Raw genomic sequence first — 72,089 nt, 5'->3', positions numbered from 1 at the left:
CTGACCCTCTTAGGTTCTGTTTTCACGAGCTCCTTGAGTCGGTTGTCTTTATTGATCTTCTCCATGTCGGCCTCAGAGAAGAAGTGCTCCTTGGTGCCGCCCCTTCGTGACATGCTGCTGCTAGCGCCAGCTCCAAGAGCTGGCGGCCGTAGTAGCAACCCAGGTCTGTCCATGCCTCCAACTATCAGCTTTGGCACGGCGGAGACGACAGGGGTGGAGTTTTCCACAGATAAGGAGCCGTAGCTCAATGACATTTGTGGCCTGGCACTACAGCTGCTGCTGTTAATGCTCATCATGTCGAACTTGTTGGCCAATGCCGGCATGTCTGCCGAGCCTTGGCAACTGCCTGCGACGCTGCTCCCCATGCTCTGGTCGCAGCTGCTGCTTGCAGTAGATGACCACAGAGATACCAGGTCGCTCAGCTGTTGTAGTGCTTGCTCCTCCGACCAGGAATACACGGGCATGGAACCGTGACACTTCCAGGGAATGCTGCTACTGCTACTGCCACCGTTGTTCACCTTGTCATGAACGCTTGCCGGCGTCGGCATGGCCTCCCAGGTTTGCCCAACACCAACTCCCTCGGCGGCGCCCGTCATGCTCTGCTCACTGCTGCTACCGGCCAACTGTAGGAAGTTGCCGACGGGCAGAGGCTGCAGACTAGAAAACGACGGCTGCGCCTGCTGTTGCTGAAATGGCGGCGGCGCGAACCCCAGGAGGCCTCGCATGGTGAGAGCCTCCTGCTGTTGCGAGGCGGACGGGAAGCCGGAGAAGTCCCCGATGGGAATGGGCGTACGATGATGGGAGTGGGACATGGTCAACGACGACGACGATCGCGTCATTTCTTGCTCCTGCTGGCCGTGGAGCAACGGGCGCTGGGTCATTATTTCTTGCGCGTTCGGATCACCGAAGAGGTTGGTGCCCATCCTACGGATTGCGCTAAGCTCCGAGAGGAAGGGCGAGGGAAGGGAGTGCGTGATCCGGCTGCTTGGGCGTGGGCGGCGTTTCGCCGCCGTCCCTGGAGAAGGCGAGATCTGATGGAACTGGGATGACGACGAACCTGACGCGGAGCCGCCAGTGACAGCAGAGCCGCGAAAAGCGAGGAGGCTGGGCAACGGTGCCGGTGCCGGCGGCGGACAGAGCGATGGCGACGAGCGGCGCTGGGACTGGGAGTGCGTCGATGACGACACGCCGAGGAAAGCGGACGACATGGAACCGTGAATCGAGCGAGAGGAGGATGAAGAACCTGAGCTGGCAGGGGAGGAAGCGGCGGTGTTGGCCGCTGGTTTCTTGTGCTGCCGCTCCATGGTTCGGATCAAGACTTCAAGAGTGCGAACGAGACCTGCGGCAAAGAATCTGGCGGCGGCGGCGGCGGGGCGAACAGCTGGAATGGGAGCGCCACCCGAGCTGCCGAGCAAATGGAGAAAGAAAAGGGAGACAGGAGCGTACTGACTTTGACGGGAGACGTCTGAGGGTTTCGGGAGGAACCAGGTTTTCGAAGCTTTCCATTTATAGCGCGATCGGATATTCTTTTGTTAGGTGGAGGTGGGAGATATCTCCCCAGATACGACATTTTTTTCTTTTTTTTCTTTTTTGAGTGGAATCTCCCCAGATACATTTTTTTAACAAATATCTCCCCAGATACGTGCATTAATAATTTCTTATAGGGCTTTTTTCTTTTTGAGGGTGTATATGGGCTTACACAGGCTGTTCATAATTTGGCGGTGAGTGCAGATTCGTGATATGGGCTAATGCTTTATGTTTGCGCGGGTAGTCAGCCCATGTGAATCAGTATATGTGAATGAGTATATATGAATGAGTACATGCAAGAGCAAAATTCACTTAACGTTTCTCAATCATGTTCGGCTGTAAGTTGTAACCCAATTCCAAAACTCTGGAAGCCCTCCTTTAGGTCTCTAAGCACTGTTTGGGTCTCGGAGCCCGTCAAATTCATACTTTGTATGCCTGACATGAGAAACCCACAAGTCAGCTCCAACCCCCTCCTTACTCTTCTCTCTCTTCTCGGCTGTATTGTCTCTTTTCCCACTTGAGCTCTCTCTTCCCTAGGTGGCACAGATTGAGAGGCGTGGCATACACTACTACACAAACGATTTTTAGCAATAGGGGCTTTTTTTTAGGGGCGGCTCCACTACCAACCGCCCCTACAGAGGGTGAGCTCCGGTCCCATGATTCCAGCCACCCCTATAAATCTAACAGTAAGGGCGGCTGGTGATACGAGCCGCCCCTACAAATGGGTAGATTTGTAGGGACGGCTCACTCAACAGCCGCCTCCGGTGTTGTGATTTGTAGAGGCGGCTTAATCATTAGCCGCCCCTACAAATGCTGCACGTACAAAAGGCTGCAGCCTCCTTCCCCCCTCCACGGGTCGCTCACTCGCACCCCACCTCCACCTGCTCGCTCCCTCCCTCCCTCCCACACCGCGATGCCCTCCTCGCCTTCCCCGCGCAGATCCGGCCTCCTCCTCACCTCCCCCGCCCTCCTCCTCGCCTTCCCCACACAGATCCGGCCTCCCCCTCACCTCCCCCGCCCTCCTCCTCACCTTCCCCGCGTAGATCCGGCCTCCTCCTCACCTCCCCCACCCTCCTCCTTGCCTCCACTTCGGCGGCGCGGAGCCCCGACCGAGGCAGCGCACGGGTGCTGGCTGGTGGCCGGCGGCAGATCCAGCCACGGCGGGCCTAGATCCGGTCCCCACCCCCACGCGGCGAGCAGAGGCTCGGAGAGGGGCCCGCCCAGAGCGATAGGATGCATCCGGGGCCGGAGGATGCCATGGATGAGGTGGAAGACGAGGCGGCACCCAAGGCAACGGCGGGCTGGAGCTAGGGTTCTGGCTCACGGCGCGATGGCGACTGACACCCGATGGCCCCTTCTACACCGCTGCTCGCCGCCTCCACTCGAGCCGGCACCAACTCCATGCCTCGACATCGTCGCCCGCCACCTCGACGAAGAGAAGTCCTCCAATCCCATCGGAAACATGACCATTTTACCATTTCTGGCCTAGCAATCCACTTAGATGTCTGAGCAAGATTATTGTACGAATCTGTAGGGTTGATAGATTATTGCTGAATCTTTGATACTTTGATTTTGATACTCTTAGACTTGTTGAGGTCTTATAGTCTAGCATTGTTTTCTAGTCAAGCATTGTGTGTTTCAGTACTATTTCCAGGAAATAGTTTCAGGTTTGGTAAATGCAACTGGATTGGTTTTCTGTATCTGAAATTTGCCTGTGAGATAGTAGTAAAAATAATAGCAAAGGATCATCATGCCTCTGTTGGTCATGTTATGTTCTTCACTGGTCGTGTCGGTTTTTTATCTAACGGCTCTCCTTGAAAATGCCAAATGCCCCTCTAGTGTAGCTGTGATTATTAGTATGTTTGATCCCTAAAGACAGGAGAACTTTCCTTTTGTTGCTATAGTTTCTTGCACTGTGCAGTGACTTGGTACCTTGGTGTATATGAGACATGAAGGTATTTCACTAAGCATGAGGTAATTGCAAAAGTAATTATGCAATACATGTGCTCTTTGTTTTAAGTGAGATTCTGAGATAGGCCTATGTACACATTGTTTTCGCATCTGTTCATTTCTGAATGTCAATTTGAATGCTACTGTGTAGGACATAACTTCTCATCAGGCATGCTACTCAAAGAGTCTATCAATTTCCTATGTTGACTACAGCTTGCCGTTCTCTTTTTCTATTCTTACTTAGTAGCTTGTATCCTCTTTGGTCTCTGTTTTGTTCTGCAGTGAACTATTTGTTAAAAATATTTCATTTATGTTTGGGAAGCAAATTGGTAGCTGCCGGGTACCTTGCAATAAATAAATTCCAATTTATACTGATTGTTTGTTTGCATTGCTCGTTAGTGAGGAATTGTTTCTGTCATTGACTGTTGGTTTCACTCCATACTGTCATTTGATTGTTTTTTAATAAGCATGAGGTCTGATCTGATGAACAAAGTGACTAGTTCTATGTGAACATGTTTTCCATTGTGAGAAGTAGTACTTTCTGCATTTGTTGTCTGTGAGTGCAGCCTTAAAATAGAAGTACTCTTCATGTTAGTCCAGTTTTCACGGCTTGACGTTAGCTATTTTTGGTTACCTTCCTACAGATATTTTTGTTCCTTTGGACAACTACATTTCCCGGGGAACTGATCACTTTCTTGCTTGCAAAGATCCAGATTACCAGCAAAGCCTGTGGAATGCACTACAATCTGTAAGTTTTGCTTAGAGTGATCCATTAACTTTTGATGTTCTGGACAATACTAGTGCTACTACTTTTGCTGAGAAGCGCCATTGCTTGTAGATTATGATGGACGAAAACATGGAAGATTCTGATATTGAACCTACTCCCAAGCTCATTGAAGTGGTTTTTCAAAATTGCAAAGGCAACGTGGATCAGTGGGTTGAGCACTACCTCAGGATTACAATTGAGCGGTTACGTCGAGCAAAGAAACCATACTTAAATGCATCCTTGTACAAGTGGTAAGATGCTACATGAACACTCCTATTTTACTATTTTATTTCCTATCTCAGCGCCGATTGGTTTTATTGAGCACAAAAACCATGTGGAGTTTCTTCATGTCTGAGTTGTAAGATGCAACATCAGCATGCCATATGTGTTTTTCTGATAAAGTACTAATCTTTTGGAGAGTTTTTGCTAGTTTTATCCACTATTGGTCCTTTTTTGTTCTAGTATTGTGGCTAGTAAGGGGATGGGATTTATCTAGTGAAATTCAATATTTCTGTACTTGTATAAGGGCAAATATCATACCTATCTTTTGAACTCATACAGAAGGATATTTACATATGGCCCACTAGCTGTTTACTAGACACACTTCTAAATCCAATTGATGCTAAATTACAACACCCCCCCCCCCCCCCCCCGCCCGTGCGGTGAACACGCAAGAGAGTTGTAAGATTCGTGCCATTAAAAAGGTGAAACAAGCACCCACACATCTTTGGCTGCAGCCCTGAAAAAGTTGTCTGTCCCAGGCAACTAGATCTAACCACAGGCACTCAAATTTGGACGCCTGGGATTGCTGCCTGGGCCAGGCAGCTTTCCCAGGGCGTAAACCAAACAGGCACTACTGCCTGAGCTCCACAAACTGATAAGAGAAGGATGACATGGAAAGGCTAGAGAGAATCCTTATTCTAGGCAAAGGAGCCGCTGATTACAGCCTGACCTGCTGAAACATGGCAAACCATACCTGTCTTGTGAACACACAATAAACTAGCAAGTGTTGGATAGGTTGATGCTGCTGGATGGGGGTACCCCTAGTTTTGCCAAACTGTCTGCATCTAAAAAAATGCTTGGATGGCATACTGAATGAAATATCAATTCTTATTATATTCCATTATATAATAACGCCATGGTAGGAAAAAGGAACTCGACCACAGGTTACAAGTTTTTTGCTTTATCTTAATACAGGCAGTACCGAACGCTTTAGGGCTTGTTCGGATTGTGGAGGGGATTGACCAAACATGGCCTTAGGGATACTCACACGACTTGCGAGCATGAGGGCTTGAGCCTGGGTATGGGATGCTTTACCAACTTCGCTGTAGATAGAGGGCAAATAATGTGAGAGGCTGCTATGTAACTGTCTTCTTACATCTCATGGTCTCAAAAATTTCCTGATAAAGTTTAATTATTAGTAGATTCACCACCTACTCTGGATTCAACTTGTGGAATCTAGTCATGTAAGAGTATTATCTATCTGTACCCTGATGTTGGCATAGTGTAGGAACAAACAGGGTTAATTGAATACTTTAAGTGATATTGAATATAGTGGTACTGTTTTACCATAAAACTTCCCAAGGATTTAAAATTTGATACAGAAAAGGTCTATGCTTGTACTCAGGTATTTGATTACTGTCCTTATTTGTTTAGTTACATTGGATATATAAAATAATAGCACTATTGCCTGCAATGTAAGTGTGGTCTGAATTCCTAATTTTATAATTTTATTTTTCTACTGCTCTCAGGTAACTTGAGTACCTGGCTAGAGAGTACCAAATCCAATTGTATAACTTGGTTTGCTGATCAAAGCATCTTTCTTGTATGCAGTAATGATGGGAACAAAGTACTTTTGTCTCAGTCCAGCCACCAGCTCCAATATGCATCCGATCTCTAGCTTAAGCTGAATTATTACTGCTGCTGCCCTTAAATAGATATGTCATGTGTGACCTGCTGAATTGTAACTCTGTAAGTGGAAGGATTATTAGAAGCTTCTGATTTTGTGATGTTCGATTGCTAGATCTGAGCGCCATTGATTTTGTTATTATGTGGTCTTTCACATAAAAATCATAGTCACCATGAAATGTTATTACGATTACTGGAAAGTTTAATAGATGAAATTTGTTGTTTCATTTATCTGGACTAAACTGTCCACCTAAAAGTCATGGAATATTTTTTAATCTAGTATAAATAAATGTGTATTGTCATTGAGTTTCAGTACAATCGCAGAAGAAGATAAGTCATGATGGAGTCGTGCATGAAAAATATATGTTCTGTTCGAATTTGAAATGTAAATTTGAATTTTTTTTTTGCGAAAAAATACACTGTAGGGCGGTTCTAGACTGAACCACCCCTACAAACAGATATTATAGGGGCGGCTGGTACTACAGCCGTCCCTATAAATCGATTTTGTAGAGACGGCTGGTGTTACCAGCCACCCCTACAAATCAATTTGTAGGGGCGGCTGATAACACCAGCCGCCTCTACAAATCGATTTGTAGGGGCGGTCTGGGAGCCGCCCCTACAAATGCATGATTTGTAGAGGCGCTTGGGTAGGGGCGGCTGGGCAAACTACCCCTACAAAGCCTCTAGAGCCGCCCCTACAAATACTATATGATGTAGTGACGTGCCGTTTGTTGTCATAGCCTTGCTTCCATGTCTCCTCGTGATAACTGAGATGGCGACGACCGATGAGGGCATTGTAGCGACCACCCTCAAAGCGCTACTATGCCTAACACAGTTGTGAGCGATGGTAGATGTCTTCTTGTCCCGCTACTTTGAGAACACAGGTCTGAACTCGTAGTGGTCATCCTGTTGAATATTGAAGCCAAGCCGGCCATGTGGGTCTGAGCGTTAGAGCAGAAGGCAAGTAACGACGTCTGTGATATAAATAAACGATGATGCCCCGTAATTCATGGAGGGTTCCCCAGGAGGCTTTCCATTCCTGATCTAGTTCATCCACCTTCTAAACTATTTTAGCTCCGACGGCAACCACTCTGGCACTGCCGTCCACCGTCTTGCCCGACGGTTGCCACTCCGGAGCCATCGTCCACCAAATTTTCATGGCTGGGTTCTTCCACTCAATAAACTGTTTTTCCTCCAAGGATTTTGGGCTTGCTTAATCGAGTCTGAACTGCTTGGGTTAGATCTCTAGAGGCCGACTACGCATGGTCAACTGTTGTGCTCTGGTTGGATCTATCCATCCGGACAAACTCACAGCGAGTGTTCTAGCGATGGAGGGAGGAGGCGGTGACTGATATGATGAACAGGCTGAATCTGACAACGAAGGAAGAAGCTGTGATTGAGGACAGTGACCATGAGTGGTCACAAGGGGTGATCTTGGAGGTTACTAATTGGGGAAGTCCTGGACCCTTAGCCAGTTCATAATTCAACGATCTTCAAAGCTATGCGACTGGCGTGGGGTAACCCTAAGGGCCTGGGAGTGGGATCTATAGGGGAGAAGGGATACAAGCTGTTTGTAGTAGATTTTGATGGGCAGGTGCAGAAACCGAGAAACAGTACGCCTTAGCTGGGTCTGCGTGGATGACTAGGAAGTTCGCGTTGATTTTGCAGGACTTCAACCAGAATGTAAGACCATCAGATGTATGTTTTGATTGCATGTGTATTTGGGTTTGTGTTCCCAATCTTCCACTAGGTTGGATGAACGAGAATGTCCTCCCATGAATATATTGACTTGAGCCTGAGCATGGAGTACCAGGCCAAGGCGCCCCTCTCCACCGCAATGACACAAGACTTTGCGAGTATTGTGTCATTTCCTCCGGTGGAGGCTACGGCTACTTCAAAGCTCAATATGAATTGGTGAGGGTCTGTCTGCCCATTGAACTTTGGGTATATATATGGGTTTTGTAGGTGGGTGGCCAAGGTAAGGTTTGCAGACCTCTGGACAATGGAGATTTGTTGTCTATTGGTTTTGGGGGTGGTATGAGGCTGAGTGGTGTGCCAAAGGTTGGCTGAGGTTGCGGGCTTGGTTGGAGGTTATGTTGGCTTTTGTGCAGCTAGTATGGAATGGTTGCAGTTGTTTGATGGGGGGTTTGGTAGTAGGCTTTGAATTTCTTCCTGTATAGGACTACGAGTTGTTGTCTCACCTCTGCTGCTTGCTAAGAGACGAGGGCTGCACTTTGATTGGCAGTGAAGGTTTCGGCCAGCCTGTCCCATTCTTGCTGAGCCTACCATAGTTCGACCTTCAACTATTGAAATAGCTGCTCTGTTGTTGGTGGAGGACGAAATTTTGACATATCATAATATTATATATGTATTCTTATAAGAGGAAATTTCATAAGATAATACTGTGTATATCCGTGCTTAGTATACTTGCTTTATATGGGTTATGTTAAAAATATTTTGAGCTGCAAGAGTCTGATTAATTAGCGCAAGGTTTGATTAATTAATCAAAATGGGCTCGGGGTATATGACTCATGAATGGCCTATCAAATACTCTCCCACGTGAGGCTTGCTGAGAGCACAGGCCCATGATGAGCTAGCTTTTAAATAAAATAATTAGTGTATTGCTAATTAAGCCCATTGCCCGGCGTATACGTGTATAAATACAGTGGCATGAGAAGTGTATATTATTTTGCTCGGTTTGCGCCAGCATACAAGGCCGGCTAAGTGAAGATTATTTGGGCTGATTAGTACCAGCCATTAGGGTCACTAATATTAATTATGGGCCCGAGAAGTGACTTGTGCATGGCCCATGCAAGCATGTACGTGTGTATGTTGGCATGTGTATGTTAAAAAAAAAAAGCTAACAAGTCTACACACGTACATCTCTGAAGCCAGCTTACATACGTATGCCTACAAATACACCGTTGCGACGGCACGTGTTGTACCTGAGCTGAGAATGTAGTATAATATTTTTTTCTCGCAATGAGCCGTAGATACCATCAGCCCGAACGGGCGGTGATATCGCAGCATTCGGCGCTCATCACACGTGCGGAAAAGGATGCCACCGCCTCCAAAATGATGAATCTTCTAGAAAGCTCACGCATACACGCCAGCGTATCCAGTTGGGCCCATCGATCGGTCAGCTAGCAAGATAAATTAAATCGTGCTTCTCCAAATTTGTGGGCCAGAAGCTGGATTACCAATAAGAGATAAGCTCCACCGAAGATAGGAGCAATTCAAAATTCTAATACGCCTCGGCGGCTGGCGCTTGCCGCTCGGAAGGCGTCGATTCAAAATTTGAAATACGGCATGGCCCGCGCGCCCGTGCGTCTCGGCCGCGCGACGCTCCTCCGCAACAGATCGATGGCGGCGCATCCTGGGCACCGCCTCAAGCCTGCGCCGGATCCTGAAGGAGGAGGTCTGTGACCATCTCGGCGCCGGCGGCCTGGTGGTGCTGCCCTCATCTGAACAGCCCGATGGTTGCCATACGGCAGATCGGCGGCATGGTAGATCAACGACGGCAGCCCGGCCAACGGTGATCGCGGCGGCCCAACGGCGGCCCGGCAAGTTTCGGCGGCGGCCATGTCAAACCCGCGATGAACGCGTTTGGCGACTCGATCGGCAGCGCTGCAGATATCAACGCCAGCCCGGCAAGATCGACTTGCGGCCAAGCGGCGGGCATGTCAGCGGCAGTCCGATCCAAGATGGGCCGCCCTTCTGTATGTGCCCATAGAGGCAAAGCAAGTTAAACACATGCTGATACGTAGATGCGTATATGTATGTGCAGTTTGCAGTACACAAGCAACAGAAATGACTCTCCACACAGTGACTCCGGCGATGGCCGGCGGGGGCCCACTTTGACAAGCTGGCAGCAACTGCCATGAATACGTATACGTATACATGTACAGTATACACGGCAAGAAAGCAAATAAAAAAAAGCTGCAGTACCAAGCATGCAAACCTGTACGTACGTGGGCAAATCACATATGCACAAATTATTGCTTGGCCCATTGGCGGCCCTACGCCCGCAAATATATATTTAGGCCCCCATTTGGCAGGGCTTCTTTACCGGCTTCAGGAGCCGTTTGGAGCCGTTTTCTACCAAACGGGGTAAAATAAAATAGCTTCACTTGTGAAGCCTCTAAAAACATGCTCTCACAGTGATTTGGGGTGGGATGGAGCCAAAAAAAAAAAAGTGGCTTCTCCCGGCTCCTCCTCCAGGCTCCTAAAAACATGCTCTCACAGGAAAGCCATTTTGTCAAACGGTTTACCAAAACCGCTTCAGCTCCACCGGTGGAACTGTTCGTGGAGCTGAAGCAAAAAAAAATAGCTTCACTAGTGAAGTGAAGCCCTGCCAAACGAGACCTTATATATATATATATATATATATATATATATATATATATATATATATATATATAGAACTACTATCCTATAGCTGGCTGCAGAATAACTTATTCTGTAGCCACTTTGAGTTACGATAATTACTATGTTAATTTACGAGATTTACAGTAATTCCTTACTAAGTGGTTTACTATAACGTTATGGTAAATATTCCCATGTGTTATAGTAACCCAACTATCGTAAATATGTATTGACATTATGGTAAATTAGTATATAAAATTATGGTAAATAGAGGTGGCTACAGAATAACTTATTTTGTAGCCGGCTGCTGAATAGCCTCTCCCTATATATATATATATATATATATATATATATATATATATATATATATATATATATATATATATATATATACTTAATATTAAAGGGGCAAGATTTTTAACTTTTTTTCGTCTGGCCCTGTCCAACACCAGCTCGGTCTTGTGTCCGTTTATGGTTACATTAACATTGCCGAGATTAGGAGTGGAGAAGAGAATAGAAAGAAATACGGGGTTTCAGACGTAAAGATGTCAAAGAGAAAGAAAAATGTGAGAGAGCCTTAATAGTTTTTGAAATATAGATTAGGCTTCCTGATGCAAAACATCTAGATCCAAGTGGGCCTCTCTTGGTGGGCTTGTTTTTCAACCTGGGCTAAATTCTTACAGTTGGGCTGGCTTCGTCGTGGGTTGGACTAAGCACATCCAAGCCTTTTTTTCTTTCATTTTTCTTTTTTTTCTAAAAAAACATAGATCTTGCAAAATTCTTCAAAATCATAGAAAAACAGATAAATGCCAAATCAGTTTTATTAGCTTCATAAAAATATGATCTATCCATAGATGTTATGAACCCTGTTAGGCTGTGCTTTGTCTATAGGTGTGTTAATCATCCTTGCATATGTTACATGCATATAAGTTCGGTGATGACCGAGAACGTGCTAAAGGCAAACCAGGAATACATGGAGGTGGCTGAGGAGTACGAGGAGATGTCCTCGTCGTTGGTGTTCCCGAAGCCTTCGCTAACTTTTCGATGTCCGGTTCCTACCCAAGGCAATCCCTGGTGCATCCCCGTAATTTTCAACAATTATATATAGGTTCAACGATGACTGAGAATGTGCCATAGGCAGACCCAGAATACGTGGAGGTGGCCGAGGAGTACGAGGAGGATGTCCTCATCGTCAGTGTTCCCGAAGCCTTCCCTAGCTTTTCGATGTCCGGTTCCCATCCAAGGCAAGCCTAGGTGCATAACCCCTACTTTCCAGCAATTATTATGTTTGTTTGCGCACTAAGTTTTGAGGAGAAAGATTTACACCATCTGATGTAGTTTTGATTAGAAATAAAACTTATTTTTATTAAAATATGGATTAGTCAATGGTACAACTAATTATTTCATGAACCAGAATCTTGAGCAAATTATTGTCTAATGAAATCTAAACAAATGTATTTATGTAATTCCTGACGAGGGCTACCGTATGAAAAATCAAGAGAGGTCTCCCGTCATAATCATTGGCGGACAGACCAATCCTTTACACATCGACAGGAAAGTTAAGGAGGTTGATATGATGCGTCAAAAAGCTACAAAAGTCTATATTGAGTCATAAAAACACATGGGTAGTATGAAAAATTAAAGCTACGATATATTTATATCTAAATAATTATGCACTTTGAAATGGAAGGAAAAATATATCAAGGTGTATTTTAATTCGATACAGGTTTAATAGGACATTGTTATTTATTATCAGCATTAACTTATGTTATGGATGTGACAGTCATCACTAAATAAATTATAAAAGCATAAAACATAAGTAGATGTGTACCATTCACATTATCATTTTGCTTAAATGTTTAATAATTTTTTTCTCTCCTTGCAACGCACGTGCATATTTGCTAGTAATCCCAAGTCATAATAAAGCGCTCGAGTTTACGCGCATATGTAAATTGGCAGCTGACTAACTGTTACGCCAACAATCTCAAGAAATTCACACAAGGACGAATCTCCTAAGTAATACATGAGCACAAGTCTCACAATTACCACACCACCTTTCCGTATCGTCAAGGCCGGTGAACCATATGAAGTCATTTTCTTCCCCTAACCGATGAGGCTGGGACGTTTCTTTTCTACGACCAACGAGGCCAGAATTATTTGTTCGCGACCGAAGAGGCCAAACACTTGGCTTCGTTATGGGATCCGCATGACGAGGCCTCTACTTTTGCTAGAGGCCGACGAGGCTCTAGCACTTCACTATTTTTATTCATTTGTGCTTATGCATATACTTGGAGACAACTCTGATTTATTTGGAGACAAGAATGACGACCATCGGCATAGCTTAATCGGAGGTGTTCTACAGCTCAACGCTGGAGGCCTCTAGAGGCCCCGGGAACCAGAAGCCACACAATCCTCTGATTGTCAGATGGAGCTCGGCACAAATATATATTAAAGTGGGAAATTTTACTTGTAATTCTTCAATGAATGAATAAAATGATATTTCCCTGAACTTTTTGTTCCTTGTGTTCTGTTGCACATTTACTTAATTTTGTATACGAATATATACTGGCATGCCTGCACTTATTAGTACTAAGTAGTACCATCTGCGAAACACAGAGAGATCCCCATTAGTGATTTTTGTGGTGAAACAGTTGGATTGGAAACTGGCTGCTGTCCTTCACCCACGGCTGATCTGCTGCGGGTGCTTCTTCTTCTACCTCCTCGTTTTCCTGGGTTTCTGGGAACTGGCGTAAGGGCTGCGGGTGCTGCGCTTGGGGCTTCCTTGTGCGAAGGCTTTTCTTTTGATTGGTGGCATTTTAGGTTTGTGTGTGGCCTGGCACGGTGGGGGCGCCCTTCTTGGGAATCAGAGGTCTTGACATGGTAGGTGCGCTCTCTCTCTCTAAACGCCGAAGGCTTGGCTACAGGGCAATTGCCTTCGACGTGAAGGTGTGCAGATACCGAGGCAATGTCTAGGGTTTTAAGCCAAATAATCATTCTCTCTTTCATTGGGGGTCGAGCTCCCTATTTTATAGAGTACGGTTACATAATCTTTTTAGTACAAAAATACCCTCAAGATAGCTAAGGTATATTTGACATATCCGGCTACCCAGTGAGCAACCCTTTTGGGGCTTTAGTCTCTTTTACATCTCCAACTGCCCTTGTTGATGGGCCTTTGTTGAGCTCGTCTCCTAGCCCAAGGTGCCCCTTGGTTCAGCCTTTTCACCTCTCCGCCACCGCCACTGTGTCCCCCTTCGTCTAGGGCACCGGGCACCCACAGTCTCCGATCTGGACAACGCCCCTCCACCAGACCAAGGGTGCGCCCATCATTCCACAGAGCAGAAGCCCTGATGGTCGTGGGCTTTCGCCGAAGGCTTCTCCCCTTGGGTCCCGGTCGAAGGTTCCATCGAGCCTTCAACTCTCTTCCCTCTGAGGCGGTTGGCTGGCTTCAGTTCGGCCATCACGATTAGTCCTGCCCACAGAACTTGCACAAAGAACGGTTATTCTGTCAGCGAATCCTTCGGTCACAAGGTCTCGCCCCCCAACATAGGCACTGGACCTCTTTTTGGCTTGCGTAGACCTGGCTTAGGGACCAATTCAACCATCAAACTAATCAACATTGCATAATTACCTAAGCCGGGATAAGGGGTAAGCCACCCTACCTAACACTCCCATATGTCCTTTGACCAGGCTGCTTAGCTTCCTGGTGCAGCGTTGATGGCACGAGAGAATGAGATAAGGTAGAATCACAAAAATTTGATAGCTGGTACGATGGGTGGTTAATGTGATAGAGATTGTGGGGAGGCGGATGAAGGAATTTGATATATGATCTAACCAATTAGATGCGATTGAGTAATTGCAGCGTGGCACGGGACTTGTGCGGTGGAAGTTGAAATTATTGAGCCTAGAAGACAAATGAGATGGATGGGAGAATGTTTTGGAAGGAATCTGGCGGAGGAGAGCAAATATGTTGCAAGAACTTGGATGGTTGATAAATTGTAACAATACGACGTCGCATCACCAGACTACCAGAGAAGAGAAAAATAACGTTGATGGCACTTACTAGTGGGTTCAATCTATTTGGAATATATAGATAGATGTGGATGGATTATGCCGCCGTGCCTACTTTGAGACCAAGAACATGGTTAACTGGTCAACAACAGGATTACCAAAGAAAGGGTATATATCTGGCTTGTTATCTTGACTAGAAAAACATGCCCGTGCGTTGCACCGAGATGTATAATTTATTGTCCAGCAGTACTTGTATTAATGGCAAACATGTCGTGCATCGTAAGGAGACGTACTATTGCGTGGTAACATAAAGCTATTAGCTATCTTTGTCTAGTTTAATTGGGTCAACCTTTATTGCAGTTAGATATCAAGGCCTATATTAAATGGAGGTGCAATGTATTATTAACCCCACATGAGTAGAGAATTAGAGATTGACTCCACATGAGGCTTGTAATATGTTCTTGAACAGAGGATCCGTTGTATTGTTTTTTTCAAAAAAAGAACAGAAAAGGAACGAAACAAAGAAATTCTAACCTTATTTCGTCTTTATTAGATTTCTATTATATATTTTTTTCTAAAAATGGGTGGATGGAAATTTTGCCTCTTTAGAAAAAAAACTATCAAACATTCATGCAAAACGATGATGTGAATGGTACATATCTATTTCTGTTTTATCCTTCTATAATTTATTTTATGATGACAATGATATCCATAATATAACAATGTTGACAATAATATAACAATGTCCTATTTAACCTGTATCGAATTAAAATACATCTTGATATATTTTTTCTTTTGTTGCAAAGCACATAAATATGATTATGACCTTGTCGATTTTCCACACATCAACCCCGCATATAATCATTTTTTAAAATTCATTAGACAAAATCTGCCCAAAATTCCAGTCCATGAAATAATTGGTTAGACCATTGAATAATCCATATTTTAATAAAAATAAGTTTTGTTTCTAATCAAAACTATATCAGATGGTGTAAAACTTGTATCTATTATTAGTTCTTCACATTTATATGAAAAACCCACAAGAGTGAGTAATAACAGACGGAAAAAGATAGATCAAAAACCTAGTGGAGCGATCAACGACCCACAAAACTGAGTTGAAAAAATGGAAATAGAACGAGCGACAAAAATCCGAAACCCATAAAAAATTGAAACCAAGCGAGAGATCAGATCAGTTCAACCAAGTAGGTATAGCTAAAATTTTGTCAGCCCACAAATTTGACATAGCGTAGCCTAGTTTTAGTCCCAACCCACCCCCATCTCATAACCTACTAACCTAGCACTCGGCCGCTCATTCCACTTCCACGAGCATCGGGCTCTCCCGATCTTGAAAAAAGAGCACACAGCGGCGGCGGCTGGCCGGAGATGGCCTTGCGGCCAGGCCGAACTCCCAAGCGGCGATTGCTGCCTACGCCTCTCCTTCTTCGCTGGACTCCGGCGCGGCGCAGTCCTTGGACAAGTGGCGGTGACGGTGTCTAGTACGAGCGGTGGTAGCGGTGTGCAGTGCAAGCATCGGTAGAGGCAGCAACAGCAATATGCTCCTGTTGTTTGCCTTCCCATCTCGACTATTCATCTTCCCAAACCCAGAGTGGCAGGGGAGGCAGCACGAGCGCGAGCGGCGGCGACTACTCAGTGATTGTGGTAGGTGACGTCGGGTGAGGCCTGGCTGTTTGTGCTCATTTTTTTGGCTACAAAATTGGTTGCCTCGATTTGCTGTGTATTTGGTCTCGATTTGGTTTGTATACATATCTGATGGTCTTGATTTGATATTGTACTCTATTTGGTCTCGATCTAAATCATGATGGCCTTGATTTGGTTCTGTACTCCTCATGTGCCTCGGTCTATTTGGTTCTCTGTCTAGTCCACGACGAGGAGACTCCGATGTTTCGGAAAATCGCATGATTCGTATTTTTATTGTATTCGATTTGTCATATTAGATTTCGTAAGGGAGTTCATCACATCGGAGGTGGGGCTTTTGGGTATAATCACGATGGGGGAAGGCTAGACAAAATTTCAGTCCAGACGAAATTTGAGGCTGAAATTTTGCCTATTTATTATTAGGGATTTAATGACTCGCGACAGCAGTATAATTATCATTTATTTTTTCTGTTTGTGTAAGAAGAAAAAGGATATTAGAAAAAAAAAAGTCACGGAACCAAAACCTATGGAAAGAGGAAACGGAGAAAAAAAAAAGAGAAAGCACACGGACGGGAAGCGCTAAAGAAAAAGGAAGAAAGATTCGAGCTAGAAAGGAAACGAATGTGGTAACGGTGATCATTGTAATAGGATTCGGATTCCTATTTAAGTTAGTTATAGATCATACAGATCTATTTGGATTAGTATTTTCTCAAAACAGTCTGCATATATATATTAGATAATAGGAGAGCCGATGGCTTAGGAGTCCGGGTCACATAAGCGATCCAATACGTTTCGGATTCGGACTCCGCATCGCGTTAGACAAGAGCTATTCTAACTCGTATGAGCTATATATATAAGTCCGTACAGAAGAGACTCTCCATTGTCCGGTAGTTAGAGGAAGACGGACAAAAAAAAATAGATGTTCCACAAAATAGGTGGAGAGAAATTTTGCCTCTTTATTATTAGGTATAGATATGAAACTTTAGGACGACATAATTAGAATTAGGAAGCCTCAATGCTTATTTGGGAAGGTAGGTATAGGATTTAATTTAACAGTATGCAATTTATACTCTCTTCATCCCAAATTATAAGTCATTCCAAGAATATTGGACAACCAAAGGATCTTAAGTTTGACCAAATTTATATGATAGGGTAATAATATTTATGAGACCAATTAAGTACCATTAGATTCTCTATTAATTATATTTTCATAGTATATCTATTTGATATTATAATTTTTTGTAATTTTTTCAATAATTTTGGTCAAACTTAAGATGTTTTGACTCTTCAAGATTCTTGGATTGACTTATAATTTGGAATGGAGGGAGTAGTAAGTTTAAAATAAATTTTATAAGGACAAACAGAAAAAAAAATTCCTCATCTAACACCAATTCAACTTTTGATTCCTTTGGTAAATTATGAAATTAGCTCTAAATACACACCCAAACACAATTAGTATTCACCGGCTTAGTTATACGCAATGCGGATATATATAACCTAGGTGTCGTTATCTTGTTAATAATAAGCTTCTGCGACAATAGTAGGATGTAAGCCGGCACCATTTTTCATTGGTCCCTCTACTTCGTGGAAGCTAACTGCGAGCTACGGAGTACATGGTTATATAGTAGTTATAATAGGTCTGAATGATAAAGGCATCTCACGTTTTTCTTTTGTGAATTACAAAACTAAATATATATGTGACTGAACTATATGTTGTATTTGTTAACAATGAACTGATACAATAAATCTCTTATAAGAGAAATTTGTCTGGTGATCATCGATATCTATAAAATATGGACAAATCCCTTTACAAGTCTTAGTCGATCGATGCTTACCTATCCACAACTTTAGAACCATGTTCCCCCAGGCCCAGGGGTACACTAGTAGAGAACAGACCTTTGATCCTCGGTCAAAATGGGCTCTAGTCCCGGAATTTTTTACCCTCGAGACTAGAAATACCTTTAGTCCCGGTTGGAGGCTCCAACCGGGACTAAAGGTCCCTGCCCAACAGCTACTGCGCCAGACAGAGGTGGCAGGGACCTTTAGTCCCGGTTGGAGCCACCAACCGGGACTAAAGGTATACTTTTACTCCCGGTTGGTGGCTCCAACTGGGAGTAAAGGTCTACTCCCGGGCCGTGGCTGCGCCCGGAGTTGGAAAGTTACCTTTAGTCCTGGTTGGATCCACCAACCGGGACTAAATGTTCTCCCTTTATAAATCGGCCGTCTCCTCTTCCTCCCCGAGCCCGAGCTCAGCACATTTTGAAGCTCACTGCAGTAGTGTTCTTGCTTCCTCCCTCCTCCATTGTTCCTCCATCCATTCTTCGATTCCTCCGTCGATTTCTTCGATTCCTTCGTCGATTCTTCAGTTGTAAAGGTAACCAATCTCATACTCTCATTTTTCATCATTTTCTTATGCCATTTTGTTCACTATATATATTTATGGTTCTTTATTGTGGTTTTTTTTTTCATTTATAAGCAATTTGAGCTCAAAATCACTTCAAGCTTGCATATTTACATGAAAGAAGGTTAAAGTGTATATAAATATAAACTTAGAAAATAGTTAGAAAATTATAGCAAATCCGTACTAGTTGAACTTGCGGACCGTGTTCAGCTCGGCAAGCATGTTCTCTGTCGAGCGGTAATGGACATCAAGGAGGAGCTTTGATTCTACAAGGGAGAGCGACAACGGTCGTGGGAGACCGTGTTCCCTTCCTCGTAGAATCAGAGCTCTTTCTTGACCAAGTACGGTGCCGTCCGGTGGAGAAATGCTCGCCGAGATGATCACGTAAGCAAGTTCAACTAGTACGGATGGTTATTTATTAACATGTCCCGATATCGTCACAGTAGTCTGTCAATCACCGTACTTTTTATTTTAATTTTTTATGAAATGAAAAACTTAGAAAATAGTTAGAAAATTATAGAAAATCCGTACTAGTTGAACTAGCAGACCGTGTTCATGTCAGCGAGCATGTTCTCTGCCGAACGGTAATGAACGTCAAGGAGGAGCTTTGATTCTACAAGGGAGAGCGACAACGGTCGTGGAAGACCGTGTTCCCTTCCTCGTAGAATCGGAGCTCTTCCTTGACCAAGTACGGTGCCATCCGGTGGAGAAATGCTCGCCGAGATGATCACGTAAGCAAGTTCAACTAGTACGGATGATTATTTATTCACACGTCCCGATATCGTCGCAGTAGTCTGTTATGTGTGTACACTCCCATTCTTCTGTTAATTTGCGGAAATATCATATGAATTACTTACCTGCCGCAGTAAAAGACGAGAACACAATGACCATTAAAAATATCATTGTTTAGAGATCTAGATAATTTTATAGTTTCTTAATTTTATTTGTTTATAAAAGAAGAAATTTATAGTGTATTAAAAAATGAGTATAGAGAGTAGATGGCAACTGCTTTAGTAGAGAACAGACCTTTGATCCTCGGCCAAAATGGGCTCTAGTCCCAGAATTTTTTGCCCCCGGGACTAGAAATACCTTTAGTCCCGGTTGAAGGCTCCAACCGGGACTAAAGGTCCCTGCCCAACGGCTACTGCGCCAGACAGAGGTGGCAGGGACCTTTAGTCCCGGTTGGAGCCACTAACCGGGACTAAAGGTATACTTTTACTCCCGGTTGGTGGCTCCAACCGGGAGTAAAGGTCTACTCCCGGGCCGTGGCTGCACCCGGGGTTAGAAAGTTACCTTTAGTTTCGGTTGGATCCACCAACCGGGACTAAATGTTCTCCCTTTATAAATCGGCCGTCTCCTCTTCCTCCCTGAGCCCGAGCTCAGCACATTTTGAAGCTCACTGCAGTAGTGTTCTTGCTTTCTCCCTCCTCCATTGTTCCTCTATCCATTCTTCGATTCCTCCGTCGATTTCTTCGATTCCTCCATCGATTCTTCAGTTGTAAAGGTTACCAATCTCATACTCTCATTTTTTACCATTTTCTTATGCCATTTTATTTACTATATATATTTATGGTTCTTTATTGTGGTTTTTTTCATTTGTAAGCAATTTGAGCTCAAAATCACTTCAAGCTTGTATATTTACATGAAAGAAGGTTAAAGTATATATAAATATAAACTTAGAAAATAGTTAGAAAATTATAGCAAATCCGTACTAGTTGAACTTGCGGACCGTGTTCAGCTCGGCAAGCATGTTCTCTGTCGAGCGGTAACGGACATCAAGGAGGAGCTTTGATTCTACGAGGGAGAGCGACAACGGTCGTGGGAGACCGTGTTCCCTTCCTCGTAGAATCAGAGCTCTTTCTTGACCAAGTACGGTGCCGTCCGGTGGAGAAATGCTCGCCGAGATGATCACGTAAGCAAGTTCAACTAGTACGGATGGTTATTTATTAACATGTCCCGATATCGTCGCAGTAGTCTGTCAATCACCGTACTTTTTATTTTAATTTTTTATGAAATGAAAAACTTAGAAAATAGTTAGAAAATTATAGAAAATCCATACTAGTTGAACTAGCAGACTGTGTTCATGTCAGCGAGCATGTTCTCTGCCGAACGGTAATGAACGTCAAGGAGGAGCTTTGATTCTACAAAGGAGAGCGACAACGGTCGTGGAAGACCGTGTTCCCTTCCTCGTAGAATCGGAGCTCTTCCTTGACCAAGTACGGTGCCATCCGGTGGAGAAATGCTCGCCGAGATGATCACGTAAGCAAGTTCAACTAGTACGGATGATTATTTATTCACACGTCCCGATATCGTCGCAGTAGTCTATTATGTGTGTACACTCCCATTCTTCTGTTAATTTGCGGAAATATCATATGAATTACTTACCTGCCGCAGTAAAAGACGAGAACACAATGACCATTAAAAATATCATTGTTTAGAGATCTAGATAATTTTATAGTTTCTTAATTTTATTTGTTTATAAAAGAAGAAATTTATAGTGTATTAAAAAATGAGTATAGAGAGTAGATGGCAACTGCTTTAGTAGAGAACAGACCTTTGATCCTCGGCCAAAATGGGCTCTAGTCCCAGAATTTTTTGCCCCCGGGACTAGAAATACCTTTAGTCCCGGTTGAAGGCTCCAACCGGGACTAAAGGTCCCTGCCCAACGGCTACTGCGCCAGACAGAGGTGGCAGGGACCTTTAGTCCCGGTTGGAGCCACTAACCGGGACTAAAGGTATACTTTTACTCCCGGTTGGTGGCTCCAACCGGGAGTAAAGGTCTACTCCCGGGCCGTGGCTGCACCCGGGGTTGGAAAGTTACCTTTAGTTCCGGTTGGATCCACCAACCGGGACTAAATATTCTCCCTTTATAAATCGGCCGTCTCCTCTTCCTCCCTGAGCCCGAGCTCAGCACATTTTGAAGCTCACTGCAGTAGTGTTCTTGCTTTCTCCCTCCTCCATTGTTCCTCCATCCATTCTTCGATTCCTCCGTCGATTTCTTCGATTCCTCCATCGATTCTTCAGTTGTAAAGGTTACCAATCTCATACTCTTATTTTTCACCATTTTCTTATGCCATTTTGTTTACTATATATATTTATGGTTCTTTATTGTGGTTTTTTTCATTTGTAAGCAATTTGAGCTCAAAATCACTTCAAGCTTGCATATTTACATGAAAGATGGTTAAAGTATATATAAATATAAACTTAGAAAATAGTTAGAAAATTATAGCAAATCCGTACTAGTTGAACTTGCGGACCGTGTTCAGCTCGGCAAGCATGTTCTCTGTCGAGCGGTAACGGACATCAAAGAGGAGCTTTGATTCTACGAGGGAGAGCGACAATGGTCGTGGGAGACCGTGTTCCCTTTCTCGTAGAATCAGAGCTCTTCCTTGATCAAGTACGGTGCCGTCTGGTGGAGAAATGCTCACCGAGATGATCACGTAAGCAAGTTCAACTAGTACAGATGGTTATTTATTCACTTGTCCCAATATCGTCGCAGTAGTCTGTCAATCACCATACTTTTTATTTTAACTTTTTATAAAATGAAAAACTTAGAAAATAGTTAGAAAATTATAGAAAATCCGTACTAGTTGAAATAGCGGACCGTGTTCATGTCGGCGAGCATGTTCTCTGCCGAACGGTAACGAACGTCAAGGAGGAGCTTTGATTCTACGAGGGAGAGCGACAACGGTCGTGGAAGACCGTTTTCCCTTCCTCGTAGAATCGGAGCTCTTCCTTGACCAAGTACGGTGCCGTCCGGTGGAGAAATGCTCGCCGAGATGATCGCGTAAGCAAGTTCAACTAGTACGGATGGTTATTTATTCACACGTCCCGATATCGTCGTAGTAGTCTGTTATGTGTGTACACTCCCATTCTTCTGTTAATTTGCGGAAATATCATGTAAATTACTTACCTGCCGCAATAAAAGACGAGAACACAATGACCATTAAAAATATCATTGTTTAGAGATCTAGATAATTTTATAGTTTCTTAATTTTATTTGTTTATAAAAGGAGAAATTTATAGTGTATTAAAAAATGAGTATAGAGAGTAGATGGCAACTGCTTCCGGGTCCTCAGCCTCTCATGGGTTTCCAAAGCGACTTAGGCCAGGCCTTCCTCTCATTCCATGCGGCAAGTGTCATGATGAGACGAAGATTGTGATGGAGTACCGAGTGAAGAAGGAGGGTCCCAACAAGGATCATATCTTCTACAAGTGTCCGGATCGCAATGTGAGTTATTTTATCGTATTTAATGATTATGGTTAGTTTATACCTATTTTCATGATGGTTGTGATTAAAGTTCTAATTTTTTGTTTTAATTTCAGTGGGATGGCAGTGGACGATGTTGAGGCTTCTACTGGGAGGAAGAGTATGTTGAACTCGTGCAAAAATATCTTGCACAACAGGCAGATACGGCGGCTAATGAGGCAGTGATCCAGCCAAAGAAGCCCAAAGATGTTGCACAATCGGGGGATCTGTCTGTTTTAGTTGAGATTGGTCACGAAATCCTTGTGCTCCTGAAATGTATTTTAGCTTTAGTTCTTTTAGTGGTAGTTGGGATTGTCTACATTGTAGCGATGCTTTCATAAATTTGTATCTTTTGTGGTGGCACGCATGTTGTATAAATAATTAATTATGATCTAGGTTTTAATATGGTATTTATGTCATGTAATGCAGATGAGCCGTCATTAGATGTATAATGCTGATCGCCGCTCCCAAGAGTTCATTGACGGCGTGCATTCTTTGTTACGTGCGGCCGAGGCAAACAAACGCGACGGTTTCATGTGCTGCCCATGTGCCATATGTAAGAATATGGTGGAATATCCTTGCTCAAGGACTCTTCATTCACACTTGTTCAAGTCGGGTTTCATGCCAAACTATATTTGTTGGACAAAGCATGGAGAAACCGGTGTTGTAATGGAAGGTGAAGAAGAACAATGGGACGACAATGATATTATTCCCGATGGTGCGTGCTTCAATGATACTGCAATGGGAGAAGCTGAAGAAGAGGTAGCCGTAGAAGATGAGCCGGCTGATGATCTTTCTCAGGTCATTCGTGACGCACAAAGAGAATGTGAAAGTGAAAAGGAGAAGATCAAGTTCGAGCGGATGCTAGAAGATCACAAGAAATTGTTGTACCCAACTTGTGATGCAGGGCAGAAAAAGTTGGGAACCACACTAAAATTGCTGCAATGGAAGGCAAAGAATGGTGTATCTAACAAGGGATTTGGAGAGTTATTAAAAATCCAAAAGAAGATGCTTCCGAAGTACAATGAATTGCCCGCCACTACCTATGAAGCAAAACAAGTTGTCTGTCCTATGGGGCTAGAAATAGAGAAGATACATGCATGTCCTAATGACTGCATCCTGTACCGTGGCAAAGAGGTACGAGAAATTGGATGCATGCCCGGTATGCCATGCGTCGCGGTATAAGATCAGGCGAGATGACCCTGGTGATGTTGAGGGCGAACGTCCGCGGAAGAAAATCCCTGCCAAGGTTATGTGGTATGCTCCTATAATACCACGCTTGAAATGTCTGTTCAGAAACAAAGAACATGCAAAATTGTTGCGATGGCACAAAGAAGACCGTAAGGTAGACAATATGTTGAGACACCCTGCTGATGGGTCCCAGTGGAGAGCAATCGACAGAGAATTCCCGGAGTTTGCAAATGACACAAGAAACTTAAGGTTTGCTTTAAGTACAGATGGTATCAATCCTTTTGGAGAGCAGACCAGTAGTCATAGCACTTGGCCTGTTACTCTAAGTATCTACAACATTCCTCCTTGGTTATGCATGAAGCGGAAGTTCATTATGATGCCTGTACTCATCCAAGGCCCAAAGCAACCTGGCAATGACATCGATGTGTACCTGAGACCACTTATTGATGAACTTCTCATTTTGTGGAATAAAGAAGGTGTACGTGTGTGGGATGAGTACAAATAGGAACACTTTGATCTGCGAGCATTGTTGTTCGTAACAATCAATGATTAGCCTGCTCTAAGTAATCTTTCAGGACAGTCAAACAAGGGATATAATGCATGCACATACTGCTTCGGTGATATTAGAGGTGTATTCTTGAAAAAATGTCGAAAGGTCGTGTACCTTGGCCATCGTCGATTTCTTCCTGCAAATCACCCCATAAGAAAGAAAGGCAAGCATTTTAAAGGGAAGGCAGACCACCTGACCAAGCCTCGCAACCGAACCGGTGAGGATGTACTCGATATGGTCAATGATGTGAAAGTCGTCTTTGGAAAAGGACATGGAAGCCAACCTATTCCGAAAGACGCTAACGGTCACGCACCCATGTGGAAGAAGAAGTCCATATTTTGGGACCTACCCTATTGGCAAGTCCTGGAGGTCCGTAGCTCGATCGACATGATGCACCTGACGAAGAATCTTTGTGTGAACCTGCTAGGCTTTATGGGTGTGTATGGAAAGCCTAAGGACACATTTGAAGCACGACAGGACCTGCGTTGTTTGAGAGAAAGAGACAACCTGCATCCAGAGAAGACAGATGATGGACGCCATTACTTATGTCCTGCTAGCTACACTCTAAGCAAAGAGGAGAAGGAAATCATGTTTGAATGCTTAAACAACATCAAGGTACCATCTGGATTCTCCTCGAATATAAAGGGTATTATAAATGTGCCAGAGAAGAAATTCTGTAACTTAAAGTCCCATGACTGTCACGTTCTCATGACGCAATTACTTCCAGTTGCATTAAGAGGAATTCTACCTCCAAATGTACGTCTAGCCACCGTGAAGCTATGTGCATTCCTCAATGCAATTTCTCAGAAGGCATTTGATCCAACTGATCTAGCTAAACTACAGAATGATGTGGTTCAATGTCTCGTCAGCTTTGAGTTGGTGTTCTCTCCTTCCTTCTTTGATATTATGACACACCTCCTAGTTCACCTAGTCAAGGAGATTTTCACTCTCGGTCCTGTGTTCCTACACAACATGTTCCCCTTAGAGAGATTCATGGGAGTCCTGAAGAAATATGTTCACAACCGTGCTCGCCCAGAAGGAAGCATCGCCAAGGGCTATGGAACAGAAGAGGTCATTGAGTTCTATGTTGACTTTATTCCCGACCTTGACTCGATTGGTGTTCCTGAATCGAGATATGAGGGGAGACTAAGCGGAAAGGGGACACTAGGGAGGAAAACATATATTGGTACGGATGATAATTATTTCAATAAAGCGCACTACACAGTTCTACAGAACTCCTCTTTGGTAGATCCGTATATTGAGACACACAAGGATCTCTTACGATCCAAGTTTCCAGGGAAGACTGAAGCTTGGATTACGCATAAGCACATGGAAACTTTCGGCGGTTGGTTGCGAAAAAAATGTCAAGGTGATGAGAGCATCCATGAGCAACTGTATTTATTGGCTATGCAACCATCATGACATATCGTCACATACAAAGGGTACAAGATAAATGGGAACATATTCTACACAGTAGCCCAAGATAAAAGGAGTACCAACCAAAACAGTGGTGTCCACATAGATGCCACAGACCCGAATGGGAATAAGCAGACATATTATGGACGCATAGATGAAATATGGGAACTAGAATATGCACCTACTTTGAAGATCCCATTGTTCAAGTGCCAATGGGTCAAGGTGATCGGAGGTGGGGTAACAGTAGACAACGAGTATGGAATGACAACAGTAGACCTTAGTAATATTGGGTACAAAGACGAACCATTCGTCCTTGCCAAGGATGTGAATCAGGTGTTCTATGTCAATGATATGTCTACCAAACCAAAAGAGGGAAAAACGATAATGACTCAACCAAAGAGCCGAAGCGCCACATAGTTCTTTCAGGGAAAAGAGTCATCGTGGGAATTGAGGACAAGTCGGACATGTCAGAAGAATATGAAAAGGATGACCGAATTCTGCCCTTCAAAGTGAACAAAGACCCTAGCATCTTCGTAAATGATGAGGACACTCCATGGTTACGAAACGATCATAACCAAGGGACATATGTAAAGAAGAAGTTCACTGCTGTGCCCACTTGACGATATAGTGATTTAATATAGTGTGTGTTTGAGATATTATGTAATAATTGTGAATTCAGATGTTTATTATGTCATGTTTCAAATTAAATCAATGTTTGATTTGGTGGGACTTCTCTCTCAAAAAGGTAAATTAGGATACTGAGTGATGAAAAATTAAAATATTAACGTTAAAATGATGTGAAAACAAATTTTCTGTCCAAAACTAATAGTTTTAATAATTTTAATTAAACACTACATTTTTGCATTAACGAAATAATAAATATTAGTTACATTATGTTTTATAATTCTAACAAAAAATAAAAAAAGTTAGGTTATAGATTTTGCCTATGTGCAATAAACAAAAAGAAAATTCATATTTTTAACAAAATAATTTTATACCTTTTATTTAATTTACTATGTATTTAACAAAAACTATTGCATTTCTATTGTATTTAACAAGACTATTGCTTAAAACAGGCGGGAAACGAAACTGCAGGCCACCTTTACTCCCGGGTGGGAAGCCCACCTGGGAGTAAAGGTGGGCTGCAGTTTCGTGGCCCGCCAAAAAACATCCTTTACTCCCGGTGCGTGTTACCAACCGGGAGTACGGTTGGTAACACGCACCGGGAGTAAAGGTACCTTTACTCCCGGTTAGTAATACGAACCGGGAGTAAAGGGTTTTTACTCCCGGTTGGTGGATGGCACCGGGAGTAATTCTCTCTGATATATAACCTCCAGCGCTTGGCGCAGATTGATCCGCTCGTCTTCTTCCTCGTCGAACACCGCCGCCCTCTTCTTCCTCGCGCCGCGTCCGTTCGCCTTCCGTGACACCGGCGCTGCCCTCTTCTTCCTCGTGCGGCCTCCACCGCGCGCGCCCGTGCCCCTCCTCTGCGCGTGCCCGTGGCCCTCCACCGCGCCCTCCTCCGCACCCGAGGCCCTCCACCGCGCCCGTGGCCCCACCGCGCCCGAGGCCCTCCACTGCCGAGCTCTCGAGGTGATATGTTCGTTGATCTCTTTGTACATTCGCCTGAGCCCTCCACTGCCGAGTTATAGATCACGTCGAAAACTACAACTTTGGTGTAAGCCATGTCAACGCTCGAGGTCGATTGAAAATTCCAAATTTTGAATCACAAAATCTAGGAACTGAAAATGATTATTTGGAACTCTAAATGATTTTAAATAAAAATAAAAAACCTGATCACTGGGACCTGAACTCATGACAAGTTTAATTAAGGACCACCAATGAAATTACTTTAGAAATTAATTAGATCGATGTAAATCCATGGCTTATGTAATAAACACGCTATATATTATTTGGAAACCATTGTCGTTGTCACTAAAGCTGAAAATGATCCAGCCCATCAACCGCCATATATTCATCACTATATGATATGCCATTATTCCAAGATGCAGTTTCAATAGAAGAATTTTTTCTATCTTCATAGATCAATGTTTGTTAACGAAATTTTATCCAAATATATTCATGTAGGGTCTTTTTTTTAAGGATTTGTTGTAGGATATATAATGGTCAAATGGGAACTCAATTTTGATACCCAGTTTGTAAACTAAGCATTTTTTAGTTTATAAAAAATATCACATGTGATGATGTAAGCAGTTTTGGTTGGACTTGCTTGCATGGCTATAGACAAATGAAGGAAAACTTCAACGTTTCTTCATTTGTGAACTTTGAATATACAGATATAATATATTAATGTTGTTAAAGTAATATGAGCATTACATATTTTTTCCGGGAAGACTATCTTCAAACTTTATATCATAGCATCAGAGATCGTCTGTAGAAGAAGAAAATAAATTCTTATCATTTCGGAAATAGTAATGGTTATATTAGCAATAAGACACATATACTTACATTTCATAATGACTTATACTTACATTATTAACATAGAATTTTCTCATATGATGAATGACTACATGGTTCACATGGTACATAGGATCACAACATCACGCACCGACACCGCCCCGGCCCGCCTCACGTCGTCGTCGTCGTCAGCATGCCGGCCCGCCTCACGTCGTCGTCGTCAGCACACCGGCCACCGCGCTGACACGTATATATACGTCATTTGTATTCATATGCATGTATATATACGTCGCGGAGCACCGCCGCCCTCGTTCGTCCATGCGTTTCTATGTATATGGCGGAGCACCGCCGCCCTCGTTCACCCATGTGTACAGACATATATACGGCGGGGTGGAGCACCGCCACTCTTGTCACACCGCCCTTTCTCGTGGCCTAGTTGATCAACATTCGTATTATCGTTATCGTTAATGCTAAACAATCACACCAGGGCGAACCGCGCTGTTGATGTCACCGACGTGGTTCGCCCTAGTCACCGACGCAATTTGCCCTCGGACGTTTATGTATAGCCCTAATTCGCCCTAGTACCGACGTAGTTTGTCCTAGTGTGGCGAATTGCGTCCGTGACCGAGGGGTAAGATTTAATAATGCATATTGTTCGTAGATTTTACGCATGTAAGCAAAGATTTGACGTACTATATATTGGTTTTGTTTTTTTGAAGCTAGATGGCCGACCCGAGAAACATGGATGAGGAGGAGTTGATGATGAATTTGATCAACACTGGCACTCAAGTTGCCGGCGATGATGGTGCTAAAAATAACGTGCAAGAGGATGCAGATAACGGGAGTCGGTACTTAGCTCTTGAACAAAATGAGCAACAACATATTGGCCAAGTATATATTTTTTATTATTAGCTATATATATTATCATATGTCTTATGTGTGCTCATGACATTAAAAATAATGTTTATGTTTTGTAGCCCTCTGGATCGACATCAATAACTACAACGAAGAGTAAAAATGTTCGAGGTCCCAAAAAGCCATTGGAGGGCCGCTTCATCATCTCGCAGTTCAATGTGGATACAGGAGAACCGGGGGGGGCCGAATAAAATGAATTTTGTGCACCACTGTGGTTACCTTGTACGGGACCGGCTCCCGATTAGTACCTGTGAATGGAAGAAGAAGACCAATGCTCCTCATATCAGTTTTGTCTCCGATCATGACAAGGCGTTAATTTGGAATGATGTCTTGGTACATTTCACGCTCCAAACAGATGGTTATGATGATATAATAGATGGTGATGAATTGAAGGAGCAAGTTAGGGATTGGGCAATGAAGAAGATGGCCACCCAGTTTCAGACTTGGAAGAAACACCTATACACGACGTATGTCAAGAAGAACATAGCACCAGATTTTACTGTCCCAGGCCCGATCTCAAAGCAGAGGCCCTATTGGGATGAGTTTGTACAGTACAAGACTTCGGAAGAGGGTGTGAGTCAGGTGATAAAGAACCAACGTAATGCCCAACAGAAGATATACCACCATACCTTGGGATCAGGTGGCTACCCGACTGCCATTAAGAAGTGGAACAAAATGGAAGCAGACCTTCTTGCCAAGGGTATCAGACCAGAATCACTCGAGTGGGGAGAACGTGCAAAGAATTGGTTTTTTGGTCATGGGGGAACACTAGACCAGGAGACAGGGAAGTGCGTTTATGGCGCAAGACTGCAAGAAGCAGCAGAAAGATTATTTTATGCTCAGAGAGCTACTGCTAGTGGTGCGTTCAGGCCCAATAGGGAGAAGGATGAGCTGACATACGCCATCGGGACTATTGAACATGGTGGCCGAACTAGAGGCAAAGGAAGTGTCTCGTGGGAGCATGGATTCCCTCAGGACAGACCTTCCTACAAAAGTCGCCAGAGAAAGAAGGAAGAAGAGGCACAGCGGCTCCAAAGGTTGGAGGAAGCGGTGCGTGAAGCACAGGAGCGGGAAAAAAACCTTGAAGCGAGAATGCAGGAGGAAATCAGAAGGCAAGTGCAAATAGCAGTGAGTGCAAGCAAGCAGGCATCAGAGCCAGGAATCAACATTAGCCAATCTATTCAGTTGAAAAGCAGCTGCGCTTCTACGGAGATACCAAATCAAGGGGACACAGGACTGCGCTTCCCTGTGGATGACGTCACTGAACCTTGTACAACGTGTGAGCTACACATTCCGAAGGAGAATTCCACAATCAAGGTGGCTATCGGTCTTGTTAATCCTATCGACCGAACCAAGACACTAAGGATTCATGGGAATATAATCCAAGAAGGATATGCTACCATCTCGGTAGATAAAGCTGAAAAAGGTTTTAGTGATTTGCCTCTTGACATTCCTGAAGGTGATGGCGAGAAGACTCTAGGAGAAGCGGAGAAGACATTCATTCTATGGCGCAAGCGCTACATCATCATTCTAGGGATGTCGGCTCCACCTCCTCCTGAACTACCTCACCATAGGTACGTGCGGATGAAAACACTACATCGTTAATTTGTATTGGCTTAAATAATTAACAATCTGCTCATAATAATATGTCATTCCTTTTTTTGTAGCAGATCCTCCCCCAACCTAAATCCAATTGTTCAATTGCCAGATCATCATAGTGCTATGTACGATGACATTGTGTTGGAAGACGAGGCTGCATCCACACCATCTCCAAGGAGGTCTCCAACGCCGCAGCCACCACCTCCAAGGAGGTCTCCAACGCCGTTGCCAACACCTCCAAGGAGGTCTCCAATGCCTCCCCCGCCCCCGCCTACCAAGAAGCCTAGCAAGAGGCCAGCCCCACAAACGAAGAACCAGTCTCCGCCTGCAAAGAAAGCCACCATGAAACCAAGGGCTATTCCCAAAATAATATCTGAAGAGAAGGAAGAAGAAACTGATGCATATAAAAAAGACATGTCTAGATTCTATGACAAACTTAAAATGAATCAAGAAGCAAGGAGAAACCCGGAGAAACCGTACTTCTTCGTAGCTCCAGATATTCTAAGAAAAAAGGTGACTTCTTACCAGCAACAACAGTAGGAATCTCGTAAGCCGTCCAAATCAACGTTATCAGACTATGACCGCACTCTCACCAAGTCAATTGAGGCGGCACAGAAAAAGAAGCGGGCAGGGAAAGGAGTTGCCCAACTCGGACAACAAGCGCACCAATCAATCCCCCCGCTAGTTGTTGGTAATGAATATGGTTCGAATTTAGGATTAATGCATCAGGCAAACATACCTCCGGATGTCGATTTGGATCACCTTGGTGAATTTCTTGATGAGACTGGTCTCGACCTTTACCAGATGTTTGGTGATGGAAACATTGAGAGTGCGGCGGGGGTTGATATTTGGAAGTAAAAATTTGTACTAGGCCAGAGTCTATACAACCCTCAAGCCTTATCTGATCTGGGGACGCAAATGTACCTGCTAAACAAGTGGTACATGCAGGCGTCTACTAGTGGAGACTTCTGCGTTGGTGTGAGAATTAGAGACGAACATTGGTTCCGTGGCGATGATGTTATGTATGTTGACTTTGTAGAATTTCATCAACTATGCCACCTGACCTCTCTGGACAAAGTTATCATTAGCTACTATTGCCTGTAAGTAATAATTCTTTCGATCTATTATTAAACTCATCATATGTGTGTATATGCATATAAATTATCCTAACAAGTACTATATATATGCAGATTTACAATGACAGAGCTCAGAAAGGAAGGCTGCAATGAAATTGGTTTTGTTGATCCCCATATAGTATTCAAAGACCCAATTACTCCAAAAACTAATTAGAAGTCTGAGTCAGAGAGTAACCTCATGAACTTCTTAGTGAACCAACGCCACAAGAAGGATATACTCTTTCCCTATAACTTCAAGTGAGTGTTAATCATGTCGATCATATCCTTAATAGCTCATATGTTGATTCTAGTTAATTAATGAGTGTTATGCGTTATATCCTATAAACACATGCAACAATCACTGGATATTGATGGACATCGATCTGGTGAAAAGTCACTTAATAATCTATGACTCGATGAGAAAACCACAACAAGACTACCAAGATATGATAGATATTATCAAGAGGTAATTTCGGGATCTCTAGCAACTATATATACACACAAACATGATGATTAACTATATCTGATGACGTAGCAAATTTTTTATTGGGCAGTGTTTGGAAAACCTTTATTGAGAAGCAACACATGGAAAAATGCAAAGCGCCACTTAATGTAATCCTTTTGAAAGTAAGTCCCCTGAATCGCATCATCTTTATTAATTAAACATATAGCTTTCACCGTATCACTAGATTGGATGACAAATCTTTTTCTCGTAAAGTGGTGTCTGAGGCAGGAACAGGGGAACAACTACTGTGGTTACTATGTTTGCAAGTTTATCAAGGTGCTCTCCCAAAGAACTCCTACAGAGAGACTCAAAGTACGTTAAAAATACACTATATATTCATTTAATTATTATTATTGATTGTGTTACTATGTCTTTATATATATATATATATGTATATATATTAATTTACTTTCCTTTAATTCAAACCTGTAGACTCGATGGTTGGAGGAAAAGGTCATACGGCAAGACCAAATCAAAGCAATTCAAGAGTCTATAGCCGGATTTTTTAATGAGCAGGTCATCGATTCCAAGGGCGAGTTCTACTTCGATTCAACACTGCCATTGAAGCCAAGCTAAAGGATGAGAGGAAACTTGTTATGTCACAACAACTGTAATGCAATCTTTTGTAATATATGCACATGAAATAATATAATGTAAAATACACATATGCATGCATGCATGTAAATATATATATATATATATATATATATATATATATATATATATATATATATATATATGCTTGAATTGTGTGATTTAATACGTTCATTGTGCTTGAACTGAAACATACTATATGCGCGTATAAATATATAATTAGCAGCGTACAATACGACTTCAAAAACCTATTTTGAAAAGAAAACAAAAAAATGAAAAGAAAAGAAAAGAAAAAAGAAAAAAACCTTTAGTCCCGGTTCGTATTACCAACCGGGACTAAAGGCGCCGGCCATCGTGGCATGTCAGGAGGCACCTTTAGTCCCGGTTGGTGTTACCCACCGGGACTAAAGGTCCTCCTTTAGTCCCAGTTCCTGACCCGGGACTAAAGGACCCCCCTTTAGTCTCGGATGCTTGCTCCCGGGTGGGGAACCGGGACTAGAGGGGGTTCTCCATCGGGAGTAAAGCTCGGTTCTCTACCAGTGGTAACACCCTACACTACGTGAAAAACGCTTTTGTAGGGACGGCTGCAGATCGTTTGTAGAGGCGGCTCAGCCAGCCGCCCCTACCATACTGTCTCTACAAATCATATATTTGTAGGGGTGGTTCCCAGACCGTCTTTACAAATCGATTTGTAGAGACGGTTGATGTTGGGGCGATTGGTACTGTAGCCGTCCCTACAAATCGATTTGCAGGGGCGGCCCAAACACAATTAGTATTCACCGGCTTAGTTATACGCAATGCGGATATATATAACCTAGGTGTCGTTATCTTGTTAATAATAAGCTTCAGGGACAATAGTAGGATGTAAGCCGGCACCATTTTTCATTGGTCCCTCTACTTCGTGGAAGCTAACTGCGAGCTACGGAGTACATGGTTATATAGTAGTTATAATAGGTCTGAATGATAAAGGCATCTCACGTTTTTCTTTTGTGAATTACAAAACTAAATATATATGTGACTGAACTATATGTTGTATTTGTTAACAATGAACTGATACAATAAATCTCTTATAAGAGAAATTTGTCTGGTGATCAACGATATCTATAAAATATGGACAAATCCCTTTACAAGTCTTAGTCGATCGATGCTTACCTATCCACAACTTTAGAACCATGTTCCCCCAGGCCCAGGGGTAACACCCTACACTACGTGAAAAACGCTTTTGTAGGGACGGCTGCAGATCGTTTGTAGAGGCGGCTCAGCCAGCCGCCTCTACCATACTATCTCTACAAATCATATATTTGTAGGGGTGGTTCCTAGATCATCCTTACAAATCGATTTGTAGAGACGGTTGATGTTACTAGCCGCCCCTACAAATCGATTTGCAGGGGCGGCTGATAACATCAGCCGCCCCTGCAAATCGATTTGTAGGGGCGGCTACAGTACCAACCGCCCCTACAGTACATTTTTCCTCCAAAAAAATTCAAATTTATAATTCAAATTCGACCGGAACATATATTTTTCATGCACAACTCCATCATGACTTATCTTCTTCTGCGATTGTACTGAAACTCAAATCTCTATAACATGAGTATTGGTCCAACTACAATGAACATATTACTTAATGCTTACTTGTTAGATGAGGAACTCTACAACATGAGTATTGGTTCGACTGACCATAAAATGCTATCATGCTGCCTAGATAGCTAAAGATGTTAACAGCTAAACAACAATGCAAAGAATCAGATTGTTACTACTACTGATGTTGTTTGATTGTGATGATCCTAGTGTTGCATCTTCACTCGTAAAGCTGAAGCATGTTGCATCCAGCACACCAATCGGGCTTTCTGGCACTGAAGGGCTTCCATTGATGTGCCTTCTCTTCTTCACCAGCGCCTGCTCTTGCAACAGCTCATAGCATCTAGCAATCATCTCCTGGAAATGGAAGATGCAAGCTTCACACTTTGAGAAATTGTGTAAATGGCAATGTTGCATTGATCAGTTTTTGCGCATGCTAAAAGACAGTCACCTTATTTACAGGGACTTCAGATGCTGAAAGAACACTCGCAAAGCCAACAATCTGATTCTCAGAAACCGCTGCTAGGGCCGAGGCCGCACCAATCTCAGATGGTCCGAATGACAAGAATGTAGAGCCTCTAAATCCATAGGATACAGATGTTTAGCTGGCACACACAAACTTAGTGCTATCGGTAATGCAGGTAAGTGAATTGAACAGACGATGAAGCATCATGGGTAAGGTCAATCGAACCTTTGAGTGTGCCAATTATGATCTCGGCGCACCGTGAGGCTAGTGCAAAACTTGGTGGGTTCCCATCACTGAACTTGTCCAGGAAGTAGCTGATGAAAGTGAACGGGGTCACAGCCTGCATTCTCCATTTCAGGGTTTTCATCACAAGACCCTCCATCCGCCCAATAGTCTTTCCTTCAAACTCAAATTTCACATCGCAGACCTATCATGCAGCATCAAATTTTAACAATTTCATCAACCAATCAGTGAACAATTATTCGATACCACAATGCTGTAATTTCTCCTTCACCCACCTGAAGGTCCACAGGAAGAGGGACCATGGTCTCCTCCATCTTGGCAGCAAGAGATAGGCAAGCAACTGACAACCCATGTTTTAAAGGCGGCTAGGCGTCCAGGCGAGTGCTTGGTACGCCTGGACGCCTAGGCGGCGCCTAGGCGACGCCTAGGCGACAAGGCGCCATTGTTTCCCAAGGCGAGCTAGGCGTCGCCTTTAAAACACTGCTGACAACAACTGTTGCATCCAAGGGTTATCGTGCTACAACAACAAGAACATACAAAATAGGAAAAAAAAAACACATCCATTAGTTAGAGATTAACTGGACACAGCAAGCAGACAACCAATGTACATGCTCAGATTATTACTGGGAGCTCATACAAGGAGAGGAATCTATCCAGGTAATTCACAGCAAGGTAAAAACTGAGTGGTGGTCCATTAGAAATTTTAACAATTGGTTCTTGCATTTCCCTGCCCTGGAGTACAGAGGGAATACAGAATTGTTTTGGCATCATTTTTTTTTCTTTTAGCATGGCCGCCTTTCCCTAGACTACACTATAGAGGGAGTACAGAATTTTTCTCAATATGCAATGCTAGCCTTGGGAATTGGGATGCCACACAGCCGAATTAACGACGATTCCGCATATGGGCACTCAAATACCACCATTCCATTGCTATTCGTCTATTGTATAATACTAGAACACAAGTGAAGATATTTAATGTGCACTTGACAATCGATTAATCATGATACACAACTGAGCCATTAAATGGGAACTTTGACTAAGTTGGTAGTTGTTAGAACTTGAGTTTCCATATTTGTCGTACACTGCTTTTTGCTTCTCCTTTGCCTTCAACCATGAACATGGGACCAGAAAACTTCATGAATACGTACTCAAGAAGTGCATCAAACCGATTCACCTCTATATTAATTACCCTGAAGACAACACATAACTTTAGCTTAATTGTTATCGAACTTCGCAGCAAGACCGTGTCCGTTGAAAGAATGGAGCAACAAATTAAATTCACGGCCTACTAAACTTGTTGCAAATATAACACAACTTTGAAGCTGCAAATACCTATACGCCAGTGTACTAAGCTTAGAGAGCACAGCCGTAAAATCAATGAAATGCAAGAACCAATTGTACTAAGTTTAGAGAGCACAGCCGTAAAATCAATGAAATGCAACTACCTTCCTAAAATAACTCGATTTTGTCCACTAGAAAAAAGGAATGAAATGCAAGAACCAATAAATTCAAGAGATTTTTTTTTATTTCACCTTGCAAATCCAATCCATGGCGTCTCTCCTCCAAGAGGACTCCAATCCGCCTCGCTCCATCGTCTCCGCATAGCCCTCTTGAGGTTGGTGGTCCATCTCCTTCTCCACCCACGCCGACACGGCCTCATCGGTGTCCACGGGGAACACGGCGCCAGCGGCGGAGTCCAAGCCATCAAGGCTGCTCCCCACCTCCAGCAGCTCGTCGCAGCAGCTGATCCTCGCCGCCGTCGCCGCACCCGCTTGCCAGATCCAGGCTCGTCCTTGCCGGATCAGGCTTCTCCTCGCCGGATCTGGTGGTGGCCACTCGGATCTGGGCTGGTCCTCCACCACCGTGCCTCCCGCTGGGGGAGGGGACAGGGTCCCGCGCGCCGTCGGCGCAGGAGGAGGGGGACGGGCCCCCGCGCGACTGCGGAGGAGGGCACCGAGCCCCGCGCGACCGCCGGGAGGCCGCGCCCCAGAACCCCCGCCACCCTAGGGTGCACCGCCGAGTGCCGCCGCGCGGAGAAGTGGGGGGTGCGCCTCCGCTGGAGAGGGAGGTCCCGTCACCGCGTGGGGGAGAGGGAGGGGCGGCGTGGGGGAGAGACGGAGGGGGCTCGAAGGAGAGGGAGGGTGCGGCGCGGGGAGAGGGAGGGAGCATGCGCCGCGCAGGCAGACGAGGAGAGGGAGGGGCGGGCGGACATCAAGACGGAGAGAGAGAGAGAGAGGAGAGAGGGGGGGGGAGGGCAATAAATATTTTAGATGGGCGCTGTACGTGGGATATTTGTAGGGGTGACTCAATCACCAGCCGCCCCTACAAATAGAAACACCGGGGGCGGCTGGTGAATAAGCCGCCCCTACAAATCCTACCCAATTATAGGTGCAGCTCGTATCACCAGCTGCCTCTGCTGTTCCATTTGTAGGGGCGGCTGGTCTCGTGGATCCTGAGCACGTCACAGTAGGGGCGGCTCCATCACTAGCCGCCCCTAAAAAAATTTTATCCTGTTGATACAAACCGTTTTTCACGTAGTGGTAGGCCATACACTTGGAAACTTGTACCATCTGTTCATTCGAATGCTCCATCATACTGAGCTTTTCTTACACCGGAAGGCTGCATATATATATGGAAAAGGAATACTAAATCCGTTTTAAATTATAGTTCGTTTGACTTTTTTGACCCCAAGTTCGATCACTCGTGTTATTCAAAAACTTATGCTAAATTATATCACTTCTTTTGTTATGGCTTGTTTTATTAAAAGTTCTTCAAGAATGACTTAAATTTGACTATGTTTGCATAAATTTTTTGAATAAAACGAGCGGTTAAACTTGGGATAAAAAAATCAAACAAATTATAATCTGGAACGGAGGGAGTAGTATTTATTTGTCCAATTAGTCACCTGGTACAGCAACGTAACAGATGAGGTGCTATATATAAAGTAGTTATGTCGTGACTAAGAATCTTTTCCACTATCAGCTCACACAAGTTAAAATGAACGAATAGTTTTATTTACCACAATATAAACGGCAAAATTACTTAGCTTGCACATCTCCACATAACTGCTTGTTACTAACAACCCATATATATATATATATATATATATATATATATATATATATATATATATATATATATATATATACATATGTCATATGTGCATCCAATAGTAATTTCACACATTTGTTAAAATCTTTGAAAAAACATAAAATTGTGGTGTTACACTCAAGTTAAAGCAATCAAGACGTAATTTTAAAGAATGTCCATGCATTAGGATAAATGCAATAACCCATCAAAGTAAATTAGACACAATAAAAAAATAGGTTCCAAAGAAAATATATACAACAGATGAACTACAACAAACAACTGAAATAAGTTCAAACCAACGAAATAGAACTTAGCAAGGATAAATATCATTCCCACACATACAAAATCCAACAAGAATACTCCTTAATTGTGAAGCATGCTTCCAGAAATCAAATGTCAAAATAAACATTACAAAACTTCCATGCCTGCTGCAATTGATCCATAAACTCGTCGTCAACAGTTTGATGTGGTTGTTGTTCCGGCTGCAGCTGTGGTGTTTGTTCCTGTGTTTGAAGCTGGTGTGAGCTAATTAGATCATTCACATGGGAATCCATCAGTTGGTGCAAACCATTGGCGGATGAACCAATCCAACGTGCCATCTGCGAGCTCTTTGGATTGTGTATGCCACTGGCACAAAGCATATTGAGCTAAAGAAGTTTTAACTTCTCGATCTCATACTGTAGCTGATCATTTAGAGCTGTATACAGAGTAGCAATCCCATGTTACAGAATTATTTGAAGATATAAGTTTATAAATAAGAAGGGCAAAATATTGTAAACATGGATAAAGTAGGGTCACCTAGGAGACTAAAAGACACAATTGCAACATATATATATGCCTATTGAGTACGAATCTTTGAACAAGGGAGCAAATGTGCAATCGATGAAAAACCCTTACATGCATTATTACACCCTTGAATGATAAATTAACTGCAGCTCTTATAATCCACATTTCTAATATATGGAGTAAGCAGATCAAAGTGTATAGATCATTTTTCACATGTTTTTTTATTATCAAAGAATATTAAAGTGGATATGACACCCAGCATGTTATGTTTCAAACACATAATTCACCATATGTGTGATGTCAAACATGTGAAGCAAGGATAAGATGCCACACAGTCTGTCAGTGTCAAATTAATTTGATTTCAAAAAAAAAATGGATAAACAGTAACACATCATCGATCTAAAATATATAGAGTTCTATAAATATTGTAACTTATTATTTCATGTTTCGGTGACACTATAATATCAATCTGTGTTTGTTGATATAAGCCCCCCTTGCACCTCCTAATATTCATGCATACAAGTTGTGAATCTGAAATACACACCACTTACTAACATGCATAATATTCACTTACTCTTGCAAATTAATGTTCCAAAAGATAAAATAATAAATTATAAATATACATTGAAATTGACCAAAAAAACTTTTCAAGAGTAACTGAAAAAGGACAACAAGACTTTCAGTGCAATCACAAAAAAAAAAACTGTTAACCTAAAAACTATACCAGGCATGTTATAATAAAAACATAACTATATGAACTGAGGGACTTGCTGGTTACATCAACTGTCACAGAATAGTTAGAACCATCTAGTACACATGTAATTTCACCCTATGTAGCTAATAATTGAATTGGAGGCTAAATAGAAGCAAATATACAGTGTAAAGATTAGGTGCCATACATCCTTCCTTCTAATATAAGTTCTAACCAAAAACTCATCTTTTAAAAATGCTTCAGCAGACAGTACATAGTTACTGCTTGATAATTATTCTTGATGCATGGATCTTGTAAATTACCAATGCAGCAAGATCATAAATTGATATCCAACAAGTAAAACATTTTTCATGTTTATTTGAAAATGGGAGCTGCTAACCCTCTGACATTTGATGTGAAGCATCTGATGGGATGATCCACTATTGGAAAACATTACCAGGAGGCAAAAAAACAGAGCTTCTACAACATAGCTAGATGCCTAGATCCAGATATCTATAATCAGTGTCCTAATCGAAGGGTCACATGAAGGTCAGAATATCTTTTGACATATTGAAACACGCTGGTGAAATCTTTGCAAAATAAACTTGAAATAGAGAACATATTGAATTGTTGTAGCCAATATGTTCTGTGCAATGCAACAAATGATAATAATAAATAATTGATGCAAACAATGAAAAAGCCATTGCAACAAATTAAATTTTTTACAACACGCACAACTACAAATTGCAAAATCTAAGAATAGTATCCACACAAAAAAAGGCAAAATTAAATGTGTGACAAACAATATGAAAATCCAAGAAAATCCACACCGAGAGATTGCTCATCCTTATTATTATACCCGTGTGCCTTTCTAGATTTTATCTTTGTTGGAGCTCCATGTATAGGGAGGGAAATAGTGAGTCTCAAGTAAATGCCCCCATTTTCTTTTCCATACACAACAAGCTGCAAAAACCTTATATACGTGCACCCCAACAACTAAACAACTTGATGAGGACTGTCGGCATCATGCATGCATCAACTTAAAGGACTCTAAATTATTGAATTGTATTTTGGCAAAGAATGTGTATCATCATCTAATGCACTACAAGATATAAACTTAAATGAATTAACTCTTGAATACAAGCAATAATGAACAAGCTCACCTTGGCTCAAATTGGCTTGCTCATTCAGCCTCTTTAACTTTATTTGCAACTCGCGGTTCCCAGTCTTGAGGCTATCAACCATCTCCTGGGATAGAAAAATAATACAAATATCAACAACCTACATCGTCACTCGAGAAATAATGCTATTATTGCATGTTGTGGCCGGCACACAAGTACAGAACAAACCTGGTGCAACTGCACTTGTGCAGATAATGACGTGCACTCCATCTTTAGTGCATTAGCCCGGTGCTGAAGATCTTGCATGTGGTTTGCCTTTTGCACCTTTAGCCATGTCACGTATTCCCGGTTACGGAGAATCCTGCAATTTTATACAAGAGTTGAAATGGAGGAAATTAAGAACATAAGAGGCAGAACTAAAAGGTTGAGCACTTCGATAAATATATACCACAGATGCATGGCCACTGCACAACAATGAACATGAGATATTGGAAATCCATGAATGAACGTACCTTCTGGCCCTCTTAGGTTCTGTTTTCACGAGCTCCTTGAGTCGGTTGTCTTTATTGATCTTCTCCATGTCGGCCTCAGAGAAGTGCTCCTTGGTGCCGCCCCTTCGTGACATGCTGCTGCTAGCGCCAGCTCCAAGAGCTGGCGGCCATAGTAGCAACCCAGGTCTGTCCATGCCTCCAACTATCAGCTTTGGCACGGCGGGGACGATAGGGGTGAGTTTTCACAGACAAGGAGCTGTAGTTCAATGGCATTTGTGGCCTGGCACTACAGCTGCTGCTGTCAATGCTCATCATGTCGAACTTGTTGGTCAACACTGGCATGGCTGCCAAGCCTTGGCAACTGCCTGCGACGCTGCTCCCCATGCACTGGTTGCAGTTGTTACTTGCAGTAGATGACCACAGAGATACCAGGTCGCTCAGCTGTTGTAGTGCTTGCTCCTCCGACCGGGAATACACGGGCAGGGAATGCTTGCTAAATTATATCATTTCTTTTGTTGTGGCTTGCTTTATTAGAAGTTCTTCAAGAATGACTTAAATTTGACTATGTTTGCATAATTTTTTTGAATAAAACGAGCGGTCAAACTTGGGATAAAAAAATCAAATGAATTATAATCTGGAACGGAGGGAGTAGTATTTATTTGTCCAATTAGTCACCTGGTACAGCAACGTAACAGATGAGGTGCTATATATAAAGTAGTTATGTCGTGACTAAGAACCTTTTCTACTATCAGCTCACACAAGTTAAAATGAATGAATAGTTTTATTTACCACAATATAAACGGCAAAATTACTTAGCTTGCACATCTCCACATAACTGCTTGTTACTAACAACGTCATATATATGTCATATGTGCATCCAATAGTAATTTCACACATTTGTTAAAATCTTTCAAAAAACATAAAATTGTGGTGTTACACTCAAGTTAAAGCAATCAAGACGTAATTTTAAAGAATGTCCATGCATTAGGATAAATGCAATAACCCATCAAAGTAAATTAGACACAATAAAAAAATAGGTTCCAAAGAAAATATATACAACAGATGAACTACAACAAACAACTAAAATGAGTTCAAACCGATGAAATAGAACTTAGCACGGATAAATATCATTCCCACACATACAAAATCCAACAAGAATACTCCTTAATTATGAAGCATGCTTCTAGAAATCAAATGTCTAAAAATAAATATTGTCAAAACTTCGAAGCCTGCTGCTATTGATCCATAAACTCGTCATCAACAGTTTGATGTGGTTGTTGTTCTGGCTGCAGCTGTGGTGTGTGTTCCTGTGTTTGAAGCTGGTGTGAGCTAATTAGATCATTCACATGGGACTCCATCAGTTGGTGCAAACCATTGACAGATGAGTCACTCCAACCTGCCATCTGCGAGGTCTTTTGATAGTGTATGCCACTGGCACAAAGCATATTGAGCTAAGTTTTAACCTCTCGATCTTAGATTGTAGCTGATCATTTAGAGCTGTATAAAGAGTAGCAATCCCATTTACAGAATTATTTGAAGATATAAGTTTATAAATAAGAAGGGAAAAATATTGTAAACATGGATGAAGTAGGGTCACCTAGGAGACAAACAGACATAATTGCCAACATATATAGATGCCTATTGAGTATGAATCTTTGAACAAGGGAGCAAATGTCCAATCAATGAAAAACCCTTACATGCATTATTACACCCTTGAATGATAAATTAACTGCAGCTCTTATAATCCACATTTCTAATATATGGAGCAAGCAGATCAAAGTGTATAGATCATTTTTCACATGTTGTTTTTATTATCAAAGAATATTAAAAAGTGGATATGACACTCAGCATGTTATGTTTCAAACACATAATTCACCATATGTGTGATGTCAAACATGTGAAGCAACAATAAGATGCCGCACAGTCTGGCAGTGTCAAATTAATTTGATTTCAAAAAAGAAATGGATAACCAGTAAAACATCATCTAAAATATATATAGTTCTATAAATAATTGAACTTATTATTTCAAGTTTCAGTGACCCTATAATATCAATCTGTGTTTGTCCATATAAGCTCCCTAATATTCATGCATACAAGTTGCGAATCTGAAATACACACCGCATACTTCCATGCATAATATTCACTTACTCTTGCAAATTAATGTTCCAAAAGATAAAATAAAAAATTATAAATATACATTGAAATTGACCAAAAAAACCTTTTCAAGAAACTGAAAAAACGACAACAAGACTTTCAGTGCAATCACAAAAAAATATTAAAACCATATATAAACCTAAAAACTATACCAGGCATGTTATAATAAAAACATAACTAGATGAACTGAGGGACTTGCGGTTGACATCAACTGTCATAGAATAGTTAGAACCATCCATTACACATGGAATTTAACCCTATGTAGCTAATAATTGAGTTTGAGGCTAAATAGAAGCAATTAATTAGTGTAAAGATTAGGTGTCGTACATCCTTCCTTCTAATATAAGCTCTAACAAAAAACTCATCTTTCAAAAATGCTTCAGTAGACAATAATACATAGTTACTGCTTGATAATTATTCTTGATGCATGCATCTTGTAAATTACCAATGCAGAAAGATCATAAATTGATACCCAACACAACTGGAACGAGGTTCTTTGCCGAGGGCCGGATACGCTCGGCAAAGAAGCCTTTGCCCTCGGCAAAGGCTTTGCCGAGAGTTGCTCTCGGTAAAGGCCGGTCGGCACAGTACTTTTGGTGGTGGTGGTTTGCCTTTTAGTGCATCAGCCCGACGCTGAAGATCTTGGTGGTGGTTTGCCTTTTGCACCTTCAGCCATGCCACGTATTCCCGGTTATAAAGAATTCTGCAATTTAATAAGAATTGAAAGGGAGGAGATTAAGAACATAAGAGGCAGAACTAAAAGGTTGAGCACTTTCATAAATATATACACCACATGCATGGCCACTGCACATTGAACATGAGATGAGGTTATTTGAGTTGGGTTTGCCCTTGTTCTCCTCTCTTTCAGGCCCTAATTCTGCTGGTAAGTGGGCCTTCTCCCCTTGGGCTCTTTTGCTTTGCGCAATACGGTGTTATGCTTTGTTTCTTTGCGCATTTTGAATGTATTTTCTATGTGTTCCATGAATGCCCTCCTGCAAATGGTCAAACAACAAAACATGTGAAAATTGTTAGTTCTAAAGCCCTATGTCATAGCTTGTTGTTTATTTTAGCAGTTTTTATATGAAAGTTGGTGGTTAGAAATTGGAGTTAAGGACCGCCAACAATGGCTGGCTAGGGGTTGGGTCATGGCAAGACAGGAGAGGTCTTGAATGATGTGGCTCACTAGGCTGGTTAAGGACCGTATCTCTATCGTAGTGAGTCGAAGTAACCCCCCGTATAGACCACATACCGGGGATGGGGTTGGCAAGCCAATTAGCTAGTGGTGACCAAATAGCCATGTGGAGTCGGCTCAGGATGGTGCATGGGAGATACGTCATGAGTAACGAGAACTCCCGAGCCATTGCCGTACCGTTCATGGGTGTTTTGGCTACATTGGTGAAAGGTTGGGGACTTGAGTCAACCCTTACCTGAGCGCCGCACGGGTATGGAGGTTCATCTAGTTTTCTATGTGGGTATAGTTGTACACCTATGTAGAGTTTTATTTGAATGTCTGAAGTCTTCGGACGGATTTGGTTGTTCTTACTCCTAGATTTAGAGTAGTGACATTGAAGGATTCATGGAAGATTGAGCTCCATTTTATGCTTAATGCTCATATATGCTATATCTTGCTATGCTTAGATGTAGTTGATAGATAACATTTACTTTATGCAAAAATGTTATTATGCAACCAAACTTTTATTCCTTGCTAATGCCAATGCATAATCCGTTGTTTATATATTGGGTAAGTCCTATACTTCAGTACTCATGGTGCATTCGTTAAGTTGTTTTGCAGGTACCTACAGGACATCTGGCGAAACCAAGAGATTGCTCATCCTTATTATTATACCCGTGTATTTGTTGGAGCCCCAAGTATAGGGAGGGAGACAGTGAGTCTCAAGTAAATGCCCCATTTTCTTTTCCATACGCAACACGCTGTAAAACTTTATATACGTGCAATCCGACAACTAAACAACTTGACGAAGACAGTCGGCCACCACGAATGCATCAACTTAAAGAACTCTAAATTATTGAATTGTATTTTGGAAAAGCATGCATATCATCATCTAACGCACACAAGGTCTAAACTTAAATGAATTAACTCTTGAATACAAGCAATAATGAACAAGCTCACCTTGGCTCAAATTGGTTTGTTCATTCAGTCCCTTTAACTTTATTTGCGACTCGCGGATCTCAGTCTTGAGATTATCAACCATCTCCTGGGATAGACAAATAATATAAATATTAACAACCTACATTGTCGCTTGAGAAATAATGCTATTTGTCGGTGTAGAAAGTGACTAACACGTAAATATTTGTAGTTTTGCCGTACGTTGTGAGCGGATGTGGCCTAGCACTCAATGGCACATGGTTTATACTGGTTCAGGCAACGTGCCCTACATCTAGTTTGAGTCGGTCGGTGACTTTATTCCTGAGTCCAGGTGCTCGAAGTTTGTTGTCGGGTTACAAACGGAAGGAAGAAAGATGGGGGGTACAAGAGGCCCGGTCGGAGTCCGGTCTGAAGGGCCGAGAGTGACGAGAGCTCCTGCATGTGCTGAATATTCGAGCGTGTGCTCGAGATTTGAACCTGGTGGTTCTATTGTTGTGTGTTGAATCGATCGCCCTCTGTTGGGAGAGGGCGCATCCCCTTTTATAGATGAAGGGGAAGACCTTACAAGAGAGAGAGTATGTATGCTACTAAGTCTTATTGCCCACGCCGTCGGGTATAAGATGGTGGTAGGCGGCACCCACAACATTGTTGTTGTGAGACGCATGTGGGAGGTTTTACCGTGTTCACTATGTATGGTAAATGACTGCACCCACGACACTGTTGATGCCCAGAGGCATGTGGGGAGACTTACCGTGTTCGCCTGATATGGGAATTGATGGCGCCCATAACACTGCAGGGTAAAACTTCGGTGCCCACAACATTGCTTGGGGTCTGACATGCCTGGAAGGTTGTAGGGCACCCTATCTGACATGCCCTGTCGGTACTGTCCTGCAGGTGTACTGGCTACGGTCCTCGGTATTGCGGTTGACTTGAGTGCCCTGTCTTACTTGCTTCGCCCGTTTCCTAGTCCTCACCGAGAGGGTGTCCCTGGTCGGTTGGTCCCAGTCGGCTTCGATTGCGCCAGTCGGAGAAGAGCTGTGAGCAGAGGTTCGGTGTATCCCCAGTCGGAGACGTGGGTCGGAGTCGGAAGCGAGGCCTTTTGGTCGGAGAGACGGGCCGAAGTCAGGGACGAGCAAGCGGCGCTCGTCCTTTGCCAGGCCCTCCAGTCGGAGACTGGATCGCCCTTCTGGCCCGTCGTTAGGTTTTTGGGCTGGCCCAGGAGTTGTGCGTTGTTTGCGACGTCATCTGCTGGCCGAACCTTTGCTTGGAAGCCGGTCCATGAGGGACCCCGGGTTTATGAACCTGACACTATTACTGCATGTTGTGGCCGGCACACAACTACAGAACAAACCTGGCGCGACTGCACTTGTGTAGATAATGATGTGCACTCCATCTTTAGTGCATCAGCCCAGCGCTGAAGATTTTGGTGGTGGTTTGCCTTTTGCACCTTCAGTCATGCCACGTATTCCCGGTTATGAAGAATTCTGCAATTTAACAAGAATTGAAAAGGAGGAGATTAAGAACATAAGAGGCAAAACTAAAAGGTTGAGCACTTTCATAAATATATACACCACATGCATGGCCACAGCACAATGAACATGAGATATTGGAAATCCATGAATGAACGTAACCGTACCTCTTGACCCTCTTAAGATCTGTTTTTACGAGCTCCTTGAGTTGGTTCTCCTTATTGATCGTCTCCATGTCGGCCTCAGAGAAGAAGTGCTCCTTGGTGCAGCCCCTTCGCGGCATGCTGCCGCTAGCGCCAGTCCCAAGAGCTGGAGACCGTGGTGGCAACCCGGGTCTGTCCATGCCCCCAAGTATCAGCTTTGGCATGGCGGGGATGGGGGTGGAGTTTTCCATAGACAAGGGCGTTTGTGGTCCGGTGGCTCTGTTTGGCTTACCCTATATTCGGCTTATTTTTTCAGCCGGAGCAATGTTTTTCTCTCACAATAATTCAGATAGAACAGTGTTTTTCAGCCATTTTCAGCCAAATTTCAGACCAGCGAACGGGGCCAGATACAACTGCTGCCACCAATGCTCATCATGTCAAACTTGTTGGCCAACACCGGCACGGCTGCCCAGCCTTGGCAACTGCCTGCGACGCTGCTGGCCATGCTCTGGTCGCTGCTGCTGCTCACAGTGGATGACCCACAGGGATAGCAAGTCGCTCAGCTGTTGTAGCGCTTGCTCCTTCGACCGGGAATACATGGGTATGGAACCGTGACAGTTGCAGGGAATGCTGCTACTGCTACTGCTACCGCCGGCGTTGTTTATCTTGTCATGCACGCTTGCCGGCGTCGGCATGGCCTCCAAGGTTTGGCGGCCAACACCAACTCCCTCGGCGTCGCCCCTCATGCTCAGCCCACTGCCGCTACCGCTGCCTTCTAGTTCTAAGTTGGTGGGCTTCCCGTGCATGGGATTGGGAAGGCCCGCGGATCCATGACCATGAGACGATGCAAACGAGTGCACAAGAGCACTGAGCTCGTCGCCATCGTCGAGTGAAATAATCTCGGGCTCAAGGCAAGGGCAACGACAACGGGCTGTAACAGTAGTGGTAGCATCTGCAGGCTCTCAGGCAATGGGGGCAACTCATACATCTCTGAACTCGATGAAGGCTGCACGAAACCAGAGTATGAAGGCTGCGATGCCGCTGGCAGCGGCTCCAACCCAGAGAAGATCCTGGTTGGCAGATCGGTGGAGGAGGACGGCTGCATCTGCTGTGGCTGCGACGCTGGCAAAGGGAACCCGGAGAAGTTGCCGCTTGGCGGAGGCTGCAGACTGGAAAAGCCCAAAGTTTGTGTGCCTCGTGGCTGATGTGTCCCCCCTTTCATCCGCCGTAAATTCTGCTTTGAGATTCGTATATACGGATTCGCTAGTTGTTGTGTTTTGGAGGAAACTTGGTCATAACGGTTCGTTTATGTGTCCCGTAATTTTCTTCCGTTTCGGTCTGTCGAAACAGGTGGCGTAGTGTATTCATTGTTGCTACTGTTCGTCCTCTTAGCTATCGGCATTCACTGTTCGCGTCTCCGTTTCTTCTATCCGAAGCAGAGCGGATTGCATTCTGCATCTAGGCATGTTTAGATTGTAAAAAATTTCAAACCGATGAATAGTAGTACTTTCATCTTATTTGGTAAATATTGTCTAATCGTGGACCAACTAAGCTCAAAAGATTCATCTCGTGATTTCAAACTAAACTGTATAATTAGTTATTTTTTTTACCTACATTTAATGCTCCATACAAACGGCTAAAAATTGATGTGATGGAGAGAAAGTGAAAAAACTTAGAATTTGGAGGTGATCTAAACAGGCCCTAGTTTATTCCGTGATTCCTCATCCCGCAACTTCACTTCCATTCCGCCGCCAGCTCGCCACGACCTAGATCTATTTCAGTTTGCTGTATAATCTGTCATGAGAGGTCGTCGCAAGAGGTTGAAAAATGCTTCTTCTCCTGGAAGCAATCCTGGATGTGGAGTCGGTACAGGTTTGGGGCACAATCATCACCAGATCTCGTCGATAGAGGATCAACAGGTTTGTGACCTGACAAGCGTCATCGATTAAGGATTCATGGTTATTTACCAAATTCATTTGTCCCCTCGCTCTTTTAGTACCAAACGATTTGACCTTTAGGTTTCTTCGGGTGTTTGTTCATGATACGCTTCACCCCCCATTTTCCTTTGGACTGCCAATTGCATGATTTTTTTTTTCTGCCGATCGTTACTGTCTACTATGTCCCAAAGAAGTTACAATTGATGTTCAATTAATTTACATAGAATTCTACCTCATATTCCATTCGCAGAATTCCACGAACTCCCAACTGAATTGGTTCAATTTATATTCATATGGTGCTCGTCATAAATTAGTTTTCAGTTCTTTGTAAATAGCACTGCTGACATATGCATTTTAGGGGCATTTAATGCTCCTTTTTTCCGTAGTTTTTTTTTCGCGGATGTTATGTTTATCCGAGTGCAAAACTAATTCATGAAGTGTTGTTTCGCATGTCCTCAGTATGACTCAAGGTTCCCTGTGGACAGTTCTTTGTTTGAGTGTGGTTCCTTTGCATTTCGGTGTTCAGTTAGACTAATACATGAAGTGGTGTCCAAGTTCGATTCACAGAAGAGAGATCTAGTAAATTCCACTGGGTTCCAAGGTATTTTGCATTTTCCTCCTATCAAGCAGTTCAATCGGAAGTTTGCGTTGTGGCTTATGAGCTGTGTAAACGAGGAGTCATCAACTCTCAATATTGGGGAGCACATTAGTATCAGATTCACTAAATCTGATGTTGGTCATGTCCTCGGCATTCCTTCGTCAGGCAAGAGGGTTTTAGATGTGCTGGTCTCCTACCGTGAAGCAAAGGAGAGAGTTTTGCAGCAGTTTCTTGGCTCTGAATCAAGGAACAAAGGAGCATCAAGTTAGTTCAGCATGTTATTGAACGTGACTATCCTGGCCCTATGCAAAAACAGAGGCCGACACTTTCAGGGTTGCCTTTGTTGTATTTGTCGTGTCTAATCTGTTATCTCCTTCGGCGAAGTTTGACTATGCATCGATCGATTACTGGAATGCTATCCAAGACCCTGATTCAATTATCAGCTATGACTAGTCTGAATATGTGATTGTCCGTTTGCTTGAAGCAGTTACGAAATTGAAGCAGGATGTATCAAGCAATATAAAGTTCCCCAACATCATCGGTTGTTCTACCTTTCTTCAGGTTTATAATCCCTAACCTCCTATGTGTTGTTTTAATTTGTCTGTAGTTTCAGATCAATTAGTTCTAGTACCGCTGACACCAATTTCTCAATTTTCCAGGTCCTATACTTGGATAGCTTAGATCTAGGATGTCTTGCAATGGATCACAACAACTTGCCCAGAATTAGGGATTTTTCGTATGAAAAGATGCGCGCTATGATTTTGGCTGACAAGAATTATGCTAAATACGTAAAATCCGATGGTGAACTTCCGGTTGCCAAGGTTTTTATGGCTACTACATAGATACATGAACTCATTGATACAAATTTCTTGTTTAGATCAATCATGTCGGGAATATGCAAATTTTTGTAGGACTGTATGAACCTTGATTTTTCATCTGCCTATTTATCCTGTGTTTGATAGGACTAGATGCCCTACCAGTGTTACTGCGTAGGTTATAGGGGTGGAAGAGAGGAGGACGTGGTCTGTACTCGACGCCGGTGAGGGGCCATGGCGGCGAGAGCGCGGCGGTTGCTGCTGCAGCCCTAGAATTCCCGTGGTGCTACAGTAGCGGTGGCACTGTTCATGTGAGACACAGCAGTAGGCGGCTAGGGTTAGGAAATCCTGGCTCCCTCTAGGAAGCCGGAAATAATTCTTGTTTCTGCTTGATTATAACTGATACATGGTTCTCTTTTTATAGAGATGACTGACTTGACCCCTAAGAAAATATCCTAACTGAATCAATCTAACATATCTCTTTCCAAACAAACCAAACCAAACCAATCTAATCTCCACGCACTACAGTACCGCATGGCCCCTGGGCCGGCTCCACTTGCCATAACATGGGCCTACACCTTGTATAATGGGTGCCGGTCATAACATCTCTCCCCGCCTGCTCAAACAGCTCGTCCTCGAGCTGGAAGGCAAGGTAGAGGGTGCGAAACTCGCCGACGAGGGACTGTGCCGTGCGGTGGGAGCCCTGTGGGCTCGTCAAAGACTGCGCTCTGCTGCTGCAGCAACAAGTCCATCAACGGCTGCTAGGCGTCGGCGGAGAGTGCAGCGAGGTGCTGCTGTGGAGCCGCCACGTCGAGGCTACGCATGCCCTGCCAAAGGACGCGTCTGCCCTCACGCCAGAAGGACAGCGTCATGGCCTCGAAATCCCACAAGATGGGACCCAAGGTCCGTAGGTAGTCGACGCCGAGGATGAAGTCGAAACAGCCCAAGTCCAATCCGACGCACGTGATGGAAAAGGACAACGAGCCGATGCGGATGGGCACATGGCGAGCAATGCCCTCGCAAGGGAGCCGGTCGCCGTCGGCCACGGTGACACGGAGCTGCTCACCGCCCGTCGAGGCGAGCCGTAGGCGGCGCATCGTCGCGCCATGGAGGAAGTTGTGCGTGGAGCTGGTGTCGAGTAGCGCCAACAGTCGCTCCCCTTTAACCATCACCAGGAGTCGCGTCGTATTGTACGTGCGCATCCCTGCAAGTGCGTGTAGAGAGACCATGAAAGCATTAGTGCCCGCAGGCTCCTGGGCGTCCGAAGCCGCGGGGTTGGTGACGTCATGCATCGCCCACGGCATCCCCTTGCCCGTCATCGGCTCATCACAGTTGAAGCAAAGCCCTTGTCGACGTCGCCCCAGTTGCTCGTCCGGCGTGAGGCGGCGGAACTGGCGCACCGGGGGCGCCCTATTCATCGCTGCTAGTCCGCCCCCTGGGGGCACAAGGGCTCTAGTTGGAGGAGGACCCGCGCCTGGCACGCGCGGGGGAAGGCTAGGCCGCTGAGGAGGTCGGGCGCCCTGCTGCAGAGGCACTGGAGCATGGCCGCCGCGCGACGCTCAAATGTCGGGCCAAATACATGGCGGTCTGAAGGTCGGGTGGATCCCGTATCTCGACGTCGACCTTGATGTGCTCGGGGAGGCCACCCATGAACAGTTCCACCTTCTGGCGAGGATTGAGGTCGCGAGCATGGCAGAGCACGACATTATAGCGGTCCGAATACTCCTAGACCGATGACTGGAAGGGTAGCCGGGCGAGCTTGGCCAGCTGCGTGCCGTGCGTTGGGGGGCCGAAACAGAGCTGGCATAGGTCGCGGAAGCGTTCCCAGGTCGGCATGTCTTCATCTTGTTCCAGCGCATAGTACCAAGTTTGAGCAGCGCCGTGAAGGTGGTACAAAGCTAGCCATGTGCGATCTGAAGCCAATGTTCGCTGGCCGTGGAAAAACTGCTCGCAGTGGTTGAGCCAATTGAGCGGATCAACGGTGCCGTCGAACGTCGGGAACTCCAGCTTGTAAAATTTGGGAGGCGCATGGGCGCCGTTGGGAGCAGCGGCAGACAAGTCCTCCGCGTATAGGGCACCGCTGGAGTACCCGCCCCCACCGTAGACGAGGGTACCGTCCGTCCCTCCATAGCCGATGCCGCTGGTCGGGGGCGGCTGGTGCGCCCCGGAGGACGCCGCGATCGCGGCTGCCGATGGTTTAGGGGTCGTGACCATCGTGTAGATGGGCGGAGTCGTCGAGCCCATCGCCCACGACGGGATGGGAGACGACGAGGCCGACCACCGCAGCAAGTGGAGGGGCACCCCCATCCCGCTGGTCTAGGGCATGCCGTAGGGGAAGATCGCCTGCGACTGCGACGACTGTGGAGGTGGTGGTGGTGCCGGCTGTTGTGGAGGGGGAGGTGGTGGGATGAGGGCGGCCAGGGTCGTCTGCATGGCCGCCATGCCGCGGGCAATCGCAGCCACATCGGTGGCCAAAGATTCCAACATCAGGTGCGCTCCCGAGGATGCGGACGACAACCCCGACGCGGCCGACGGCGCTGGCGCTGATGGCAGGGACAGGGAGGCGGAGGTGGACGGTGGCTGCGTGGATGTGGATGGAGGACCTGACATGTCTGATACCAGGCTGATAGGACTAGATGCCCTACCGGTGTTGCTACATAGGTTATAGGGGCAGAAGAGAGGAGGACGTGGTCTGTACTCTCGACGCCAGCAAGGGGGTGTGGCGGCGAGAGCGCGGTGGTTGCTGCTGCAGCCCTAGAATTCCTGCGGTGCTACAGTAGTAGTGGCACTGTTCACGCGAGACACAGCAGGAGGCGGCTAGGGTTAGGAAATCCCGGCTCCCTCCAGGAAGCCAGAAACAATTCTTGTTTCTGCTTGATTATAACTGATATAGGGTTATCTTTTTACAGAGATGACTGACTTGACCCCTAAGAAAATATTCTAACCGAATTAATCTAACATGGCCCCGTTCGCGTGCCCTTAAATCTGGCTTGATCTGCTTCTTTTTTCATTCGGAACAATGTTTTTTTCTCATAAATTCATCCAGATTTCTCTAAATTTCTCCAGAATTCCTTCAAGCGAATGGGGCCCATATCTCTTTCCTAACAAACCAAACAATCTAATCTTCACGCGCTACAGTACCACGAGCTACAGTACCACGTGGCCCCTGGGCCGGCTCCACTTGCCATAACATGGGCCTATAATAGGTGCTGGTCATAACAGTGTTTATGATATATGAACGGTTGTTGATATTATAGGTGCCTAAACTCAGGATTTGTGTTATATTTTCCAAGCTTTCAATTTAGTGCTTCTCTTCTAAGCTATTGCTTGTCTGATCCTACATGTGCTAGGCCTTGTTTAGATACCCTCAAAATTCAAGTTTTTTCACTCTCTCTCCGTCACATCAATTTTTAGCCGTTTGCATGGAGCATTAAATGTAGGTAAAAAAAATAACTAATTGCACAGTTTAGTTAGAAATCACGACATGAATCTTTTGAGCTTAGTTGGTCCACGATTAGACAATATTTACCAAATAAGACGAAAGTGCTACTATTCATCGGTTTGAAATTTTTTTCAACAAGGCGCTATTGTATTATGAACTGACACAAATCACCTGACATTCCAGCATCGGGAACCATTTGCATTTATTCTTGGGCTCAGGATCTGCCTCCGGTACCCGATGAGTCTCGAAGTGGTTGTTTGCTAGCTACCTGATTAGATTCCAAAAATTTTTACCCTAAAATGTTACATCAAATTTTGCGGCACATGCATAGAGTACTAAATGTAGACGAAAAAAAAAACTAATTGCACAGTTGGGTGAGAAATCGCGAGACGAAACTTTCGAACCTAATTAATCCATAATTAGACACTAATTGCCAAATACAAATAGAAGTGCTACAGTAGCCAAAACAAAAAAAATGCCATCTAAACGCGCCCTATTTGGGAGTCTGCAGTTGCCATGCATGGTTCATCTCTTGAGGATACCACTGGAGGTAATATCTGGCGTCCTTGCACGGATAAGACTTTTTTATTTTCCTGATGGGAGCTATACATGCCGTTGCCCAATTGTCCATTTTATTAACATCCAAATCATTTTGTTAAACTTATTGGTTTTTTTCTGATATGGCAAACTAGGCCGCTGGTCCTGTGTTTGTTGCTGCTGCAGATTTTCAGCACCAAATAAACTCTGGCCTTTCTGTAACTGGTACCCAGGCTATCAAATTTATGACTGTCCTAGTCTCAATTATGATCCCATACAGCACAGGCTTTTCGTACCAATCATCCTACTCCGCGGACCCCTCCCTATCAGGTGTGCTATAGTTTCTTACACACGCTCGGAGTGCACCTAGCCACACCTCTTCTCTCCACGCTATGTACATTAGAAAACGAAACTTCATGCACACCCTGCTTTAGTGTTAAGGAATTCTCATGAAATTTCGAGGTGTTCATTAATTTTCACACTTTTATGACCTATACGACGCCACTCTAGTTCACGTATAATACCCTTACTCGTATTCCGTTTTAATTGTGTCATTTGATGTTCCAAATCTTGCAATGCGCATCTCCTGTTTCTGTTTCCTACATACATATGCTTCACCGAAATATCGAACCACCATCGTGTCACATTTGAGCTTCCAGTATAGTCATTTACCTCCTACCAGCCCTGGCCCCCGCATCGCCCCGTCTGGGTGACACGGGCGGCAACGCCACCGCCGCCAACCTCTCCTCCCTCCCTCCCCTTGCCTCCTCGCCATCGCCGGAGCGTGCTGCTAGAGGCCGCGCAGCCACGAGGATGGTGGCGGCGGGGCCCTTCTTCCTTCCTTCCCTCCTTCTCTCCAACCTGGTGGTGGCTCAGTCTGGCGATGGGGGTGGTTGTTCTGGCGGCCGGTGCCCGAATCCGCGGCACCCGTGGGTGGATCCGGTGACTCCAGACCTCCCAAGGCCAGATCCGGCACTCGCCCGCTTGGATTCGTCCAGGGGAGCAGCTGGTGCGGGCGGTGGCACGCGGAGGGGACGGGATCGATGGACGGCGTGGCGCGGTGCGGCTGGTGGCCCTGGATGGAGCGGGAGCTAGCATCTGCGCGAGGATGACGCCAGGCTCTTTCTTCGCTGGCTCATTCCTCCTCGTCCATGATGCGTCGACTACGGCGGCGACGACGACCCAGTCCTCTGTGGAAGTGGCGGATCCGGCACTGCTGAAGGTGGATCCGGCTGCCCCCTTGCAGGATCTACGCTAGTGGGCCTTGGGCCAGCTGCGCTGTGGCCTGTGGGGTTGCGGCACGTCGGGGAGCTGCCGTTGGTGACCGGCCACAGGACGCCGCACACGGGCGCAGCTGACGGGCCGTGGCCATTGCTGTGCTCGGGGTGAAGCCCCATGGCGAAAGCTTTGTCCGTCTTGGGCCGATGATGACGACGCCTGTTGGTGCCGTTTTCTTCCTTGAAAGCATCAATCGAACGTTCCTCTCCCCTTTGCGCGGCGTGTCTTCTTGGGTGAAAACCTCAACCTTTTTGTCAAGCGACGGCGGCGCCGGTGGCGTCGTGTTCCTCCTTGGAGGAGGCTCGTGCTTGGTCAGTCTGCGGCGGCGGGCAGCGTCGCGGCGAGAATGGTGGAGGCCTAGCTGAGAATTCAAGTTTGCGGTGTCCACGACGAAGGAAGGCTGTCAAGAGGAGGGCGGTGGCACAACGATTGGAGGGCCTCGCATCAGCTTGGCTGTGGAGGGCGGTGGTTTGGTGAGACTGTACGCCAATGCGACCACGAAGTTCGCGAGGAGGCCGGCGTGGGAGGCGCCCACGGAGTTGCCGAGGAGGCCGACGTGGGAGGTGGTGCCCAACAGATTTGCGTTGCTGAGGTGACCTGCGTGGTGTGGTGGCGGGCGGTCCCGCTCAGCGGCGGCTGTTTCCTATGCAAGGAGGCGTTCTGACTGACAGCTGGAGGATGTGTGTGGCACTTTCTACCTTCGATGAGACAGCTAGGTCTTGGAAGCTACGGTGTGCACACTTGGATCTCGGTGGACGGGGTCGGTTTGGCGAGCGCTAGAGGCAGCTATGGCTTGCAGCGGACTACGGTGATAAGCCTTGCTTGACAGCGGGCTACCTTGGTGTGGGACAGCGTCGGCAATGACGGCGCAAGCGATGATGATGGCGTTTTCGTCCTGACGGCTCTGTCGTCTGGTTGTTACGAGTGCAGTGTGGTGACCTGTTTGTGGGTGTTTAGGGGGCGGTCGAGTGTGTGTTCTGTGCTGAGCTTCGGCCTACGTGGCTCGTGTTGATGTCATGTCCGACCGGCGAGAGTTGTTTTTTTTTCTTCTCTTGAGTTGGTGCGTGTTGATGGCCCAATCCAATCGCCCGTAGTTGTATCTTTTTTATTTTGCCCAGTCTGGGCTTTATCTACTTTTTAATATAATCGGCAGCTCTCCTGCTTGATTCGTTTAAAAAAAATTCGTGTCACATTCTCTCTCGAGTTGCAGATAGAGTTGCTGACGTTAAATCATTTTTGTGGATCTCACACTATCTTACTGAAATTTCTGTTATTATCGCAATGTTAAGACTTTGATATGTATCCAGGGTTCGATGTTTTGGATGCTGCAATCACAAATGGCGTAAGGCTGTTGTCGTTGCCAATTCTAATATATTAAGACAGTTTGCTTTGGCCGCCTCCTAGTCCATCCACGTCACCCCAGAACAGCTCAGCCATAGGATTATGAGATCAACGGTTCAGGCTGCCTCCACCAGTTTATACTGTGCACACACCAAAATATCTACTGCCCTCCTCTCTCTCTCTCCGTCTCGACTCTTTCAGTGTTCCCTTCCCCTCCCTCTCTCTCGCCCTCGCTCGTTGTCCCGATGGCCGCGGCTCCTCGCCCGCCCATGCGGCGCGGCAGCGCCCATCCCTCTCCCCCGCACGGCGCGCCGGCCGCGGCACCTCCCCCCGCTCTGCTTGTCTGGCCTCGAGCAGGTGCTTCGCGGAGACACACAGCGGCGCGGCACGGGCGGACCGTTCCGCTGGCCATCCTCCGGCGAGGCGGCGCAACCGCGGCCGGGCCTCATTGCTGGGCGCAGCCACTACGCCTCCACCCCCTACTCCGCGTGCGCATCTCTCTCTCCCCACTGTCTCCTCTCCCGATGTGGCCGCCCATGGTGGGTGCCCTCGGTGCGACTGGCCCCGGCAGTGCCACCGTCGGCACACAGAGCATCAATCTCAGGTGATGTTCATTGATTATGGTCCTACTTATCTATGTAGTTCTCTTTTTATGTAGTTATATACTTATATAGTGGTGATGGCTTGTTGTTCTGTAGAGGTTCCGTTGTACCATTTGTTCCAAAGCTGAATTCCAGATTCATTAGTACCAGTGTTCTATCAAGATGGCTGAAGTTGGTTCCCCATGGCCTCCTCTACAAGTAAATACTCTCAGTTTCTTATAATTGTTTCCTCTGGTCATGCTTGTACGCTAACTAATTGATTTGTTTCAAATTTTCAGGTTCATAGGCTCTCGATAGTTAGATCTTGGGTTCTTGTCCAATTGTTATATGTTGAATTAATGGAATGTATTAAGGTGATTTAGTTTTAGCCAATTGTCTCATTACCAGCTATTGCATACCCTAGCCCTTTTTCTCATATATTTCACTTCATTCTAGCTCAGAGATTAATTGCATGCCCTGTTGTTTTTCACTTTGCAAGTTCTGCTGGCCATTCACTGATGATTGAGTGTTGTGACATTTTCTGGTTGTTATATCTTGAAGCCATGGGCACTGCAGATTTGTATTGAAATTATACATTTACAAATTAAGGTGCTTCTCAAGACCAACTAGGTGTCAACTGATGAGTACTTTTTTAGAATTTTGTTGATGGGAATGTAAATGTGCTCTGCTAACTTATTCTAAGTATCCATGGTCAGCTCTTGCCATTGCAGTAGTTCCTATTAGATTTTCTACAGTTCATGCACAATTTAGTCCCAAACTTAGATACGTACTGTCTGCGTGCATTGTGTAGCACCCGGTTTTAAGAATAAAACCAGATACACACCATATGTGAGCCTAGAAAGTCAAATCTCACATATAGCTATAAATAAGGGTAATATTAATAGACAATGCTTAAATACATAACGTATTAGTATAAAGAATATAACCTTAGAGTATAGACAGCAGAAAGACAATCCCTATCTTCAGGCGAAGACTCCAAATCCATAGGGATAACTGACTGGTTGATCACAAGTCTAATCCCTCTAGACTCTAGCAATCTGGTACCCATCCAGGATTTTCATCCAAATTTTTGAAAAGTAAAGCAAGCGTAAGTACATGAGGCTCAAAAGGCTGACACTGGTTTAACTGCGATTAGCTTTTAATTATCACAATTTTAGCAATTGAGTAGCAACAAGTTTATCCACAAGCCCATAAACACATGATCAGGTAAACATGAATAATGAATATCATAAATAGTAATCATTAGTGAGCATCTTTATCATTAGTATCATCAGTGTTTATCGTCTATTCCGTAAGGGTTCCAAGGCTACTCATGATCGTGAGCACGGCTGATATATCAGTTTTACACTATGTGGAGGTTGTACACTTTCACTGTGAGTCGTGATTTACCCTTTCGTCCGAGGTGATCAGCCTCTTGACCCACTACCAAGGAAGGTTGGCAGGGTTTACTATGAAGCCTTTCAAAGGTTCGTCTAACAAGTTAGGGCCGCTAAGGTTTCCCCATCAATAAACATGAACCCCCCTCCAAGGAGTGACTAACAATATACAAAGAAACCAATGTGCACTCTCTTGGCAGGCCAAGATCATACAAACTAGAGCCCCTCTTGCGCCATAAAGGTAACCTCTAACAAGTTAGAAAAGGTCCTCATATCGAGCTAAAGCCAGAGCCATATAGCCCTCACAGCTGTACTGTAAGTCCCGGATGATCACTTACAGATAAGTCCTTAGGGAGAAGAATCTAGAGCACCATAAAAATAGCCCAATGCTCTAGCCCCCTGATTCCATGTTGCTAAAAAGCATCTTTTAATGTTTATTGCATATTACATTAGTCAAGTTATAAGATCATGGCTTTAGTTGAGCACTAGCGTCATACTACCCAATGTGATAACCCAAAGGTATCAAGGTACAGGGTAACAAAGTACTCAGAAATCCTTAGTGGCAGTCAAGGTAGACACATGCAGTATGAATTAAATAATTAAAGGTATATAGGACAACAAGGAAGATCCCATGCTATACTTGCCTTAAACACCGATCCTTTGGTAAGCTTTAATCTTCAACGTTCTTCTTCTTCTTCTGGATCACCACGTATATCTCACCGACTGGACATGGTAATAAAGCACCACACAACCATTCATGCAATCATACACGAATCAAACAATAGATTTAAATTAGAACAGCACACCAAACATAGAAAAACAAGTAAAAGAGTTTGAAATATGATTCTATGCATCGCTACGAACACGCAGTCGCGAGAAGCACTCTAATCGGAGCTACGGTTGAAAAGATACATCTACCGAAAGATCTACTCATAAAACTATTAGTTTCATGTGTTTTAATTATATAAAAACATATATAATATATTTTATAGATAATATAAATTAAGTCAAATTTGAGTTTAAAATATAATACTAAAGTAAAACAAATCATATTTTATTTATAAAACCCAGTTGCATAATTGTTATTCACGATATGATTTAAACCATAAAATTCTAGAAATAGTAATATGATAAACATTGTTACTAACGCGTAGTTCTCGTTGCTATGAATCTAACGCAACTTGAATGGATCAAAACGGAGCTTAAACGCAGAAGATATGAAATAAACAAGATTTCCTTTAGTAAAATATTAGATTAAATCTAATCATGAATTTTAAAAGTTGAAAATATACTTAACAGTGGTATGAACACGAAGGTGATGAAATTACGAATCTAACGCAATTTGAACGGGTCAAATCGGAGTTAAAACAGAGAAGTTATGGCTAAAACAAAATCAGTGGCAAAACTATAAATAGCTGAAAACGTATTTTTGAAGTCAACCGAGAAAAATACGCTTTTTAAAAGAAGATGACGCATTCTATCTAATACGTAATGGACCGCAGGTTCTATTTTAAAGAAACCGAGGGGCTCTTTATAAAGATGGCATGCGAAGGGGTAAGTTTTATTCCCAGCCCTTGATCTAGATTTGGACGGCCAGGATCAAAATAGGAAGAGAGAGGGAGGAGGCTGCTGCCGGAACAGTAGCTGGCGTGGTGGCGCCATGGCTGGAAAATCCGAGACCTCGCCGGCGCGTGTGACTCAAGGCCTACGGCCACGATTTTTAATGGGAACGGCACGGGGCGAAAGAGGAGGTTGATGCGAACTCACCTAGCTGCTTCCCGCGGAGGATTGCAGGTCCGTGGCGGCGTGGAGAGGACGGCAGCGTGCGGCTATGGCGGTGCTAGGCGGCGGCGTGGTTGTTCGACGTCTCGGCGAGAGCAGCGGCTTCCTATCGGGTTAGGCGAGGGTAGTGAGGTGCGGGCGGCTGATATGGGGCGGAGCGGTGTGGAGAGGACCGAGGTAGTTCGGCGGCGTCAAGCTTCATGCGGCGGAATCCATCGATGGCGCAAGGCTGGCTCGGCCAAGGGCAGTGCGAGATGGGTCTCAGGGTAGGCGGCACGGCGCGGAGGCTTGATACTTATGGGGCTGGCGCGGCTTGGACAGCAAGGCAACGAGCTCGGAAGGCAGCGTGGCTGGGACGGACACGGCCTCCTTCGTCGGAGCAGTGTCCGGTGCGACAATGGAACGAGGAAGAAGAAACCGGCTGACATGGGGGCCCGGGGTGGCAGCGAGGGAAGGGCGTGAGGTCTTCAGCTTGGGCCTTTGACGCGAGTGGGAGGAAGCGAAGGAAAACTGGGCCGGTCGCGGAGGTGGGCTGTGCGGAGCGGGCGTGGGAGATGGGCCGGCGCGCGCTAGGCTGCGAAGCTGGGCCGCGGGGCTTGCTAAGCCGCGGAGGGAATGGGGCAGGCCTTCGGGCGGGGAGGAGGAGGCCAGGCCGAAGAAAACCGTGGGCCAAAAGGCAAGGCTTGCGAAATTTTTTTCCAAATTTGATTTTTCTAATACTTTTTCAAATGGATTTCAAATTCATTTGAACCTTGAATCAAAACCAAATTTAAATATTATTTAAAATATACTTTCAATTCAAAGTAAACTGAGAAATTTTGGTAAGTTTTCAAAAATAAATTTTATACCTTTTTAAATTCTTTTATTTTCTAATTCTTTTCTTTCTTTTCTTTTACTTCAAAGCCATCTTCAAATTTATTTTTTTCAAAAGCATTTTGAATGTGTTCAATTTGAATCAAATCAACACAGTTCAAAGAAACAAATGCACCGGCATGTATGTACAAACATGTCGCTAAACCTTATGATGAATTTTAATTTAATAAAAAATTTTATTTCCCTATATTTCATGAGCACAAAAATGCGAAATTAAATCAATTTAACTTCATTTCCAAAATTCAAATTTTAGGGTGTTACACATTGTCATCCTCTGTCCTATTTGGGTCACTCAAAGTTTGAAATTCATTACTTCATCTTTCTGACAAATGGGAAATCAGTTCATATGCATCTCCTAATTTACTGTTGTGAAAACAAGGTTTCCTGGTTAAGCGAGGATAAAAAGTTCATTACCTGTCCAGTGTTGGAGCTTCTTACCTGATCTGAATAGAGCAGTGTCAGCAGAAACCGTGTTGCTATTGCAATGGTAAGTTCCGCGTCTCGCTGCTTTGATACTTCTAGTTCATGCTTGTTGTCATTAAATAGTTGTTTTCCCCCTCACAGCCTTTGGTACAGTCATCCAGTCAATTACAGAGGCCAGGACATGTGCCAAGAGCCCAATTCTGCCTAGGTACAACCATCTTCCAACTTGCTCCATTGCTCTACTGCGTGCAATATGTGACGTAGGATTAAGTTATTCAGTCAATGTTATGCACACTGTTACAGTTATTGGTTCAGCCTTGCTCTGCTTTTTTCCTGGCAGTCTGCCTATTTCCACTGCCCATTTCCACTCCAATTTGTGCAGCCATTCTTTCGCTTTTGGCACTGTTTGCTTTTTCTTATTATTGTTGTTCATCGTATATGCATAGATAAATTTGTGTGTACATAAATATAGATCTGAATTCCCCACAATGATGTGTATAGTTTGTCCTATAAAAATGTTAATTTTTGGGCATTTAACGACTGAAATACATTACAAAAGAAAGAACTATATAATATTATTATTGTTACTATTTGGACAGCCATACAAGTCATTGAGTAACTACCCTGGCGAATGAACTTTACTTTAGAAGATTAGAAATGTACTTAAATCCTTGCAAAGCTACTGCTCACAAGTTGAAGCCCCCTCTCCCCCTCCTTTTTTTCTCCAATTCTTTGTTGCTTTTCCGTGCTGGCTTCTCAAAACGCCATTATGGTGTTTGCCCTTTTTTTCTTCCCTCTTATTTTCCTTACGAAACATCCCCTTCTGATAGGATTGCATTATCCGCTCCCAATTCTGAAATGCTTGTTACAGTTGTTTGATTAGTTGATACTGAAAACTGGTCCTTATTCCACGACGACTATTTTTAATTGATAGAAACCATGCTTATGGCAGTTGGTTACACACTAGACCTGCAGATAGCAATTGTATGCAGATAATGGGGCAGCAAAGGTGTTAGCATTTGTGCTACTTTCCTTTCCTCTCATATTGAAATTTGTGCTGCTTCGTTCCTCATGCACGCGCACATGGAAATGGGGTTGCCACGCAATCTGATTTCTGACCAAAACCTTTTTTAACTGATGATCCAAAACATGCCTTTTTTGTTTCTTTCTTACATTAGTATTATTAAGTAACCCCGGGGATTGGATCATTAGCCACACATTTTTAGCACAGTTGTTAGCATCTGGGGTTTAATTTTAAAAAAGATGCTGCACAGGACTTACTGATGTTACATTTCAGTAAGTGGTCAGCACAGTGGAAAGGTTTAAATATTTCTGCAGACATCTAGAGGAAGCTAGAAGAGTTCTAGATCAGTTTCCAGTAATTTTCGTCCTGTCTGATCTCGGTTTCCCCTGGATTTCAGCATTTCCTTTCTCTTCCACACCACAGTTATCATCCCCTCTTTAGTTTGCAGAGTGGCGCTTTTGCTTTTAGCAGATTGTTTGTTCCTACATCCTTAAATTCTTGATTTGTTTAATTGATGAATCAATTTGGGTGTCCATCATTACGTTTGTGGTGTGGGCCCTGTCTAATTCTTTGTAATTGGATGCTGAGTGGCCTGACATGGTTACTGATACTCAGCTCTTGTTGCAATTGGTTGATGTTGCGTCATTGATTTCTATTCTGAATTGTTGTGTTTATTTCACAAATTAGTTTGTGTTCATGTGTGCATTCCCCATATTCATGGTTCCAATCAAGGCCTGGCTTTGCACTGTAGTATGCTTACGTGGCTCATGTGTGTGCAAACCATGATGTTTTAGATGCCTACTATATCTTTAGTGACCTTGGCTGCATAGATGCGAAGTGCATTAATTATGTGCATTTGATTTGTCGAATCCATCAATGTGACAAGCATTACTACTAAGTTGATTGGGCGATAAGCGCTGCTGTTTAACAGAAAAACCTTTGTTATGATGGAAAAAGAAAATAGCTGTAGGTACGGTATAGTATTTATCCAGTATGCTGAGGCTAAGGTTACTAGGCTCCCTAATGCAGGCATATGTCCATGACAACCATTCCTTCACCTGAGGCTAATTACTCTGTTCATTGCAGTTCACTGGCCTACCAATTCATCTAATCAGATTGGAAGGTGTGTTGGTGAGTTCCTTTGTTCTATCATCATCCCTGCCATTTTACATGTGTCGCACGGCCGGTGCCTGGTGGTCTCTACCATACGTGTTGATCTTATACCTGCTGCTTCTTATAGGTGTTGACCTTGATCAGGAGAGGTAGAAGTTCCATCCTAAAATAAATTCGAATTCATAGAATTATATTCGGTCATTTTTAATGACTAATAATAGGTATATATTGTCCATAAGGAATTAGGGATCCACCGTGCTGTCCAAAAGGTAATGATACTTTGTTCAGTTCAGGATGTTTTGTTTCTTATTAGTGCTCCTATATGCAGTCATGATTTAATATGGCTTTCTCCACTTAAAAATGGTGGTCTTAAAATTATGTACGAGTTTACTGTGTTCATGCATGTACTCAATCACACGATCTACTGCTTGTCAACGTACAAGTCCGTACAGTTTCATTTGCAACAGAAACTTCTTTAGAAATGTGATGGAGTTCAAATCAGATATGTGTTCAACTTCCAATATAATTGAACTACATACTGTTTTTTGTCAGCTCTGCTGAACCAGCATCAGATTCGCTGTTCTATGCACATATGGAGCACATCTAAGCCGACTATGTAGTACTATCTTGGTAAGCTCCTTCCTGCATTCCTAATCTGTTCTTCTTCAGTTCATAACTTTACTTTGATCTTTTAGCTCAGCTATCAAATTTGAGCGCGTTCATCGATGTCCAGGTGAATGCTAGGGGACTATTTGGAGCACAACATTACCATATTTTGGCTTCATATTTACTGCATATTTTACTCCTATATGTCATTTGAAATGAACCTGAAATATAGTTCTCATCACCTGTACATCTGCAGGTTCCAAATTCACTCCACTTATACAATGAGAATAGCCAAACCCACTACTTTTTTTTAAACTATGAATCAACTGCTTTGGTGGTTTTAGTTTTAGCTGTGTGAACAAAATCCAGGTTTTAAATTCATTGAACATGTTCATACAGACACAGTTGAATAGAAACTAAACTTACCTGCAACAGTACTAGCCTTTAAATGTAGCCCAAGATCTGGTATCTGAATTAGGCGAACTCTAAATTTTAGTGTTTCTGACTTATTGTTTCGGTTCTACTATGATGCAGGGAAAACCAAGGTTCTTGCCATTCAGTGATGAATTGCTTCAGAATACGCTTTAGATATTTCAAACTTCATATGCTTATAGAAATCGGTAACGAACTTCGCTTCTATTTTGATATACTGCTTCTTTTATAAATTATATTCTCAACAGTGATATTACTGTGCAATAAAATTGGCCTGCAAAATGTTGCTTCAGTGTTATAATCCAAGAGTTCAAAAAATGTTTGGGCACACTTGCATTGAATATCCTATTGGCAATGGAAAAATCAGCTAGGCAACCTAGGTGTTCCCTCTTTTTACATACTCAAACAAGGAATCACACATATAATCAAGCGCTGCCATGATTTGAGAAGTAAATTGTCCATTTCTGCCTATTACTTCTTACATGCTCAAGATTTAGGTAATAAAGCATCATCCAGTACAAATAATGTAATTCTATGGCAACTTATCAGACATTAATGTTTTCTAAACAATTGTTATTGTAACCTGCAAATGTTGCTATCTCTAGATGATACCAGCAAGATTCATATGATTTTTCGAACTTTGATGAAGTATTTTTGCTTCCACTGTATACTGATACTTTAGTTTGTATTTTTGATCGCCGATCCCATTTTCCTTTAGTTTCCAAAGAGGGCACAGAAACTGCAAGTTACTCTATTGTGTCAACAGACGGGTATAATATATACCTATGCACCAACATATATATATGTAAATATACAGTTTTAACACATATTTACCTCTGTTGTTACTCATATTTCAATCTATATATCCAACACATTTTTCCCGCCTTGAAGAACTTCTATGTGCCTACCAACGCGCGCAAGGGCGCGCGCCTTGCACTAGTTAGGAACAAGAGGAATAAGTTCCCTGACCCTTTGCTTGGCGAATGCTCTAAGAGTACACAACACGCTACTACGTATCGGTCTTCTACTTGTTCTAATTAATCCGAAGCCTCGTCATCCAAACAAGCATGTTTAACGCTTAATGATACAATTATGGGTGATGACGTGCAAAGGTCTTTCAATTCTGTTATATCAAGCCTTGATGACATACCACACCATTTAAATGTTAATCTTCCGGTGGCCACAGCTATGTGTCAGTTCTACTCACTTCTGAGGAAGCTCAAGCCGTCAAGAGGGTTTGAGTGGTTCCAAGCTAATTGTGCAATATGAAGGAAGAGCCCTGTTCGCTTGATCGTATTAGCCATGCTTATTAGCCATGATATAGTATTTTCCTGTCATAACAAAGCAGCATCAGCCGGCTTATAAGCCACAGAAACGATCAAGCGAACAGGGTGTGTACACGAGTTTTGACAAAACAGAGCAGGCACTGACATAATAACTAAGTGAACTTGAGCAACTAGCGGTGCCAAAAAAAAAATATGGAAAAAGGTTGTTTACTATTGGCCTGTTTTATTACCAGCACGTTCAGGTTCTGCATCTTGCCGTTCAGCACTATATTTATCTCATTTGGTTTCCATAATCAAGTATTTTAGACCAACACAGGCACACGTTTCACATTCAACATAAACATCACTTAGAATGCAGTGGTTTCCTTCAGTTTTATAGCCATTTGAGAGTGTTGGTGCCAGTGTTATGTTTGACAAGGCATGGAGAGCGTTTGTGTTTGATTAGGGGACACATAGACATGAGACAAGCAAGTAGTGATCACTAGTGCACATATGGGTAGCAGTCCTGGTTGGGAAACCCCCTATAGTCCTGGTTTTCCAACCGGGATTGCCAATCTGAGACTAAAGGCCCCGCCCTTTAGTCCCGGGCCTCACAACCGGGATTGAATGGGGGACATTTAGTCTCGGTTGCTTATACCAACCGGGACTAAATATTACTTTTTTGTTTTCTTTTCCTTTTCTTTTGTAGTTTCTTTCCATTCAATTTGTTTTCGTTTTAAATAGTTTTCGTACATGTATTATATATGTTATACTATTGTACGTCGTCCATAATGAAATAAGAACGAAACAAATGAAGTAAGAGTTTCTATATTACAATGATCTTCCCCATTCATCAAGTTCATACAAACCATAGTAATTTAAAAACAAGTCATTACAAACTAGCTAGAGATATCCAAGTACACCCCAAAGTTCAACTACACACCAAGTTCATGCAAGCGCAAGTAGATCACCGCCAAGTTTGACTACGTCGTATTATCAACTCGGTGAAGTGTAGATCGCCGATGTGGTATGCACAAATGTCATTGATGTAATCCAAGGCATTAAATAATGCACTCTCCCTTGCTTCAAAAGTACGAGCATAGGGTCTACTCACGACGGTTAGCGGTGGTTGAGAAGTCGATGTGTCAGATGATCCCCTCTTAGTCGCAAGCAACTTCTCCTGAAATCCTTTCGTAGTGAGTGTTGGCCATTCATCGGCATATTTCCATTCATAACCCAATGCATACATTGTTTGGTTAAGAATGGCTTCAAAGCTACATCCTACGTAGGTTAAGTCATAGTCCTCAACCTGTAATTAAGTGTTGGTAGAAAAAATGGATATGAGAACTAAGCTTTCCAATAACAATAAATTTGGATACAAGCTATGAGTTTGACTTCGACTTACCACATCATTCCAGTTGTTTTGAGCCATCCTTGCACAAAATCCCGCAACATCATGATAACAGCCCGCATCAATAGCTTGTATCGTCATGGAGGAATAAGTAGGCAGGTTGTACCCAATATTCGCAAGCATCCCAGGCTTATTTACACATGCTAGGACATAATATTTTTGTGCAATAGCCTTATGAGGTGCCTTTGTTCCCACCTCTAAGATTTGTACAACACCTCTACCCCTCCTAGCGGCGATGGAAAAGCCAACTCGACATTGCATCAATCGGCCATTATCTACCTCAAAGCATTCAACATCCACTGCCTCAACCCTGAAATTCGAGAGTGTCTCTTCAAGCCAAATGATTAGGTCAATTAGCTACAGTACATTTAAGAAATGCATATATATATACATACATATATATCAGAAAATTATATTGTGTACAAACGTATGTAAAACCTATTGGTTTATTTAAAATATATATAGTTGCTTACTATGCTAGGATGGTTGAACGGTACATTCGGCAACATTGGTGTGAATTCACGAGTAATTGTATAGCCCCAACCTGGGACAATCGGTTCAGGGAGACGTCTAGCCATCTCTTTCACTAAATATATCAAAATTCATATCACTGGAGTCAATATATGAATTCATACACCAAAATTCATATATCACTAATGTTAAAATTTTTCATATACCAAAATATCAGGCACTAAAGTCTATATATCAAAATTCACATCTATAAATCATATATATCAAAATTCATATATATCACTGAAGTCAATATTTTTCATATACCAAAATGCATATCACTAAAGTCTGTATATCAAAATTCATATACCAAAGTGAGTATCTTTCCGCACACACACACACACACATATATATATATATATAATTGTATCAGAATATACAATTAAGATCGAATAGAAATAGTTGGCCAATTAGCTTAAGTTAGGGGTGAGTGCTCGGTTTCACACAGCACAGGATGAGAAGGGGTTGGCAACGAGTATATTGTCACCTGGCGGTAGACGAGATCAAGGTCAAGGTCAAGGCCGGAGACGAAGGCGCCGGCGGAGATGAGAGCGAGGCCATAGACGTGAAGGCGCTGGCCAAAGACATGGAGGGCGACAGAGCCGCCGCACGCGCGCCGGAGAGGAGGATGAGGACAAGGCTGGCTGGAGACGAGGACGAGGGCACGCCGGAGAGTAGGACGAGGACGAGGGCGCCGCCGCGCGCGCCAAGGAACCAGGTGGAGAGCACGGCCGGATCGAGTCAAGGGTGAGGTGGAGGGTGGCCGGATCGAGTCGAGGTCGAGGGAACCGCCGCGCGCACCGGGAAGACGAGGTTAAGGGCCTGCCACACGAGCCGGAGAAGAGGGCGCGGTCTGACGGACGCACGGCGAGGCCGGCCGCCGGAGACGAGGAAGAGGGGCCCTGCCGCGCGCGCCGACCGGGGAGACGAGGTCGTACGAGGTCAAGGGCGCCATCGCGCGAGCTGGAGACGAGGGCGAGGTTGGACGGGCGCACGGTGTGGGTGGCGAGCGCAGCCGCAGACGAGGATTGAAGCGGCGTGGCGGCGGCGGTGAGTGGAACTGTGGAGAAGAAAAAAGAACACGCGTATATATACGGTTCAGCCCTATAATCCCGGTTGGTGGCCCAACCCGGGACTAAAGCCAAATTTTGGCGCGCAGCGAAACTGCTACCTACCCGGTAGTTTTGTTTCCCGCCCATGCAACAGTTCTTAACATTTCCTTTAACATTTCCCGCCCATTATCTACATTATTAGCAATGAAAGATTAGAAGATGAAGTTGCTAACCTTTAGAAGATTGAAGATGAAGCCGGTGGCCGAAAGGAAGAACTTGTTCCCCCCAAGCAAGAACACAGATGAACAAGCAAAGACCAAAGACGATTTGACCTGTGTCTTGGGCTAGGGGGACAGTGGAAGCGTGTATATATAGGTGGGGTCCTTTAGTTCCGGTTGATGATTCCAACCGGGATTGAAAGGCAACCTTTAGTCCCGGTTAGAACCACAGACCGGAACTAAAGGTCCCTGCTGCACTATCCGTTGGGTCAGATTCCGGCCGGGTCTAAAGCCAAAAACCAAAAGTCTGTTCTCTACTGGTGGATGGGTAGTGATGACAGTATATAATAGTCGCTAATAGGCCATCTGCTTGGACAGTTCAGGAGTTCAAATGGCAGTTTTTTTTCATGGGAGCATCTCTAAAATGCATAGGCTTATTGTTCAAGCAATTGCAAGGGGAGGTGGATTAGGGAAGCCAAACCTGGAGTCAGCATTTTTATATGGCTTAAATTGTGTATCAGACAACCGGAGATGGGATTAGAATAGCAAGGACCTAAGTTCCACCGGCAATGCACACATACATGTAATTTTTAAAACAATCAGAAGTAAGGAACTGGCGACAAATATCAAAAGTAAAAAACATTGATAAGTGATAACAGATAAACTGCGAACATTCTATTATTATAGGGGAAGTGACGCTCAGATAAGTAGCCGCTGGTACATGATCGAGACATTAGTTCTGATTCAGTCAGATACATGTCTCAAGGTTAGGAAAATGCAGTTGTTCTACATAAAGCGGGAGGAAATTATTCCAGGAGTTCTGCCACAAACTTGGTAAACCTTAACGGGGGAACACTAATACATAAAGTAATATAGTAGCTGCTTGTAGAGCGTGAGTATGTCCATCCTATGACCAAGCACGAAGAAGATCTGTTCAGGGTTGCCTTTATTGTATTTGTAGTTTTCAATCTGCTATCACCGTCGGCAAAGCATGATTATGCATCTATTGACTATTGGAATGCTCTCCAAGATGCTGGTTCAATAATTCGGTACGATTGGTCGGAATTTGTCATTGTTAGGTTGCTTGATGCCGTGACCAAACTTAAGCAGGATGTTGGCAGCAGTATAAAATTCCCAAACGTCACCGGTTGTGCCTTATTTTTACAGGTACCCCAATTATCTTTCCCATCATATTTACCTTGAATTAGTTATGAAGACAAGCATTCTAAATTCATGCCTTCCTTTTTTTTCGGTTTTCAGGTTTTATATTTAGATAGCTGAGGGACCCCTCTGAATGCATCTACTCATGGGCTATGCATCAGTCTCCAGAAATCGATGAGCCCAGAAGCCGCTGTCTCAGACATTTGGGAGTCATCTGTTGTGTGGCGCGCCTTTTAAGTATACCATTGGATTGGAGGTATATCTTGAGCACTCTATACAACTGGAAGTTTATTTTAGAGTGAAATACACTGACGGCCTTTTAACTTGTCAGCCTGTGCCAGTTCGGTCCACGAACTTGTAAACGTGGAAAATGGGCCCCTGAACTTGTCAAGTTGTTCACCGCAGGCCCATTTCCCATCCGGCGCGGCCTCCAGGCGACGTGGCAGCATCAGCGTGGCGGACGAAGCACGTGAGCCGCACATTTCAATACCGAACGCAGGTGACAATATGCATCTAGGCCCCTCCAAAGCCCCATTCCTGTTTCGATACCCGGCGCACCACCCTTGCCCGCCCGCACTCCCTGCACTGGATCAGCGGTATATCGTCTGGATCTGCCATAGACGCCTTTGATTCGCTAGCCATGGTGCCAATCTAATCTCGACGACGGGAGCAAGAGGAGGAAGACAGTCTGGAGAGAGAGGGCAGATGTGGAGGGGCCTAGATGCATATTGTCACCTGCGTTCAGTATTGAACCGTGCGGCTCACGTGCATCGTCCGCCACACTGGCGCTGTCACGTCGCCTGAAGGCCGCGCCGGATGGA

The 72,089-nt window shown here is 44.0% G+C and overlaps 2 protein-coding genes across 2 annotated transcripts in view; both read right to left on the bottom strand.

Annotated features, from left to right (window-relative positions):
• The window catches only part of LOC136543952 (bZIP transcription factor 30-like), a 2,420-nt gene extending 1,116 nt beyond the window's left edge, over positions 1-1,304 (bottom strand). The window contains exon 1 of the mRNA XM_066536261.1: positions 1-1,304. This exon is cut by the window's left edge and continues 3 nt beyond it. Coding sequence (XP_066392358.1) covers positions 1-1,304 — 1,304 coding nt within the window.
• A 33,548-nt stretch (positions 1,305-34,852) lies between these two features.
• LOC136543951 (cyclin-D2-2-like) lies at positions 34,853-41,793 on the bottom strand. The gene is made up of 10 exons (XM_066536260.1): positions 41,621-41,793; positions 41,337-41,469; positions 41,151-41,235; positions 36,948-37,191; positions 36,045-36,126; positions 35,902-35,937; positions 35,696-35,785; positions 35,403-35,604; positions 35,163-35,287; positions 34,853-35,068 (listed from the first exon to the last, which is right to left on the bottom strand). Exons 1-10 carry the CDS (start codon positions 41,791-41,793, stop codon positions 34,856-34,858), a joined length of 1,383 nt encoding a protein of 460 aa, XP_066392357.1. The 3' UTR covers positions 34,853-34,855.
• Positions 41,794-72,089: the final 30,296 nt, after the last annotated feature.

Source organism: Miscanthus floridulus, chromosome 3, assembly GCF_019320115.1.
Source record: "Miscanthus floridulus cultivar M001 chromosome 3, ASM1932011v1, whole genome shotgun sequence".
NCBI lineage: Eukaryota > Viridiplantae > Streptophyta > Magnoliopsida > Poales > Poaceae > Miscanthus > Miscanthus floridulus.
This window is presented reverse-complemented; position numbering and strand designations above follow the sequence as displayed.

Coding starts and splice junctions, on each gene's coding strand:
- LOC136543951 (XM_066536260.1), bottom strand. CDS start 41,793: ATGGACAGACCTGGGTTGCTACTATGGCCGCCAGCTCTTGGAGCTGGC. Junction 35,786..35,901: donor TGCAACAGTTGTTGTCAGCA/GTGTTTTAAAGG, acceptor CTGGACGCCTAG/CCGCCTTTAAAACATGGGTT. Junction 35,605..35,695: donor CTCTTCCTGTGGACCTTCAG/GTGGGTGAAGGA, acceptor GCTGCATGATAG/GTCTGCGATGTGAAATTTGA.